The 55,682-nt window shown below is 35.2% G+C and overlaps 1 protein-coding gene, 2 long non-coding RNA genes and 1 pseudogene across 3 annotated transcripts; 2 read left to right on the top strand and 2 right to left on the bottom strand.

The window, feature by feature from the left end:
- Positions 1–11,905: 11,905 nt before the first annotated feature.
- Positions 11,906–12,703, bottom strand: LOC134276372 (uncharacterized). The gene is made up of 3 exons (XR_009994023.1): positions 12,616–12,703; positions 12,052–12,198; positions 11,906–11,961 (listed from the first exon to the last, which is right to left on the bottom strand). It is a non-coding gene; the product is annotated as an uncharacterized LOC134276372 (long non-coding RNA).
- A 15,905-nt stretch (positions 12,704–28,608) lies between these two features.
- LOC134276365 (piggyBac transposable element-derived protein 2-like) lies at positions 28,609–30,230 on the top strand. The gene is made up of 3 exons (XM_062758633.1): positions 28,609–28,778; positions 28,917–29,100; positions 29,412–30,230. Exons 1-3 carry the CDS (start codon positions 28,630–28,632, stop codon positions 29,961–29,963), a joined length of 885 nt encoding a protein of 294 aa, XP_062614617.1. The 5' UTR covers positions 28,609–28,629; the 3' UTR covers positions 29,964–30,230.
- Positions 30,231–40,533: 10,303 nt separating this feature from the next.
- Positions 40,534–42,164, top strand: LOC134276379 (uncharacterized; annotated as a pseudogene).
- A 1,130-nt stretch (positions 42,165–43,294) lies between these two features.
- On the bottom strand, positions 43,295–43,867 carry LOC134276360 (uncharacterized). The gene is made up of 3 exons (XR_009994021.1): positions 43,666–43,867; positions 43,482–43,541; positions 43,295–43,345 (listed from the first exon to the last, which is right to left on the bottom strand). It is a non-coding gene; the product is annotated as an uncharacterized LOC134276360 (long non-coding RNA).
- Between the last annotated feature and the right edge of the window lie 11,815 nt (positions 43,868–55,682).

The following is a 55,682-nucleotide window of genomic DNA, read 5'->3' as shown; positions in this document are numbered from 1 at the left end:
GAATATAATTATTAATAGAAAAACGAGTGAGGTTGCAAAAATCAAAACAAAACTGCACTAAATTCCATTGGTTAAAAAAACTAAACATCTATAACCATGTATTTCAGTTGTTAAAACATCTATATCCATGTCAGAGCAAAATGCACATGCTTGAGAGAAATCAAGATCAGAATGAAATAGAATAACTGCACATGACAAATCACAGTCATCCATCTTGAATGTTTATGACATTTGATCGATTATATATAATTACTTCCTGTTTATGGGATTAAAATAGAATTTCAATAAATCAAAAATTTAACTTAGTCATAAGGCCAAGCTTTAAAAAAAAATGTTTGTAGTTGCCGACCTTTTATATCAAGAGTGAGTCAGAAGGTAGGGGTAGGGATTATTTTATAATGTAAAAGAATTTTCCATTTTAATTTTTTCCATTCATGCAGAACACGATATTGGTCAATAACCATATAAAAAAAACACAATTAGAACAAAATTAGTAGTAAGGAAGATATAGATTAGTACACTACGAATAATACAAATCACGGATCGCGATAATGGCGAACCGTCTCCTGTTATCTTTCCTTAAGGGGGCGCCACAGGAAAACTCGGTCCTGAATCGGAATACCCTCGCGCTTTATCTATAGTGAGTTATCAATAAAACGTAAACAAACCGCTGTCAAACACGTTGTGAAATCATGCCTGAAACTTGTTGTTGTGTGCCGGAATGTAGTAACCGGGGTGGTCACGTATTTCCATCAGACCCATTAAGAAAAAAAATCTTGAATACACGCAATTAAACGGGGAGAAACTCGTTTTCAGAGCTGGGAACCGTCCATTCATGCTGTTGTATGTCGTGCACATTTCAAAGAAGAAGACTACGTAACTGAAACCTCTCATGGTATTTATTTAATTATGTTCCCCAAACGAAGTTGGGGAACATATTGTTTTTACTCTGTTTCTTATTATTATTATTATTATTATTATTATTTTTCTTCTTCTTCTTCCTGGAACTTTTTTGTCCGGGAATGATCTTGTAAACTGTTCGTCCGATGTAGGTAAAACCTTTTTAGGGTTAGTAGACATGTTATGTAGATTTGCGGAATCAAGGTCATTTTGCGCGCACGTGCTTGCAAGAGCGTGCACGTGCAACACGTGAAATAACTAATATAATAGATATAGCCACAACTGTTCTATTTTTAAATGAAATGCTTTGAAACTCATAATTTGAGGATATATTAGTAGTATAGACATGACGACATGGTGAAAATAGCAAGATCTCACGCGCATGCACGTGCACTTCGCTCTGATTGGCTGCAACTAAAGTCTCAATATCTTTCTTGTTTTTTGACGAAATCCTTTGAAATTTTGAACATAGCCATGCATTAGGATATCCTACAACATGAAATAAAGCAATTATCATGAAAACACGTGCATGCACGTGCGCTGCAATCTGATTGGCTGAAACTTTAAACAGCTATAACTCCCTTGCTTTTCAACCAAACAGGATGGGATTTGGAACATAGATAGATAAAATGGACTTCTACAAGTAGGTATGGTCACCATGCACATGCATACACGTGCGTGTACATGTGCTGCAATCTGATTGGCTGAAACTTTAAACAGTATAACTCCCTTAGTTTTCACCCAAACGGGGTGGAATTTAGAACGTAGATAGATGTAATGGACTTCTACAAGAAGGTATGGTCACCATGCTCATGTATGCACGTGCGTGCACGTGAAATGAGTAAAATTAAACATACACTTGAATGAGCGTATTTTTTTTAATAATTTTGGATTAAATACTTTAATATTCAGTATATTAAAAATATAGATTGTGTAGACAAGATGATATGGTCATGACGCAAATGCATTCACATGTGCACGCGTGCAATGCTAAAGTTTAAATGATTTTTGTACACTTCTTTGTTAATGTTGTTAAAATCTCAGATGCATAGAGGTTGTCTTATTTAATGAAGCTTACAGGGAATATGGCACCAAAAGGGAGTTGGGGAGCGTTTGGGGAACATCTGTAACGGTCCCCGTTACAATTAGCACTAGTTATTTTTACTTTTATTTAAACATTTTACTTATTAAAGCTATCTTTTATTTCCCTTGTAAGTTAAAAACATGTAATCGCGATAAATCAACAAATTATATTCAACGTGTCAATTAGTATATGCGATAATGGTACAAAGAGATGTACAGCCACATGGCGTGACCCCCGCTGACTTATTTTGATTACCCTGCTAAAACCAAGAATTAAACATGCAAGATACATGTCTTAAAGGCATCATGCTGCTTTTGTTAATTGCCCGATGCATATCTAAGAAGATTTTGTCTTTGTTTACTCTACTAAAAGCAGATACTATTTCTAATCACACTGTGAAAATATGTAACAGAATCGTCACGAACTGATTAATGAATTAGGGTAACATGACTGTGTTTTAAGACTGCTGCGGATAAAAATGATTGTTTTGATAAAATAACAAGGTGAATCCATTGTTTATAATATTTTAACCCCCCAAAATGTATAATAAAAGTAAAGAAATACTTAACTTTCTTTTTTTTAAAGTATGAACTTATATTTTAAGGAACAACACCACTGAATAAAAGATTGAAGAAAAATGCCATTCCAAGTGTATTCTCCTGGGTTGAACCTAGTCCCCATTCAGCAGCCAGAGCAAATAGAGCAAAGTCTCGGGGCGTCAAAAGAAAACTGGCAGAAGAGTTTTCAGCATCAAATGATTCGGAACTTGCACCGAATCCGATGATCTACAAACTGTGGAGGAAATTGTTTCAGACTCAAGTGTGATACCCGAGGAGTCAATTGTACAAGATCCAAACATTTATTTTTGTAATGTCCAGACACAGACCCCACAGTACCCTCCTATGAGTGTTGACAATTTCATTCATGATGACGCTGGAGTACACTTTTACACTGGACGTGAAACATTGGTTAAATTTTATTTTGTTTTGAGAACCCTTGGACCTGCTGCATATTGTTTAAATTATGTGTACCACAAAGTGTCAAATATTAGTGTCCCAGACCAGTTTTTTATGGTTCTTTGTAAGTTGAGACGACATACTACAAATTTTGAACTCTCAAGACTTTTCAGTGTTTCCGAAAAAACCGTTTCAAATGTTTTCTTTACTTGGATTCTTTTTATGAGTAAACAATGGCAAGAAATTGATTTATGGCCTTCGAAACACCTTGTTAAGTATTTTTGTCCATCAGACTTCAGGGCTAAATTCCCAAACACAAGAGTGATCATTGATGGTACTTAATGCCCTATTAAAAGACCAAAATTACCAAAATCACAGCAGGCTACATTTTCAACCTATAAAAATCGCAATATTGTGAAGGTTTTAGTTGGAGCAACTCCTGGAGGACTAACGTCATACATTTCAACAGCATTTGGGGGATCAACAAGTGATCGCCAGATTGTGGAACGAAGTAACCTTTTAGATATCTGTAATTCTGGCAATTCCATCATGGCAGATAAAGGTTTCAATGTTCAGGATATATTTATTTATAAAAATATTCAAATTAATACGCCAACTTTTTTTCGAAAGAAAAAAAGAATGTCCTGTGCTACAGTCATCAAAGACAGGAAAATATCCAGCAAACGTGTTCACATTGAACGCATTATTGGGCTTGCTAAAACCTATAAAATTTTAAGTGAACCGATAAATAGTTCAGAAACAAAACTTTCAACAGAAATAGTTTATTGTTGTTTTATGTTGTGCAATTTTAAAAACTGTATTGTGCCATCTTATGCATGACTTGAAATGTCTTCAAATTCTGTTATTCTAATTGTAAATTTGTAGGAAAATAAAAAAGAAGACATTTGTATAGTCTGTAATTATTTATTACAATTACACTGCCCTTCATAGGTTTTATAAAATACTTTTTCAAGAAGAGCAGGTTTCAAATAGCTTTTATAAAATGCATTTAATTTGTTTTTCATTTCAATAATAAATTCCTCATTTCTTTCAATTGTGAAGAACAGAAAATCATTAATTGTATAAACGACAAACACACAATTCCTCTTGTTTATACATAAAAGTTGACCCTGAACCTGATAATAATAATCATGTTTTTCATCAAGGAAAAAATTACTACCAGTTTGTCGGATATATGGAACAGTTTTTGGTGTGATGATATTGTTTCTTGATACATAGGGACATTTCACATCAATAACAGTATCATCATCAATGATGCCATCAGGTGATGCAGCAAAATGTGGGGCTTCCAAACAAACACATATTCCACTGCCATAAACAGTTTTTCCGGTTTTTTCCTGATATTTCTTCAGAGCTGTTTTTTCATATTTCTTTCCATGAAGGATGGGATTTGTTGAAAGTTTTTTGCCTTTTTGAGTCAAATTCTGGGCAGGTTTAACTTTATCGGTCCTGTCTGTTGCTTTACTAATCCTCCTATACACTGACGAGTGTAAACGTTTGCAGCGTTCCTCATACCAAAGGTCATTGTTACCTTGGTCTATGGTTTTCAAATGCATCTGCCGTGCACTTTCCTCAGAAATTTCTGCTACATTCAGTAATTTGAGCATTTGATGGCTGAATGTATCGCTAAAATAGTCATAGTCCAAGTCAAAGGCCCTCATATTTGCTGGTTGATAAATCTGGAATATGGGGGTTTTGCTTATGCGTCGAAAATTTAAGCAAACATTCCTAAAATATGAAACATATCCTGGATTCTTTTGAAATTCTGGGGGCCTTGGGTCATACTGGGAATTGCAAACTTCATCACATCCAGGCATATCAAGTTGATTTGCCTTTAGGGGAGTTCCTTTGTGTGGTTTTGCACGATGGAATGTTTGTATTCTTTGGGTGCATGTAAGTTCTGTTTTTATAATTCCCCGCTTCAGAAAATCTGCACATACAACCAACACAGCACATACGTGTTTACAATGAGCATCCGGTCCCATACCTGCAGCACATTCACACTGACATTCCTGAACACTTTTGTCCTGTCCAAGCTTTACATCGACTACATACTTCACGGATTTCATCATGGATGCTTTCACTGTACTTCTTACAAACCAGTGCTCATCATGGAAAGTCACCCTGACATACTGTATAAATCAATCATTGTACATATCTGTTGCTTTCTTATCCAAAGATTTATTAAATTTTGACAGAAAGGTTAAGATCTCTGAGTCCACGCATCCTGGAAGTGTGCTGTGTTTATGTAAGTCCTTGTATTCCTTAGGATCAGGGGTTATTATCATAAATTCTCGCACAGGAATAGTGTCGGTTTTTGCACAATGTGCATTCCTCCTGTATGCTTCAAGTCTGTAAACAATCAAATAAAATGCTTAATTTACGATTATAACAATCAATATATTTTTCAAAACTCCAAAAACGTTTAAGCATTGACAATAATATGTATAAGTTAACATAAAATCATGTAGTATTCTTATTTCTTTCATATTTTATGTCGATAGTAAAAGTCGAGGAAATTCGGGATACACGAAGAACGACACTTCCTCGTTTATATGACGATTTAAGCCACAATTTTTTTTCATAGAAAGGTTCAGTTACTTATTTTTTGTCATTTTTGTTCTCATTTGAAAGTGTAATAAGCCCAATATTTATTTTCAATCACAAAATCAGTTAAAATTCGAACTTTTGTTTACCTCTCAACAAGCTCCCATTTTCTTCCCGTTTTCTTCGCACCGAACTTTTCTAACTCAGCTCGGAGCTCTCGAATTGCCATAGCACCACAATTTGATGCCATGTTTCAAAATATTTACTTTTACACGTCTGCTTTCTTCGATTTCGAACTAGAGAATGATGCTGAAGATAAGCCATCATTGCCATTCTTATCAGCTTTGTGTTGGACCGCATTTTCCTGTGGCGACGTCTATCGGTACAAGATAACTCACGCCGGTTCACCATTCTTTTACACACAAATCTTAAAGAAAGTTCACATATCACTTTATAGTCTTTTGGCACTTGTTTTTTTTATCATTCATTTATTTAACAGTACTTCATATCACGCCTTTAGATCGCTTAGAAAAAAAATTAAGGTGTTGAAAAAAAATAAAGGTATGGAACTCTTTTCATAGGGTACCTTCTTTCACAAATAAAATTCTTTTAAATCAAATGCTTTACAATTTTACTTTCTATTCATATCTCTTCAGATATAAACAATTTTCATTTCTATCGAAGTTCATTGCGTAATTCCTTATTCTTCTCGAGATATTCTGAAATCAATTCCAAAATTGAACTTAATTATACCCCCGCTCCGAAGGAGAAGGGGGGTATACTGTTTTACCCTAGTGTGTCCGGCTATCTGTCTGCCTGTCCGTCCGTGTTTCTGTCGTCGCACTTTTCTTAGCAACTACTTATCGCAGAAGCTTGAAATTTTTACACAGTCTTGTCTGAGGCATGCTACTCGTTGGGATACATTTTTGTACAAATCGAATGTCAACTTCCTGTTTGTCTATATGTCTGTTCGTTTCATGCATAACATATTTTCGTCGCAGTTTTCTCCGCAACTTCTCATCGCAGAAGCTTGAAATTTTAACACAATCCGCTGTGAGGCATGTCATATGCTGGGATACATTTTTTTAAAATCGGATCTCAACTTCCTGTTTATTTGTGCGTCTGTCCGTTTCATATTTTACACATTTTCGTCGCAGGTTTCTCAGCAACTACTCATCGCAGATGCTTCAAATTTTAACACAATTCTTTGTGAGGTATGGAATACAGTGGTGTACATTTTTGTCAAATTAACTTCCCGTTTGGCTGTGCGTCTGTCTGTTTCATACATAACAAAATTTTGTCGCAGTTTTCTCGGCAACTACTCATTTCGGATGCTTCAAATTTAAACACTATCTTCTCTGAGATATGCAATACGATGGGATACATTTTTTGTTCAAATCGGATCTCAACTTCCTGTTTCAGTTTTCTCAGCAACTACTCATCGCAGGTGCTTGAAATTTTAGTATACTCTTTGTTGAGACGTGTTATAGTGGGATTCAATTTGAATTGAATCTGATTTCAACTTTATATTTTTCTGTGCATTTGCCCGTAATTAAACTTGTGTATATAGATTTAACATGATAGTGTTTATTCACATCATAGCGGGGGTATAACTAGTGAGCATTGGCTCAGATTTCTTTTCTTTTTTTTACTACATAGCTGAAATGGCTCAGCCGGGTTTTTACAGTGAAATATACGATTTTATTCCAGCAATATCATGTACATTTTGAAAGAAGGATATGGAGATGACGAACAGTATTCCATTTCAAAGTCTCTTTCCTAATAAATATTTCATTAGTATCCATACAGAATTACAGACAATGGTTAAGGATTTTATGGCAATTTTATGATTTGAAAAGGTACAATTTTGCATTTAAAAAAGGGGCGAGAAAGCAGAGTTATGAAGATTTATTCTTTCTTCATTGTAAACGAGTTTGACTGTATCTCCCTTTGAAAAAGGTCATGGCTCTTCATTTGATTGAACTTGATTCCCCTTCACCCAAAGGATGATTTGTGTCAACTTTGATCGAAATTGGTTCAGTGGTTCAGGAGAAGAGGTCGAAAATGTCAAAAGTTAACAAGAGCTAGGATGGACAAATTGTGATCAGAAAAGCTAACTCGAGTTTTCAGCTCAGGTTAGCTAATAAAAATATTTTTAAAATTCAACCAAAACAATAATAATAAGTATAATAAATACAATCTCGTTGCATTAACGTGTGAACTCGCAACGAGGGGGTCTTCCATCCAATTGTTGATGAGGTAAGATTTTAATTGAGATATCCATTCAAAAAAAAATAATAATCAAATTTGTTAAAAAGAAAAATTTTACTTCCGCAATTTGTAAAAATGATTTTGAACATATTAAGGATTTGTATTATTATCTTATCGATCTTGTTTTATGGAAAGTTTACCTTAAGCTTTCCTCAGTTTCCTCCCCAGATACATAGGACATGGCATGAATTAACCTTAAACTAACTATAGAAACAATCAGCTTGTATAGAAATTTTATAAAACTTGTAATATAAAGCTATTTTTTTTAAATATAAAATTATATATGACCCCTTCTTTAATGTCCTTTAACTTGTTAAAGGTCTTTTTTTTTATCGAGACAGAGATTTGATTTACCGGTACTTACAGGAATGTGTACATAAGGTGACAAAATAAGCTGGCTAATCATGTTTTTGATTTTTAATGCAAGATAGCAACATTACTGTCAATCAGAATACTTTATTTTTGAAAATGAACTCAGACAAACGTGACTTATATCCCTCCGCATTTGACTTTTGTAAGTCCAATTTTTTACTCACTCCTTTTAAAGCTGAACACTTCTCATAAATAGGTACTGTCAGACGGGTATATAAACCGTTCGCTTTCGTTACACCCGATTGCACATTCGAAACTCGTGGCAGACATGTAGTACTCCTATCGTGGTCTTACATTTTTGTGTTTATTTCTTGTTTTTATGTGCATTTTCTGTTTGTAAATAATGTATTGACCTGTATTTTCTATGATACTTTTGTCCTGTTTTGGAAAAAATACGTAAAATGTGATAATTTCATCGAGATTGAGTAGCACGCTTCGTAAGATGTACGTCTACACTCGACGGATCTCTACAGTGAAATAAATTGAACTGACTAGCGATCTGCTCCTTATATACGAGTTGTAGGGAGAGCGTTGAAGAACGGGAAATATGGCGGACTATGCCTATTTACGAGTAGTGTTCAGCTTTAATTGAGGAAATGAGTATAATCTAGTATCATTTGCAAAATTTAAAAGAAATGTTCAAGCTGACACTTTAAAAGATTCGCTTAAAATCTGCCGTACCACCAGAGAATGTACTATTGCTATGCATCTTTTTACCTGGATACAAAGAAAGTATACATGTAGTCTTCAAGTTCCTTTGTTGTCCATGATTTGTATCGACCATTTTTCTCCATGCTTCCGAGAACCTATATGCAAATACTTTGAATCAGAATGAGGGTAATTCTTAAAGAAGCCTTGGTTGTTGAAACAGAAATTTTCAAGAATTTTTAAATAAACAAATGCGAAAACACATCATACATGTATACATATACGTATTACCCATAAAGCCTGGAAAAAATGTTACCTTTCCACATTTCTGACTGACTTTTATTTGTAGTAGGTCTATACTCGCACTACGTCATTTACGAATAGAAAAACCGGAACCGCGGGTTCCTCCAGTTTTGTTTTTACACGTTTGACGCCGGTTTACTTGATTTGCAAATTCGCTATTTTACGCCGGTCCTATGAATGCCGCATTGCGGTGTACGCCAATCTCAGACAAAATATATCCGCCCATGAATAAATTGCACACCATTTATCCATATGCTCAGTTGCCCTACAAGGTCCATGGGCCTCTTGTTTATACTTCGGGATAGAAGAAGCATTCATAATATGTGTATAAAAGTGCCTAGCGCATGTTATTTTTTAGGATTTATTTGAGATTTTTTGTAGTAAATTGTTAGATGAGTTTTCCCTCTAACCGAATCGTGTTTGGAAATATGTATGATGGCTTTGTTTTAAAACAGATGACGATAATGAGTGGAAAATACCCGTAAATTTGACGTTAAGTTGAAGTTTTTGTGTAATATTTTTACCAGAGAAATAGTTCAATTTTTCCCAAGTTCATTTGGGATTCACAAGGAGGCGACAAAATTAGTATCAGGTAAAACAAATTAATAATTTTTAAATTACCTGCGCCCTAGCGATTTATATGAAACTTTTCCAAAAAGCATATAAGGCCGTCACGTGATCATCGAGGTCATGTGATATCTCAAAAATAAGTTAATATATAGTCAAAAGAAAGAGTGTTACATTTTGAGTGCGTTTAAAGCTTCTGGAAGCCTTCACACTACTGCGAACTTTTTTTGCTCATATGATAATTCCTAACTTTTCCTAAAATGAGAATCAAAACTCTCTGATCAGTTTATCAGAAAGGCAAAGATTTTTCAAACTTGGGGTTCTCTTTGTTTCACCTCTAACATGAATGCGAATCTACTGCATCTATGCCTTACTCACATGTTTTTGCATGCAGTCATAATTGTTTTTCACGAAGAATCCTTAGCAAAACTCGCACGGCAGTCAATGTGGCACAAAACATTTTTCAAACATTTTATTTATGATGTAAAGAGGTTTTTCGAAAGATTTCAGAGGAAACATTTAAAAAAAATATGAACAATTTCTATTCTCAATATTACAAAAAATCTTTTTAAAATGTTCTAAAGGAGGTTATGGTAAAATCTTTTAAAACATCTACTAAATATGTTTTGCAGCTTGTTAAAAGCGAGTCCAAAGGTATGTAAAAGTTCATGATTTTTATATTACATTTAGAAAAAGCTTTTAAACATTAAAGGGGTTGTTCCTTACTTTTTGTAGTTGAAATTGCAGTAGATGATTTGGTCCTCTGTTGCCAAGGAATGGAGTTAAGGCTAATTTAAAAGAGTCGACTGGCATAGAATGCTATTCTGCAAACTGTCTTCTTTTTTCTGCCACTGCTGAAAAGTGTCAGTTTCTCAGGGAAAATGTTTCTAAGAATTCCTTTTTTTCGTAGGATTTGTGGCTTTTTTCCCAGTATTTTGGATTACGGAAATAATCTTGGACACGTCCAATAGAGAACTGGAAATATGAGCTAGTAATCTGCATCTTGGACAGCACATCCACAAATTTTAATTTTTCAACCTCGCTGACAGACTCAAATTGTGATGAAAGGAGGGTGGGATGAGGTCACCTTTACTCTACAAGGTTGAAATCTGTTTTCCACCATTTAAGTGCTGCATGATCTTTGGAAGGACTTTGGCAAAGTTACAGAAGTTCAATGATAAAAAACATAAGGGAATTTCTTTGTGGGAATGGGGCGGGGATGTGGTACATAGTCTTCAACACGAAATTGGGGAGAAATAATAAGTATGTTTATGTTAGGGCAAAAACATCAGGATGATAATATATGAGCATACTCTGCTATCCTCATTCATGTTTGCATTTTGTTAATCTAAAAGTTGTGTTCGGAGTATACTTGATCAATTTTTGCAGTGGCAATTTCATTTAAGATAGGTAACAATGGAGTCAAAACAGTGAGAGCTCTCTTCTCCGATGCCACTATCGGGAGCTGTTAACTATGTTGTAAGAATCTACTGCTAAATTCATCGAATGTGTCGATAATAGTGTAGCTATCTGTCTGTGTTTATACGTTTTCAAATGATTCCCATGGAGATTCCAATAGATTGTTGGAAGACCTTGTCTCCGAATCAAATCTCAGAACATGACATTGTGTAAACGTCATGTACATCTATATCCTAAAAAATTGAGAGTTCCCAAATCTTCGCACTTCAATATCAAACTGCTCTTTACACCCAATGCAGTGATGATACCACTAGACGTAGCTGCAGATCTGTAGCGTTATAGTTTTACATATTTGTCTTCGACCATAACACTACAGATCCTGTTATGCAAAAAAGGTGCAATTTATGGCGCAATATCATTGACCATAAAAAAAAGCATAGGCGAAATAATTATTAGATCACGTTTACCACAAGCTCACACTGCTAAGGTGGACCCCTGAAGAGGCAGACCTTAGGGCAAGTACCCGTAATAAAAACTGCCGAAACACTCTTTACTATATTTCAATATACATTTATGAATGCTTATATTTCCAAGGGAAAAGAATGTCGCAAAGTTTGGTTTAGAGTGTAGGGTCCTAATAAATTTCATGGACAAGTTTGGCTGATTGATGTCTTTATTTTCACACCATGAACAATATGTAACTTCAAAGGCAAAATCAATGAGTTGCATACACTCGTACTTATCTAAAATGTCGCAATGACAACAGGTCATATATTTTAAAAATTACAAACATTTACTCGATCAATTTCGAGAATTTTTGTGGTGAAGATTGCAACTGGCTCTCATTCACTTCTGAGACTTGGAATGTAGGGGCTGTAATAAAATATATAATATTAAAATCACATCCAAGCACAAAATCATAGGAAGAAAGAGTGCTGTCAAACAACCTAATAATATTTTTACCATCTGTATCAACTTATCCATCCAAACCGTGGACACTTGGTTCACTCTCAGATAACCTCAAAAATGTCTCTTCTCCAGCAGTAAGTGGGGGTTCAGGAGGGCCTCCTCCAGTCTTGGGCCTTTTGAAACTGTCTAACTTCTCTTTGCCTGTATAAACACATTTTACATGGTTCATTATTATGCACGATAACAATCTAATTTTATTTAACTAAAAAAAATAATAATAACACAAAACATTAGAGTGTCAAAATGAATTTATATCCAGAGATAAAGAGATAACAGATTTGTTTTGTTATTATATATGGACATATTTTACTGAACAAATTAGAAGGTTTGGAAACAAGTTCTAATAATACATTAGTTTCTCTCTCTTAATAAACAATTAAATATATATATATATATATATATATATATATATATATATATATATATATATATATATATATATATATATCAATATGAGTTGAGTATTTATTTGATAAATATTTTTAAAAAAAATGATAAAGCAAATCAAAATTTTTTGACAGTAAAACTTTGCTTCTTTTCACTTTTACTTAAACTTACTTCTTGATTTAATATTGTAGTATTTTTTCTTAATTTCGTCCAACCCACGCTTCTTTGTGTCAAATTGTCTGAAAATATCATGGGAAATTCTATGTGTACAATAAAGAACAGAATTTATTACCAAATCAGGGCCCATTGGGCATAGACATATAACATTTTACATAATTACAGATAAACATTATAAAGTAATAGAAGGAATACAACATATGATGAAGAGCAAGAACATTGGCAAGGTTCATGGCTTTAGTATTAATAGAATTTCTCAAGAACTCTTGAGCAGGTATAATGGTATTAAGCGTGTTATATTCTGGTACATTTAACCCACCAAGCCACCCCCCCCCTTTAAGATTTTGTCAAATCAATACTTTTCCAGTTTTCAATGGATTTCCTATGTAAATGTTAATAAAAAGGACGTACATAATTTTTTACCATAAAAGTTTTCCAAAACCCATTTATTTCATAATGTGTATGTATTATATACATTATTGTATCCTAATTTCCAATGAAATCTAGATATAATGGCTGAAAATGTAAATTTAGAAACATGACACAGATCTACCAACACTGTTCCTTATTTTAGAGTTACTTCCCTTAACATATAATTCGCATTCATATATCATTATTTATGATTATTATGGTAAAAACTGGTGAAATGTTTCTGTTATGTAATTTACTTTTAATATGGGAAACAAATTGTCACAAAACATCGGCATGGATTTGTTTTTAATATTTGTTTGCAGTTACTAAATGGTGCTTCCTTAGCACGACCTTGTACAGTTATAGGAGCTGTTCTCAGCTGGCAATTGTCACATCTTTGTCCAGTATAACTACGGTAAATTAAATTACAGCCTACTGATCTCTGTTTACTCCCTGCATGTCCCTAAACACAAAATACAACAAAGCCATCACCGCTTTTCTTTCTTGTAGAGATGATTCTACCCGTTTATTACGGTTTAACAGCCGTTGAAGGAAGCACATGCACTTTTGTTTACCTTTGTAAAATACGCTTTATGGCTTTTCATTTCGTAGAGAATTCTACACGGGAGATTACTCTAAATCACAGTTTTATAAGAAAAAAAACAATTGATATAAACCAGAATCATGACAAATAAGGCTATTAAGAATGTGTAATTCTTTGCTTAAACTAGGCCTACTTACGAATTAGTTTGTCCACAATGGTTTGCCACTCTTTTTTATTTAATTTCTTTCCCCTTTCCTTTCTGTCCATTCCCCTTGAACGACCAAAATAAAATTGATGTCCGAGACTTTACTTCCTCAATAAGTGCAACTTCCTCATCCACCCCCAATTCTGTGCCCTCTCTCTCGCAGGGACAACCTCTGCATCCATTATATGTTAAATAATGCAGACGACAACAATGTGTGTTTTTTATTTAAAGTGACCATTTCCTACCTCTAGACAAAAAAAAAAGAGTTCCACTGGGCCGCTTAAATCCGCGAAAACATTCTCGCGAGAAAATAATTTTGAAAAAATTCTCAACCCGTCTTGAGAATTATTCAGTTAAGAATATTCTCCAATTGTTTTATGGCAGCGAATTTAAGAATATTCTTAACTGAGTAATTTTCTAGGCTTGAGTTGAGAATTTTTTTGAGAAGTCTTAAAGGTTTAAGGCGGTGGGGTCATGTGAATCAATACGTATGCGCTCAGAACAAACTTATTCCAGATTTGTCGACTTACAAAACATTTCCAGAATTTGATGAAATTCTTTACATAGTCTGAAAATAATTCTTTGAAATCTGTTCTTTGTATTAAACAACCATTTATTAATGAAACAAAATGTATGATAAAATAAAAAAAAATTGAAATATGTGGCCTCAGGGTCAGTGGTTTCTAGGTGATGGGACGCATAACTGGTTAAAAAGTGAAAGTGTATTTTCTCTTTGTTACTCTGATCTACCTCTTGGTATTAAGAAACTTGAGTAAGAATACTAAGTGTATTTTTATAGTAGGCAGTGGTGCTTCTTTCAAAATTGTGAATTTCATGGCCTGATGTTTAAAACAGAAACCAATTTCAATTGTTCGAAAGTCATTACATGTTGTTACAGAAATATGAAAGAAGATGGTACACGTCTTCTCAAAAAACCGGAGACTTCCCCAAGTCGTCTGTAAGAAGTGTCATTGCTAAACAACACATGAACACAGTGAAGTTTCAGTCCCCACTTTGTACTGGTCCCTCATTGGCTTGTCCTAATGTACAGACAAAATGTCCTCCTAAGTTTCTCTGTCACTCTCATCTCCATCGAAATGACATTGCATATGTCCTTTGGAACCAGTCCTGTTGTCTGTTAACCCCAATTTCTTTCATTAAGACAGCTAGAGGGTCCATTCTGTTTGCAGGCTCGGTAGTGCATTCCATCACATATGGGTGATTCCGGCTAAACTCTGTTGGCATAGTTCTGAAGTGATGGTATCTGAAAGTGCAAAATTTCTTAATACATGTATATCTATATTTATAAAGAGATATATCATGATTTAATATTGAACCATAGGATAATGTATCTTCAAAAATGAGCTTTCTTAAAAAAAAAATTTTTGTCGAAACGTTGAGGTGGATACTGAGAATTTGAGGCTGGTTATTATGTATTTTATAGGCCATCACACGAACACGTGTCTGTTTTGAGGGTGCATGTGCATGATTCATGAAAAAATAAATAATAGCTTTCGATTGTGATATCACTTTTATATTAAAAATGGTGCTTTTATATATGATTTATATCGAATCTATGTTATTTGTTTGACTTAAATTCTCCGTTCCGCTTTTTCGTTCCGAATTTTAGCAACACCCATTCTGGGTGTCGTCCACGTCAAGTATAGTGTGTAACAGTCTGGTTGTAACAAAGATTAATGCACAATGCCTTCTGAAGTATCAAAGTGTCACCTTTCAAATCAACAGTATCAAGAAAAGCTGTGGGTGTAAGTCTTTTCAATAACTGTTATTTTTCAAGTTAAGGTATACCCTCATTAGATTTATTTAATTTTTTTTATTTTAAAATATATATATCCTTTCATTTCTGATTTATCTAGAGAAAGTAAAATTTAACGTGCTGGTGATTTGTGCTTTATAAAATTGCAATATGCCTTGCCTATGTTTCAGGTATCACCTTTGAAATACAGACAGAATGGAGCCCTAGGGTTAAAGCTCTGTTGTTAAAAGACAAGAAGACATTAAAGTATGAGTACTTATTAGCTAAGAAGCATCAATTCGATCGAGAATGTAGAGAAAAACAGGTCATGGTGAAGTACTTTTGAATATATCAAGCCTTGGAATATTCAACCTTTGTTTATTAATAAGTCTTGAGTCCTCATGAAATTTAAAAATAGGTCACCGTAACTTGCCTAAGGCTTATAAAGTTTTATGAAAATATCCCCCGCCGACTTAACTAGAGAAGATTCATCTAACTTTGTCCGTTTATGCATCTTGGGTGTAATGATACTTAGATTTGGAAGCTTTACGTAGAAGTGATAGATTGTGCCATTTATTAGAAGAGCGATTCAAGGCCCTTGGACCTCTTTTTAACAACCTAACCAAGTACATTGTTATGAAGAGCAATGTCTCTTCTAAAACTCGTAAATTATATGGCACTACGGTTTGTTTACATTTTATTGTAGTTACGTTTATCTTTGTTGTTTGTAAATTGCACTTACCTGTACAACTATAATTAAAAATTTATTTGATATCTTACCTTTCTGCATTAGACGATTAATTACCTTGTTATTCTTGCTACAGAGTCCTGTAGAGCATTCGTCCGTCAACATCGGTGACGACTGATCACACTGAACAGTGACTAAGTTCTGGTCTTTACATATGGGTCTGCAGAGTAGAGAGAATCGGGAATAAAAATGGCGGACACAATCTTTTTACGAAACAAGGAAGAGATTAAGACATCACAGGCGAAGTGTCCTCACGGAAGGGGAGAGTGCCGGCATCTTCATCAGCCGCCTCAATTTTTCCAAGATGCTACGGGAAGGATATGGAGTTAACGTAGATTTTTTCCCTAATGCCATTGACAAAAATTAAACATTTGCTATTTATTCCCCTTATTGTCACGAGTACACATTTTATATAGTGTAATTAGGAAATATCCCTTTTACAGATGCATTTCCAAGTTTTCGAATAGGGATCGAGATTTCACTAATTCTGATTCTTTCAATTCATGTTCACAAACATCTCCGGAATGAAGTAACGGACACTTCATTACAAGTTACTTTCAGTTGTTATATATTTTTTGTTATCATGCATATATCAAATATATGTATCTGTTCATAGGCGCTTGGTTATAGGATGGTGTATTTTGTGTATTATGTGTTTTTTTATGTGTGCCTGAATACCCACCTTAAAATAAAAATAAAAATTCGCCGAAATAAGCACGTTTGAAAATAATTTCATATTTACTGTATTTAAAAAGAGTAAAGCAGCGTCACTCACCATCTTGAAAATCAGGGGGTGCCTCGTTTCACACTTGATTTTAATCAATATCTACATTTTTCCTACAGGTGTCGGACGAGGTCTAACTTCTGAAATGATTAAATAACACTTTTCAAACGTCTGCCGATTTGATCTTGCCCTATAAAACATACAGCAAACACAAAACGTCATTTATACCATGTACAGACATCGAAGGCAACGTAAGTGCCGATTTCTAACGATGAAAAATATAGAGGTGTCCCGGAATTACACGGAAAATCTAAAGAAAACAAGTTTGGCGCGATTTCTGACCTCTCTAGATTTTCCGTGTATTTCCGGGACGCCTCTACATTTTACATAGACGAATTCGCCACTTCCGTTCCGATGATTAAGAAATCGTTTTTATTTTATGAAGCTAACATTGAAAACGTTATCTAATGTATTTGAAAAAAACTCCAAGATTTATAAGTTTCAATGTTTCATTTTCTTTACTTTTAATTCAACAGCATTTTCAAGTTTTCTCTTTTCAAACCCATATATTTCTTCCACCTTATCACTATCCATTTCCTCCCCATCTATGTGTATGTCCCCCTTAACTTCAACCTTTATGCGCTGTGCTGGTACTGGTAGATTATCTCTTGTCGAGTCACAGGCCACAATTAAACCAGAGGGTACGTTTTTAGCTCTACTGGTCAGAGACCAGAAGAGCTTATGCGATAGTAATGCGTCCGTCCGTCTGTCTGTCCGTCTGTCTGTCTGTCCGTCTGTCTGTCTGTCTGTAAACAATTTTTCAAAATGCTACTCCTCCTTCAGTTTTGGTCTGATTTCAGTATAACTTGGCATACAAGTAGACTACACTAAGATACATAATTCTGTGTATCGGTTTTTGATTTTAATGAACGGTGTTGCCGTGGTTACTAAAAATAGAAATTTCTGTGAAATTCTTTCAAAATGCTACTCCTCCTACAGTTTTGGTCTGATTTCAATATAACTTGACACACAAGTAGACTTTACTAAGATACATAATTCTGTGTATCGGTTTTTGATTTCGATGAACGCTGTTGCCGTTGTTACTAAAAATAGAAATTTCTTTGAAATTCTTTCAAAATGCTACTCCTCCTACAGTTTTGGTCTGATTTCAATATAACTTGACACACAAGTAGACTTTACTAAGATACATAATTCTGTGTATCGGTTTTTGATTTCGATGAACGGTGTTTCCGTTGTTACTTAAAATAGAAATTTCTTTGAAATTCTTTCAAAATGCTACTCCTCCTACAGTTTTGGTCTGATTTCAATATAACTTGGCATACAAGTAGACTACACTAAGATACATAATTCTGTGTATCGGTTTTTGATTTCGATGAACGGTGTTGCCGTGGTTACTAAAAATAGAAATTTCTGTGAAATTCTTTCAAAATGCAACTCCTCCTACAGTTTTGGTCTGGTTTCAATATAACTTGGCACACAAGTAGACTACACTAAGATACACAATTTTGTTTATCAGTTTTTGACTTTGATGAACATTTTTGCTTTAGTTACTAAAAATAGAAATTTCTGTTAAATACTCTCAAAATGCTACTCCAAATACAGTTTAAGTCTGATTATAATATAATGTGGCATGCAAGTAGACTACACTAAGAACATAAAGAGACTTAATCAAGGATGATTATTTTTTTATTGCTGTTGTAATGTTTCAATTCCCAACTGCTTAAGAACTTTTCTCTACCTTTGCTATAAGTACAAACCAGTAGAGCTTCAGTCTCGACAGAGACTTCTGGTTCCTATTGATATTGATGTCTGTAAAACAAGAATGTGAGGGATATTTGTACGAACATTGACATCTTGAAAATGAATTAAAGATTTGAGTCATGCATTATAACGCAGTGTATGCCTTCAGGCTGCATCTGAAAGAGGGAAAGGGTACGCTGATGTTAATAAACTTACCTAGGTAATCATCAATGGCAGAGATATACATGTAAGGTTTATACTGATCCTCCGCCTCCTCCCAAGAGGAGCAGCTTGTTCTTTGAAGGAAAACGTTCTGCAAAATACATCTCTTATTCTCCCTTTTTACAATCCCTGTTATCCTTTTAAGATCTTGATGAATTTCCACTCGCCTCAAATATTGCAATACCAATTCGTCATAAAAAACCAAAAGCGCCTTAAACGGCAGAAATTTAGGAAATGATAAATAAGAAAGTTGTCAAACACTTTTCATTGAGGACAAAACTTTAAAAAGCTCTAAAATTGATTGGTACAAAGCATGATCTAACTCAATACTCAGTTTAATTTTGACAACTCCCATTCTGGAATCAAATGGCCGTCTCCTGAAAAAAAATGTAAGTCCTCTATGACTTTTTCCAATGTCCTTCAAATTATATGAAAGACTATAAACTTATATATAAACTCATATCAACATAAATTTCAAGCAACATGTATTTGGGAAGTGAAATTATTTGTCTTTTTGGATCATACATTCACACTTCACTTTTGAAAACAGCTCCGGTGGATTAAAAATGAATTTCAAACTACAAGTTGTATTCGCCCACTTCAATGCTAGATAAGGTTTCCATATTCATAAAGAAAGCATTGAATTTTCTGTTTATAATATTTTCTTTGATTCACATTAATTGAGAGTTTGAGACATCATAGTGAAAGTCATTTGAGATTGAAAATATCGTTAACATGTTTTGTTGGATGTATGAGAGGATGACAGTGGCCGTATCCTTCCATTGGTCTCCCTCCTCATCCCTAAGGAACACTGCCCTGGCCTGGCGGACTTGATCCTTAAACAATTAATATAATCACTGAGTAACTTGTATCTACGACATTTGGTTTTAACATTTTAACTTATTTTCTGTTGTAGCACCACTCTACAGGTGTATAAAAAATTCTTCCTTACTTGAAAATTTAGTTTTAGTAGAGCATCTACTATTATGTATATTCCCGACGAGTTTCGATTCTTCTTTAGTGAGCCTAGCATATAACTCTATCTCAAAGTTTCTGAAGAGAAATGCAGGATGACAAATACATTCATTATAGGCCATCTTAAAAAAAAAGTTTGGTTGCCCTCTCCTGACCAATTGACTAGACATGACCCGACTCAAAAGCTTTCTTTAAACTAAAATAGGTTTTTTTAAAGAACTCTGAAAAAAACCTTAAAAATAAGTATTTATTTTTTTTTAGAACAAGAAATTTCTCGCCTACCTACCCAACATTCGTAGAGCAAATCGTGAGAGGGCAATCAAACAATTTGTCTAAAGGTAGCCTAAATAAAACACTTTTAGGTACAGTATATACCTATGCACTAGATGTAACTTGAGTCAACGTAAAGACTAAATACTCTTTATTGAAAGATTTAAACTAATAACTCTTTCAGAAGTTTCGAACAAGCATTAGTACACCAAAAAAGACTTACATCTCAACAACTGTCAAGCCTTTGGATTTCCCCACTGCATGTACTCCTTCCTGGAACATTTATTTTGGGAATATTTTGACAAGTTTGGTTTCGAAATCTTGAGGGTCATGCCCGTCAACTATTATGTAGCTGTATTCTCTGGAAAGTATAAATGACAGTATTGAGAGTATTTAAAAAAATATATTTAACGATAAAGTGCAAGTGTTTTTTTTTACCTCGCGCAAGCTGAACGCTTAAGTGAGCTTTTTTGATTGAAATGTGTCTGTTGTCATCATCAACTTTTCCCATTGTTATTTATTATCAAGGACCACTGGAAGAATTTCAACCAAACGTACCACAAGGTATGCTTGGGTAAAGAAGATTCTAGTTTGTTCCAATGAGGGACTACACCTTTTTTCAAGGGGAGATAACTAGTTTATGAATTGAAAATTTATTAGGATTAGGAAGAACATTTTCACAAACTGTTTTGACTTAAGGGAGGTACCCCCAGACCTGCCTACCCTTTTCGTTTTAAGGGTGTAATTAGAGACAATTTTGGTGGAATTTCAGAGATAAAAGCGTAATCATTCATGTTTACCTATTGTATAAGTCTGCGAGCTCAGCTACAGGCCAATACAGGGGCTCGGGAACCACAAGGGATTACTAAGCCAGTATCAAGTTGCAAACTCATTTATTGTTAGATGGTACCAAGTTGTTTCGTACCACACTCCTCCCCCTCATAATTTTTAAGAGATGTACAGTGCGTATTATATTTATGAAATAGTCAGCTGGGCCAGAAAAATCAAACCACTTTGACTATATGCAAATAAAACATCATCAGAAGGGAATAAAAGTTAATTTGGAACACATTCTGGAAGAAAAAGCATAATTATAGAAATATAAAAAAAAACATATAAATTCTACAGAGGGAGGAGTGGATAAGAAGGAAAAGATATTCAAATACATATAATTCTAATTAAAATTTCCAATAACATAATTATTAATCGTCCAAAAGACAAAAATCCTTCAACCATGTAGGTGACTGTCGTTTTCGAGCGGGTCTATGTCAGATCTCCAGATCATCTGATGGTTCATTCTCATGTCCTTCATTTGTGAGGCCTACGGCATCATCTTCGTTAGAGCTGGACTGCGGTAATTCCTCCTGTACTTGATTTTGCAGTTTGGATTCCTTGTCATTGGGTTCTGGGTGAAGAACTGCATGTCGTAGCCTTTTAAGCCACAAGGGTAGATCTCTGTCTTGACAAAGTTTTAATCTGTCATGGTGGACCACCTTGTTTTCCTTTTTCCCTTGGATTCTGTATAGCACATGATTAATCTTATAAACAATGACAAAAGGGCCTATCCATGGCTTCCTCATCTTCTTCGATTGGCCTACTTTGGAAGAGGTATCTACCATATATACCACATTACCCACCTCATAGCTTCTTGTGTTTGATTTTATGTCATAGGCCCTCTTCTTACGGAGTTGTGCTTCCCCCAAGTTGTCCCTCGCAGCTTGATGACACACTGATAGAGCCTCCTCCAAATTTTCCACATATCCTGCTGGTTTTTGTCCCGGTATCTTCCTTCCTAACATTATATCTAAAGATTGAGAGACTTCTCTCCCCAGCATCATTCTGTTTGGTGTGAATCCCGTTTGTCGATTGACAGTGGCACGGATTGCCCCAGCTATTTGTTGGAGGTGTAGGTCCCAATCTTTCTGCTGTGAGATGTTTTCCATATAACATCGGATGGCTTAGAGAACAAGACGATTGTATCTTTCGACCTGTCCATTCGAGCAGGGCCTGTACGGGGTGGTTCTCGTCTTTGTTATCTGGAGTAGTTTACACACTTCCTGAAATAAGCCGCTCTCGAAATTTCTACCCTGGTCAGAGTGAACCCTGGAGAGGGCACCCCAATCGAGATACAAAACCTTCCACAAATGATGTTGCTACTGTCTCCGCTTCTTGATCAGGCAGTGCGTAACACTCTAACCACTTGGTGAATTGGTCGACTATCATTAAAATGTACTTGTTCCCTTTGCCGGACTCCACAAATGGACCCATCAGGTCAATATGCACTCTTTCTAAGGGTGCTCCAGCATGGTATTGGCCAAGGCCTGCTTCGGCATGTATATTGGCTTTCTTGTTGACATTACATACTGGGCATGTTCGTACATAAGACTCACAATCTGAACTCATTCCAAACCAGATATACTTTGATTTTACCTTCTGTGGGGTTTTCTGCTGTCCCATATGGCCTGATAATTTGTTGTCATGAGATCCTTCTAGAACACAATTTTGTAGTGACTTTGGGACCACTAGCAATAGTTGGGACATGGAGCCATCTAACCACTCATAGAAAAGGATACCATTCAAAATTCGTAGTTGCGATGAGCAGTTCCAAAAGTACTTCACAGCTTTACTGGAAAGAGACAGGTCCAGTTCAGTTGGAACATAGTTTTCTGTCTTCCATTTCATTAGGGTACTTGTGTTTAAATCTTTCATTTGTGCATCTCTGATTTCTTCATCTGTTAAGGCAGAAGCCCAGTTACATGCATCCTTGTCTTTGGTGTTAGGTGTTTCCTTTGGTTTATCAGTTTCTTGAAGGGTCCTAACTGCTAGGGGGATTATATCATCAACATCCTCCTGGAAGCGTTCCCATTGAGCATGCATCCGTCGACAGTAACTGCAGCCCCCACAAGGTAGTCTACTGACATCACAACCAGCATTGTAACATTCACAGGACAGGTTATTTGTCGACATTCTCGAGAGGCCATCAGCGTTCTGGTGCTTCTTTCCACTTCGGTGCTGGATGGTAACATCATATTGTGATAACTCTTCTAGCCAGCGAGCTAGTTGCCCCTCAATATTTTTGAACCCAATTAACCATGCCAGACTGTTGTGGTCTGTCCGCAAGATGAAAGGTCTGCCCAGTAGATAATATCGGTAGTGACGAGTAAATGCTACAACAGCTAGCAACTCCCTCCTAGTAACGCAGTACTTCCGTTGAGTAGATGTCAAGGTCTTGCTGTTAAAACTGATTAAGACTTCCTTACCACACTGAATTTGGGACAGTTCTGCTCCAAAAGCCATGTCCGAAGCATCCGTGTCCAATATGAACATGACATCATCAGAGGGGTATCCCAGACCTGCAGGTTTAGTCATTGCCTCTTTAAGGGAAATGAATGCTGTGTCCTTCTCTTTGTTCCAGATAAACTTTGTCTTTGGCCCTGTGAGAGTGTACAGAGGTGCTGCTATCTCTGCAAAACTCTTTATATGCTCTCTATGGTAGTTAACATACCCAAGAAATGCTTCAAGGTCCTTCTTGCATTTGGGTGTCGGCCATTCTGGCATACATTTCACACTCTCGGTAGTGATGCTGACCCCTTTTTCTGTAACCAAGCGACCAAGGAATTGAAGCTCCTTCCTGAAGAGATTACATTTTTTTGGTTTTAGTTTGAGGTTATGGGTCCTAAATCTTTCAAATACTGCTCTTAGATTTATTAAATGTTCCTCAAAATTCTGACCTAAAACTATGACATCGTCTAGGTAAGCAAGGCATTCTTTCCAGTTAAGACCTTGTAAAACTAACTGTATCACCCGTTGAAAGGTTGCAGGGCTATTGCATGTTCCAAATGGCATTCGTACAAATTCAAATACTGTATAGGGGATTAATTTCACGGGTTGTAATTTTCGCGTTTTTCTTTTCTCTGACACTGTCGCGGTTTCTTGAATTCGCGGAATTGATATGTAAGAAAAGTTTTCTCCCTTATCTATTCATATTGAAAACTTATTCACTATTTCTTGAATTCACAGATTCATTAACACCGTGAATATAGCGAATATTAACACCGCGAGTTATTTTCCCCCTATACAGTAGGCCATACCTTGTCATGAATGCCAACTTGTGTCTATCATCAGGGTCTACCTCTATCTGATAATATCCCTGTGCCATGTCAAGCGTGCTCATAAAGTTGTTTTTTCCAAGAGTGTCTAGACATTCCTCCATGTTCGGGAGTGGGAAAGCATCTTTCTTATTGACTTTATTGACTCCCCTAAAATCAATATAATACAGTCCGATCTTTTTTCCGCACCAAGACCGGTGCTGACGACCACTCAGAAACTGATGGAACAATGATACCTTTGTCCAGCATACTTTTCAGATGCTCCTCTTCCTCTGATTGGAATCCTAGTGGTGTGCGCCTCAATTTGGATTTCAACGGGTGGGCATTCCCCTTCCATGGCATATACGCTTTTCTACGCCTCTGGCGTGAAAAACGTGTAGAGTGTAAACAAATATTCATAACTTCTTTAATACTGCGAATATTGAAATAATTTTTGTATCATTAGAAAGAGGGAACAATTGCAAAGAAAGTTTGTTCTAAATTTTTTTTAATTTGATTTACCAGTTTTTTGGTATTTTGAGTTAAACAACGTGTATTATTCAAGCGATATTTGCCGCGATCGAAATCCACGCGGTACAAACACTTGTCAATTTTTCGTAGCAAAACACGTTTAAACAACTTCAGAAAATATCAAAACCAAATAGTTTATTCAATTAGATGTGTTAGAAACTAATTATCTAGTTAAAATATAAATAAGCGTGTTAGATAATGATATAAAATGTTTTTAGTTGACCAATTCAAAAAATATTTTTGAGAGTTACGTTCGTATTACGATATATGGATATAAAAATGTTTGAATTTCCCTGGAAGAGAAAAAAACGAGTAAAAAAATGTTTAAAATACATAACCACATATCCACATTTACAATAAAGTAGATGGTTTTGTTGTTTTGATAAAAAAGAAAACATGCGAAAATATTATGAAAATCTATCGGGATCGTTCTGCGTATATTTGGCAACATTCGTAACACGTGTAAACAACATGGCTTCTTGCGACATTTCTCCATCCCCAGAATCGTCAGATATAGACACAGACGAAGAATTTGGCGACGATTCATCCGAGTCTGGATCAGATTTTGATCAGGATGATTCAGACAGCGACCATTCCTTTGGAAGTGAGACAGACAGCGATGACAACCAGGACACAGATTCCACATTATTTGACCTTGACAGCCAGGCAAGCGACATTAGAGATTCTGACTTCTGGACTGATGTTGTGGAAGACTTTGATGTTCCAGACTTCGTCGATACTTCAGGTCCCACTCATCAGCTCTCTTCGGATGCAAATCCTCTGTTATATTTCCTGCTCTTGTTTCCCTTGAGTCTGGTACAGGTACTTGTGGACAACACCAATTCGTATGCTGCTCAGAGTGGAGCCCAGGGTTGGACCGATACCACCATCGACGAGATGAAGGCATTCCTCGGATTACAAATTCTGATGGGGATTATTCAGCTTCCCAGATACACTATGTATTGGTCATCTGATAAGTTTATCGGTAAGTTATCAAATTTGCACCCATATTGTTTTGTTTCTTTAGATTACTTTCTGTTTACAATAATGTTCATGTTACAATTTGAAAAAAAATATGGAACACTTCTAGTATACCGGTCCCTATAAATATGGCGCTAAAATAGGTGCCGCCGAAGGCGGTGTACAATATATAGACGATCGCGTGAGCGATCGACAAAATCGAAAAAGAAGCCACAAATTGCAAAATTGACCTCAAATTCGTGTTCCTTGTGAAAAATTGGGTTTAAAAAACTGGTTTTTAAACACAGTTTTTTAAATTAGAATTAAAAGATTTCGTAAAATAACGTACTTGTTTAGACAGTAAAACTTCATCTTGCGTTGTTTAGGAATGTGGTCACATGATCAATTTTTGACGTAATCTCATAAATATTCATGAGATGCGTCATTTGTTTTGACGTAATGAAGAAATTGATAGGACTCAAAGTGCAATGTTATTAAAATTGTGAGATTTTTGTGAGAAATAAATGGATTTGAAAAGTAATATTCTGCATTTGGACATTAGGAGGTCAGGATTAAATTTTTTAAAATAACTTGCCTATGATGTTTATTATTTATTTCATTACCGGTTTTCTTACTTTAACTTTTACATGTTTCATCCATTTTTCGGCACGATTTGATAAAAAATTAAAAATAAGATTTCAGACTGAATTTAATATTAAAAACCATTAACCTATGAACCTAATCACTCGATCGGATGCGTTTTGTTGAAGTTTTGAATGTGGGAAATTGCGGTTCATTTTGCATAGCAACGGCAAGGGAAATAACTGCTCATGCGCAATTGATTCTGGTCAGTCATTTTCCTTTCCAGATTTTGAAAAGTGCATTAAATTTTGTTATATTTACAACGGACACTGATCCATTTTTCCTTGATAAAAAATTGAAAATATTAATAAGGAATATTATTACATGTAATGAACTTATGTTAAGTTCATAAATTGTTGTGTCTCGCATTGTCTTTTTTTACCTTTTTTGTCTTTGTTTTGTGTGTGTAACAAAGATATAAACATAATGTACTGTACATTTTTGTTTTTGTCTATAAATTGCACACCCATTCAATTTGTTTCATTTGTTTTAAATTTATGTTTGTATTTCTATTCAAACAATATTTATGTAGATGTTGAGCTGACCAATGTCTTCAAACCTTTACCATGAAACAACTCGGATCATAAACTTTTCTAAATATTGAGGAATATGTTGAATATAAAATGAAAATACTTTACACCTGCTTAGTGCTCTTCTGGAATTGGCAGTGTAAGTCATTTAAAATTGTTTCTTTATTTCTTTTCTCATTTTTTAGAGATAAAATCCATTTATTGTTGAATTTATTTTTTAAAATTGACATTGATAAGTGAAATTTACAATCATATGCAGGTAACATTGGTTTTCAAGAAACGCTGAGTTTGAAAAGATTTGAAAAGCTCACTCGGTATTTCCATCTAAATGATAATACTACTCAGGGAGCCAGAGGAACACCTGAATTTGACAGGTATGCAATTTATAATTCTCTATTTTAATAGTTAATCAATATAAATATTCTAGAAATTATTCAACAGTGATCTTAAATTAATTATAACTAATATTTGTTACAGAAAACCAATAATCAGTTATGAAATTGACACTGATTCACATCACTATAGTTTAGTGTCTTCATTTTGTTTTATAGATTTATATTTACATTTGCTAATGTCTTTCCTTATATGACAATATAAATAATTTTGACATTCAATTTTCAATGACATGCAGTTGGGCAAACCGCACGAGACTATTAGAAAGTCTTGATTGTGATGTCATATGACGCTGTAGTTACGTTATGTTGCATTTCTAGAACAATGTCCAATTAGCGCCTATCTTTCCTTGTAACACAAATAAAAGTAAAATATAAATATAAGAAATAAAATATCATTTTTTAGAGTTTCTTTGGGATGTGACATGAAGTCAGTACGTGATCAGATCTACTATAACGCAATTCTGGTGTTATAGAATTTGATCACGTGACCGACTTTATGTCACATCCCAATGAAACTCTAAAAATGATATCTTATTTCTTAAATATTTCACATTTCTTTTCAACAGATCACACAAAATAAGACCTGTACTTGATGAGACAAGAAGGGCATTTCGGAGTCAGATGAATCCACCTAAGCAGCAGGCTATTGATGAGGGCATGGTTAAGTACAAAGGGAGATTTTTTGCAAGACAATACATGCCAAATAAACCGGTCAAGAGAGAGGTTTTAAGGTTTGTATCAATTTGCATTCAATAAATTTTTTTTTTATTTATACAAAATTTTATTCACATAAGAAATGCCTATTTGCATTCAATAAATTGATATTGTGATACACAAAATAATGTAATTTTTTAAAAATTATTAATTACATATTTAAAAAAAGACTAAGGAAGCATTAAAATTTTTTTTATATGATGAAGAGGTGGATCAGGGAATGGATGAGAAGGACAGGTACCGTATATACTCGCCTATAAGTCGGTCTGCCTATAAGTTGGTTGTATTTAATAAGCTTATATATCAGAGGGACTGACCTCATATAATACCATTCATTTTATAGCTAGCCTATAAGTCTGACATAGAGTTTTGGACCAGAGATTTACTCCCAAAAATCTGACTTATAGGCGAGTATATACGGTAATCATCCCCCCAGTAACTGGTCCACCGGCTAATGTATATGTCTCTGAAATGCTAGGTGAATAGTTATAAAAAAAAATTTGATGCAACAAAATATTTTTTTCAGATATTCATGAGATGTGATGAGGATGGTTACTGCTATGATTATTGGCCATATATGGGAAAACATGACTTTTTTCATGGAAAGTCACTAGGAGAAAGAGTCGTCAAACACTTGTGTAGACCATTGAAATACAAAGGCCATCATGTGTTCTTTGACAGGTTTGTGTTTGAAACAACTTAAAATGACTTCAACATTGTTCAACAAGACTGTAATGATATTTCCAAAGATTCATTATCAAAATAATTTCATATTTTTCAATGTCTAATATTTTTATACTTTATATAATATAATATCAGGTTCTTTACATCCATTTCCTTGGTGCGAACCTTGCTTCAGAATGGGATTTTTAGTTGTGGGACAATAAAGAGCGACTCAGAAGGGTTTCCGCCAGAGTTAAGAAATCCGGATTTAAGGAGAGGGGAGACATTACAGATGCAGCACGACCAATTGCTTGCCACTGCTTGGAAAGATAAGAAAACGGTATTACATATTCATTGTCTTCATACAGACATGTACTATGTTTCAAAATTTAATAAAAATAGCAACATTTATCACAATTACACTTCTACCTGCAATTATTAAACTTTCAACTAAAGAGTTAAGGAGGACATAAAGGTCTATCTGATTAATGATATTCCTGTGCAATTTTTTGTGTATATCTTTGTTAAAAATCTCATAGTGCAAATATAGTTTCAGTGCTTATCTTAAAATCCCAAAGAAGTAAATATATCTATATGTAGCCTAAGGTTAATTTTCAGCTAAGCCTATATCTCTATGTAATTTTATTTTAGGTACATATTTTGAGCACTAATTGTAGTCCGTTTGGAGATGGTCCAGTTGTCCGTCGAACTCGGGGTGGACATTTTGTTGAGGTTATGTGTCCTCCACCAGTATCTTCCTATCAACGTTATATGAGTGGAGTTGACAGATGCATGCAACACCGCGCAAAGAATCCTGTTGGCAGACCATCCAAAAAATACTGGAAGTTTTTCTTCAACTTTATTATGGAAGTTTGCCTTATAAATGCATTTGAGATTTTTTCCAGAACACCTGGTAAGGATCTTCCTGCCAAAACAAGGTTTGACCTGCTGGATTTCAGGATGGAGGTGGCTCAGCAACTTATTGGAGGCTTCAGAGGAAGAAAGCGGGGCCATCATTTACAGGGTATTCTTGACCCCCCTCATGTTTTCTGCCATCTGGATCGCCTAAAGTCAACATGCAAATGGTGTACCAAACACGGAGAAAAGAAAAGAAAGGAGACAGTTTATGGTTGTAAAGGGTGTAACAAACACTTGTGTAGTGAACGATGTTTCAGGGAATTTCATTCTGATGTTAATCTCTAAGATCAATTTGTTACATAAGTCACATAATCATGCTTGGAAAATTTGTATGAAATGTCACTTGCAGGAATACATAAAACATAGGATTACTGTACATCACAATGACTCAAAGATCAAGGTTAATATTCCTTAATTTTACGCATTATATTTCAAAATTTGAATACCATGTATAGAGGCATATCAAATCTTCTAAATGTTATTTTGGAAGCTAAGATTTTATTTTGTAAATCTCCTTAAGTTTGTAAGTTAAGAATGATGTTGTCTACTCAAAGATGTAATTTGTTTTCAATTATGCAACATTGTGCTATGTCATAGATCAAAGTTCAACTTCATTCAAATTTTGAAAAGTCTATGAATTATAAAAGTTCAACTTCATTCAAATTTTGAAAAGTCTATGAATTATAAAAGTTCAAAGTCTTTGATTTTTTTTATTCTTTTTTTGTCCAGAGCAATAGATATCATCTAAGTTTCTGCTTGTGTAATTTTATCTTCGTATTTACTTGAAAGTATTTACCACTTGTAAACAATTATGATCATTCCTACCAGGGTAAAAAAGTGTGATAAAAAAACAAGAATTGTTCGAGAAACAAATACATGTATAATTTATACCTGCACGACAATATTGGAAAAAAGCTTTAGAATTTGTTATTGTGAAGAAAATAGTTGTTGACTGGTCAGGGGCAAACATTCTATCAAACCAAAAATCACCAGAAGTAATTTACCCTTCAGAGGATAACAGTGAACAGAAATTGTTGTATGAAAAGCAACAATGTAACTAAAATCAGACTTCTTAGATCTGCACCGTACATACTATGTTGAGCAAAGGGTTTTCAAAATCTTGAATGGTTAATATCTTTATATATTTTGAATAGTTTGACCTTTGACCTTTTGACCTCCATCTCAAAAGGGGTCATCATGTACTTACTAAGGGGTACCAGTCATGAGTGTACATGTACTAAGTTTCTTGTCTGTCAAGCAAAGGATTTTTCAGACATGGAATGAGTAATACTTGGTCTATGATTGCGAGAGATAGCTGTTAAGCAACGTTATTCTTCCTTTTCCCTACTGGAGCATAAAATGTTGAAATCCTGTATTTACTCCCTGAAGTGCTTAAAATTTGATGAAAACTTATGGTAAACAATATGCTGCTATGTCTCAGCATCAAAATTTACTTACTTTAAATACTTTACTGAACTAAAAAAGTTAATATATACCCAAATGAAAAAGAAATCTAACAAAATACTTTCAAAATATCTTCAAAACACTACCAAATCATACTTTTATATTTTCTTAGTATGTTTTGAAAGTGTTGCATTTAACGAAACATCAATGCTATACTTTACAGGATGGGGTGGCATGGTATTTTGTTAATGTTTCATTACAATGTTCGCAGCACAGTTAAGGTTACAAAAAGGAGGCGGAGCCTAATTTGTACGGGAAAACTTGACTATGACATCATACACAATATACGTCATACAACATTTCTTTAAAATGCCACAAAATGAGTGTATCTGCTAATTAAACAAGTAAGAAATCATCAAACTATCTAAAAACTTACTACAGCGTGTTATTTTGTCGTTAGTTAAATTCCACATAACAAGTTATAAACAAGTCACTGATCGCAATACACTTGTCAATATGACGTCATTTCTTACAACGTGACGTAGTTTGTATGCAGTGAGACACAGATCAAGTAATATTTTCTCAACAAAATATGTATTTTCTAATTAAATAAAATATTATTAACAGATATTCTATGGGCCAATAACTTGAATTTAATGTCTTCTTTGCTATTTTGATAATATATTTTCTGTAGATTACGTATTTAATTAACACTGCCGTATATTTGTATGCGAGTACATCGGAGGGTAATGTGGGGGGGGGGGGGTCTTTAAAAATCGATCTAGTGCAAGGGCATACACTCTATGGATCAAAGTAAGCTTTTACATTTCAACTATAGAACTATTAAGGTTTCTGAAAAATGCTGCGATCCTGATGAAATCTTAAAAACAATTTATTTATATCAATATTTCATGCCGCTGACCAGCAAAAAATATAGCATTCGGTCCTACAAGTACAATTTTAACAATGAAATTGCAGAATTTAGACAGGATCGCAGCACTTTTTAGAAACTACAATACGCGTTGAAATATTTATATACTAAACTTGGAAATTTATCTTGTTTATGCCCTTGCACTTGTGATATTTATATGTATCATCAATACCTCAAGTCAATGTGCTAAAATCGCATGACTGCCGCATCACGTGACGAGTCTAAATATAAAATACAATCGTCCTCGATATGTAGTTATTAATCATAATTACAATTATCCGATATAATTAATGTACTAAAAATAATCGCCATCCCGATTACGAATACATTTTTAAAAACAAAATTTAGTCGATATTTCCATTGCGCACCTTAACTGTACTGCGTTGGTGTTTTATTAATGTTTCATTACACTCTGCAGAATGAAATTGCATTTTGAAAGTGTTTCATTATACTTGTCTGCATCAAATTAATATTTTGTTAGCATTTCATTTGATTAACAGACATGTTAAGGGTTGACTTATCTAAGAGCAGTAAAATCTTCCAAGAACAACTTATCTATTTATATCCTGTGTTACTAGTTTTGCGCCAATTTTCAAACCACCAGCACTAGGTCAGAGAGAAACAAAGAGATTGATGAAGGGACATGTAAAGTGTTAGTATATATATTGATCCCTGATTGGAAAAAGTAAAATCAGGATGAATCTGGATATAACAGAGGTATTTATTTATTGCATGACATAAAGTTCTTTTAAACTGGACTACAGTTAAACCTTCAATCTGTGAATGTGGATGTGTATATGGCCTGTTTTTATTGGGTTTTTGTTCATTTTAAGATTGATCGACCTTTAATCCATATACTACCCAGCTTAGATCAGTTTTAAGCACTGGGTTAAATGAATTATAATTATACTTGAAAATTCTGTGAAAATGTATGTGAATGGAGAAATGGTCAATGGATTGAGAATTATATCTCTTACACCAAAGGATTTCACTGCAGAGAATGATTGATATAAGAGAGTGATCATGAATCGAACTTGGTGTTTTTTAATGTTGGAATGGTGTGCTATTGTCTATTGAACAATAATGTCAAACCTGGAATTCAAAATACTGTGAAACAAGATGTTTATAATGTTTCAATATGAGACTGTGTTTAGATGTTTTCAAAGACTTGTGAATTTGCTAATTATAATTTTAAAAATTCAAATTTAGTGGTTTATTGATGATTTGTTACTTATGCTTTGTTAGTATTTTGTTAGAGTGTTTTGTTAGCCTCATTTGCATGTGATTTTCTATACTAATGGAATACTATCAAAACACAGTGTTTTGTTAGTAGTTTGTTAGAGTGTTTCGTAAGTATTTTGTTACAGCGTTTTGTTAGTAGTTTGTTAGAGTGTTTTCAAAGTAACTTGTTATAGTGTTTTGTTAGCTCATTTGCATGTGATTTGCTATACTATCAAAACACTTTCAAAACATATGTTTTGTAAGTAGTTTGTTATAGTATTTTGTTTCCCCCTTTTTTTCATTTGGGTAACTAATTGAAGGTTAAATAGAGATTTCTCAGTAATTTGGGCATATTTCGTTGCCATGGCAACAGAAAGAATGTTTTCATTATCATTTTCAGAAACCTCACAATACCTACTTTCAGAATATATATACATTGGTATTTACAAAAATTACAAGAAATACCCGAAAAAATACATTAAAATCTTGATATCAATTTCTCTAAAAATGCTAAAAATCTTTGCCATGGAAGGGGTTAATAGAGATCCCTAGCATCAAGTTGTATGGATGTATTTGGCTGTTGTCATACATTCGTATGTCGTAACTGGTTGGACTAGTCATGGTTTCTCTCCTCGGTGATCTAGGGGATGGGGAACGGGACCTGTGTGGCCTTTGGCATTCTCTAGCAAAGGGACCTGGTTGTCCACAGTTGAAGCATTGTGCTGCTTTGAGTGGTGAAGAGTTGGAAACAGAACTAGATGTACTGTCTGTTTTCCGTGGTGGAGATTGTGACCTTGTGGAAAGTTGTTTATTCATTAGGGTAATGATTTTATCCACTTTAGCATTGGTCGCCTCCAGCCCACTTTTGAGTTCAGCTATTTCTTCTGAAAGTTTGTCTACTCTGCTTTGGGGTCGTATTGGTCTAACTTTAAATTCATTTAACAAGCCCAAGTCACTATCAAGGTCATCCTCTTCAAAACGAACCTTCCCACCTCCGGCTTCTTAGCGCCTAAGATTAATCTCTGATTATTGAGTGCAGCCTTAACCAATTGTAAGGCCGTCTCAAGGTCAGGAGGATCTTTGTCCATAGTTGTAAGTGCTGCTCTTTTATTTTCGAGGCCCTTCAGGAAAGTGTCAGTAGCTATCGTTTCTTTTACACAGTCTGGAGCCTGTGGGTAACCTTCACTTACCATCTCCTGGATTTTTTCTGCAAATTCATCAACAGATTGGTCACCTTGCTTGATATCCTGGAGATTCCTCCTAATTGTGTGAGGGAGATCTCGCTGGCCAAATCTTGTTTTCATCTTTGCACAAAGTGAAGAGAAACTGCTCTGTACTTGGGCTGAACATGTACAGAAATACTTTAATGCTTTTTCACGCAAAGATTCAACTAGGCGTTCCATTCGTTGTTCATTGTTCCAGTTATATCTTGTCGCTATCATGTTGAACTGCACAATGTATGGATTTCATTCCTATTCTCCATCGAAGGTAGCCATCTTTGATGGGGGAGGACCCATACTTTGATAACTGGTCATGAGATTGGGCTTCTGTCCACTTTTCACTTTTTGTGAATTTCCATCTGTGGTTACCTTAGCAGCAGTGTTCCCACTGGGCGGGCCAGACAAAAGCCAGCCACAATAAGCAGTAGCAATGTCACTAGGTAACGAGGTGTTTTCCTTTTTGATATACATTTTAGGTTTCATCCATGGATTACCACCACCATAAACACCATGTGGAGCCAAATTACCCACAGCATTTTCAATAATTTTCATTAACTTTTCTTCATATGTTTTTCTCAGGTTTTCCTCAAACTGTGTTTGCATGAGTTCGTAGTGTTCTTGCGAAGCCTTCATTTGCTCCTTAAAATCACTCGACATGTTTTCCATTCGGTCATCCCATTCTTTTTCTTCATCCAATAGAGTTCTTATGGTACTATAGGTGCCCTGTAGGAATTGGCGTATGTCATCCTCTGTTATAAAGCCCTTTTCCTCCCGTAGTTTAAGGATAGCTGTGGCTCTGTGCTGACCAATTCCTTCGAGTTCAATTAGGTCCTCATAAGACGCAGTATTCAAGTTTATAGCAGGCATTATTCTATTGATTTTAAATCCTCCTCACATACTTGTATGTCCAAAATGTCTTCTGGTAAAACTCTGAAACAACTTCTGTTAATGTCCTCAGTCAATCTTCTGCTCCAGATCAAGGCCAATTCTGTACCTGGATGGATGCCGTCGTAAAAAACAGAAAACTTGTAAGAAATCCTTACACCGTTGTTCTTCTTCTTGCGATTGTCTGTGTCCTTGCGTCTGCGTATTATGTCCTTATTAAATCGCAAAGTAGATTGTCCAATTTCTGAATTTATTGCACGAATATGTGCATTTAGAGCTTCCACTTGCCTGCAAATTTCAATATCTTGGCTTTTGAATAAGTCTGGAATGGAATGACCTTTGTGCCGATTATATGCCACAATAGAGTAGCTCGGTATTTCAATGAATTTCACTTTTATATCTTGGAACTTGGATACAATTGTTATGGCTCTTCGGTATTGTGCCGTAATGGTATCTACGACAGTATTGTCCCAGCAGCGAACTTGAGTAATTTTCCCCTCTTTTCTGGTAATTTCACAAGTCCCAAGCCAAATATAAATCATTGCTGAACCAAAGTCTCTGGACTCCAATCTATGTTCAAGTTGATCTATGGCCTTCTCAGTTTGCAGGCCACTTTGGCACCAAAACTCGACATATCTCAGGGGGGTCTTATTTTTAAGAGCAAACCTTTGCTGTCTGACAGAAGAATTGGTGCGTGACACAGTGACCCTTGAGGTGTTTATGGTGGCTTGCTGAGAAAAGCTTGTATTTTTGGTCCAGACAATGACATGAACAAAATAATATGCAATATGATTATATGAAGATTGAAGGGTTGAATACACAAATAATATGACTATCGAAATTAGAAATTCAAACAAAAACTCCAAAGTAAAATTCCTATCGCAATCGAATGATATCACAAAAATTTGTATGTAATTGAAAATAAAATTTCGAATTGTGTCAGCTATGGGTTTCCGTACCCAAGTTTACAAATTAAAAATCAACACTGACGCTAAATGGAGAATGAGATAGAATTATAAAATTTTAAAAATGATTGTCAAATAGTAGCGTAGTAATATTGTCACACTTGATAAATTAATTTCTCCTATACTGCGAGAAACCAAGTTTGACAAAACGCGGGAATGTCCGAGTTTCCTCGTCACTATTGCCCTACGCTAATCAAAATAAAAGAAAAATAATAGAAAGGATATGTATATTTTTCAACTGGACGTAGAATCGGTCACTTCTGACACCAACTGTAGTGACCTATCAGTCTGCGAGCTCAGCTTCAGGCCAATACAGGGGCTCGGGAACCACGAGGGATCACTAAGCCAGTATCAGGTTGCAAACTGATTTGTTGTTAGATCGTACCATGTTGTTTCGTACCACACATTTTAGCGCAATTTGACGTCATTTTTATTGTGACGTTATTATGTTAAATTGTGACGACATTCAAGGGTATTGTAACATGCCTGAGTCGACGCTGCGTTAAAACGTATGCGCAGATCAAGTAGATCGGGCCTCGTTTAAATCGATATCTAAGATTGATTTGAGGTCGTAAAAATAAATCAAAATATGCAAAGGCATAATATAAACGGAATTTTTTCATTCCTGGGCCTCTGTAGTTATCACAGGGGTTACATACCAAACCCGTGACGTCATAACTGTTAGCAGAGTGAAAGTGAACCGTAACGAGAATTGATGTAAACAAACACAAGAAATCGGTGTACAGTGGCTGGAACGTTATTGTTGACAAAGCAATCGTTTAGAATCGTTCGTGTATCGTGCGCGATCGTTCGTGTAACGTGCGAGATGGTGCGTGTATCAGACTCAATCGTGTGCGTTTTTAATCGTGCGAGATCGTGCGTTAAGAATCGTGTAAATTTCGTTTTGTAAGTTTTTATCGGAATGTTATTTGTAAAATAAGCATTTCCCTTGTTTGTTTTTCTAAATTTATTTATTAAAGTCCAAATAAAATGAATGAAGCGCAATTTACATAATAGAATGCAGAACAAACTAATTATCGCTCGTAAACAAGCAATATAGTAAGTCGTACAATATCAAGTTCTCGTCAAATAGCGCGATCAATATTGTGATAAACCGTACTTAGATCTTTAACGCTTTTTTTTAGGTCACCTGAGTAACTCAGGTGACCTATTGCTATCCGTTTTCGTCCGTCGTCGTGTGTTAACATTTGAACATTTTCAGCTTCTTCTCTGAAACCACTGAACCAATTTCAACCAAATTTGGTATACAGCATCCATAGGTGAAGGAGAACAAAAATTGTGAATTTCATGGTCCCCACCCCCCTGGGGCCTGAGGGGTGGGGCCAAAACCACTAAAATTAGTGCAATCTTTAAAAATCTTCTTCTTTACTCCTGGACATCAAGCAGGCAAACTGTTGACATGAATGTAATGAGCATTGAGTCCTCTACCAAAATTGTGAAATTCATGGCCCCAGGGTCAGGGGTTCTAGTGCTAGGGCGGGGCTATATAGATTATATAGTGAAAATGCATTATTTCTTTGAAAATCTTCTTCTCTGCTCCTGGGTATTAAATAAACTAACTAAGTACATAGTTATGATGAGCAAGAGTGCCTCTTCCAGATTTGTGAATTTTATGGCCCCAGGGTCAGGGGTTCTGGTGTTAGGGCGGGGCTCTATGAATTATATAGTGAAAATGCATTTATTCTTTGAAAATCTTTTTCTCTGCTTCTGGGTATTAAATAAACTAACTAAGTACATAGTTATGATGAGCAAGAGGGCCTCTTCCAGATTTGTGAATTTTATGGCCCCAGGGTCAGGGGTTCTAGTGTTAGGGCGGGGCTCTATGAATTATATAGTGAAAATGCATTTATTCTTTGAAAATCTTCTTCTCTGCTTTTGGGTATTAAATAAACTAACTAAGCACATAGTTATGATGAGCAAGAGTGCCTCTTCCAGATTTGTGAATTTTATGGCCCCAGGGTCAGGGGTTCTGGTGTTTGGGCAGGGCTCTATAGATTATATAGTGAAAATGCATTATTTCTTTGAAAATCTTCTTCTCTGCTCCTGGGTATTAAATAAACTAACTAAGCACATAGTTATGATGAGCAAGAGTGCCTCTTCCAGATTTGTGAATTTTATGGCCCCAGGGTCAGGGTTTCTGGTGTTAGGGCGGGGCTCTATTGATCATATAGTGAAAATGCATTTATTTTTTGACAATCTTCTTCTCTACTCCTGGGTATTAAATAAATTAACTAAGCACATAGTTATGATGAGCAAGAGTGCCTCCTATAAAATTGTGAATTTTATGCCCCCTGGGTCAGAGGAGGGGGGGGGGCTAAATAGTCTGAAAATAGATTAATGCTTTTAAATCTGCTCTTTGGTATTAATCAACCATTTTGTTTTAAAATTTGCAAAATTTTGAAATATGTGGCCCCTGGGTCAGTGGTTCCTTTAGGGTGAGGTGCACAGCTGGGTATAAAGTGGAAGTGGATTTTCTCTTTGTTACTCTGATCTACCTCTGGGTATTAAGTAAATAGAGTACGCATGTTAAGTTAATAATTATGATAAGCAATGGTGCCTCTTTCAAAATTGTGAATTGTGAATTTCATAGCCTCTGGTTTAACTCAAATTCAAGTGTTTGAAAGTTGTTACAAATACTCAGAGGACCTATAAGGCCCGTGGGCCTCTTGTTTTTTGAAAAAATCTGATTTTCATTATTATTTACTTCTTATTGTGGTCAGGATAATCTTGAAATCAATACATCGAAAATAAAAAATTTTTTTTACCAAATAAATAATCATTTCTCAATGCAAACATAACTATTTAGTCGACGAATTTACATGCACACGCCATGATTTTCGGGGGTTTGATTATATGTGTTTTTCTCTTGAGTTTATTTTTAATTAATTAATTTTAAATTTCTGCAAATAAAAAGTTGAATAATTGGCAAGTTTATTTTTAGGGATTCGCAGACATGGAATCGATCGAAATATACGGATAAAATTTGTAATCACAATTTATGTCATTCCATGCTGCCATTTTGTTCGATTGTTACCCCGTTTCTGCATATCATTAAATCCAATTCAATCAAATTATGCGACCCTCATACATGTACATCTTCTGATAGAACGAACAAAATCTGTTTTCTTAAGTCGGAGAAATACCTTAGAAATAATTATTTATAATCTTAAATATTAAGTCTTACATATATTTAGCTACAGAAATATCATTTTTCGGTTTTTTTTTCAAGTCTTTGAAGTAATATTGATAAAGCTAGGCAATCTTAAAGTAGTATTAAGCCGTATTTCGTTTTGAAAATATTGATTCCTAAATATTTTGAACTATTTTGAGTGAAGAATCGTGCGTTTGCGTTAGCAATCGTGTAAGATCGTGTAACGTGTAGAATCGTGAACGTGAAAGATCGTTCGTGTAACAGGTTTAATCGTGCGGAATCGTTCGTGTAACGTGATCGTTCGTGTAAGTTGTCAACAATAACGTTCCAGCCACTGTAACATTTATAAAAAAGTGTTATTTCGCCGAATTTTGATCCATGTGCTGCCTTAACAAACCCGCGTAATAAAAAATATAAAACATTAACAGAAATTAGTAAAAGCATATAAACATTTTCAGACTCTTTGAAGGGGGGGGGGGGAAGAACCACAAATTGTACGCATTGAATGTAGCCAGGAACCAGTATCAATATCTAGATGGAAGACCTAGGAAGTATGTATCAAAACAAAAAAGAAATTAACAATTTTGTGCTCTTTATTATTCCTTTCTTTTTTATTTTGAAGTTTTGTGTTTGTAAATATTTTCTTTAAAATGTTTTATCCGCTGGTACACACACACTGGGGCATTTTCATGCGATGATTTTATTGGTTAGCGAGTAATTTTACGTCATTTTCACTCACACGAAATTACGTGCTAGGTGAGTAGTATTTATAGGAGAATTTAAACTTCACAAAATCAGTGCATGTTTCAACATTGCTCAAGTATGGCCGAATCCAGAAAGAGTAGAGGAAACTTTAGGGAGAGGAAAACAGAAAGTTTAATGGAGATGAAACCGAGGGACTTCAGCAATCCATGAAATCCTTGATGATGCTTCCTGATACTGAAGTATACGAATGAATCAATGGTGCAGGTGCATGGTCTCCTCCCCACCACCATTCCATGCAACGTCGATGATTGTTAGGGAGAAATGATATTGAAGTCATCTGCAAGAAACGTCGATGGTGCCGTCTGCAGATGCCCGAGGAATAGACTACAACACCAGAGCCTGCAGAGCCAACTCCTTCTTTGAGAAGAGCAACTTGACTCTCCAAGACATGGTTCTTTTCATCAAGACATACTTGGATGGTTCCTCTCTCAATCAATGCGCCAGATTTGCAAGGGTGGCATACAAGTCCACAGCGGTGCACTGGGGGTCCTTCATCCGCGAGCTCTTTAAAGAGTATTTTGAGGTTACCACTAACGCAAAAATCTTTTAGGTGAGATTGAGATCGACGAGTCGTTGTTTAGTAGAAGAGTCAAGCACCACAGAGGAGATTTCAATAGAGGACGTAAGGTAACATGAATTGCACACTATGTATATTTTATACATATTTACATCGATATTGAACTGTTATTACTATTATTTACAGTTTAAGTATTAACACTATGTAAAATTTATTCACATTTTCATAAAATATAAAGAAATTGAAACATTTACAAAATTGAACATTTTTTCCTCAGATTTGGATCTCTGGAATGGCGGAGAGGGAGACCAACACCCTCATTATATATCCTGTGGTAGACAGAAGCGGAGAGACTCTACTTCCTATTATTGAACGGCATGTTGAAGTTGGAAGCACCATCTTCAGTGACGGCTGGTCTTCTTACTGTTCCTTAAATGATCGGGGGTATGATTATTTTACGGTGATTCACAAGTATGCGTTTAAGAAGACAAATATTAACACGACAACACAGTAAGAGATGGATGATCATACCAACCGCATTGAGGGTGCGTGGAAACACGCAAAGGACCACTTTAAGAGAATGGCAGGCACAAAGCTTAGTCAATTCGAAGGACACCTTGCTGAAATAATGTGGAGGTCGGCCATCAACACAGATGTTTTATCCTCCTTCTTCAATCTTGTGAAGTCGGTCTACCCGCTCAACAAGCCTGCCACATATCACTACACGACCCCATTGTTTGACACATGGGCCTGTCTGCCAGACTCCCAGTTATGTGTCTGGGATATCAGACCAGGTATGATAAAAAATAAAGTATTGAATTAAGAGAAAAAATGCAACAAAAATAATAACATGAAACTTCATCAAAATTATTATTAGTAGATCAAGTTTCATTTCAACAGAAAGACATCAGTGTAACAATAAACTGTAAATATTAGTAAACATGTAAAACATGAGACATATTCCATGTAAAATGCACAAAATGACTCCCATGAGGAGAAATTTTTCAAAATGTTAGTTTGGTCGATTTTTGCATTGAAAGTGATAATATGTACATCAAAGGAGAAAAATATGTAAGAATTAAAATTATGGACCCTTTAAATAACTAATTATTTTAATTTCAAAATGTTGTTGCAATTGTCACACTTTTTGACGGATTGTTTGACGGAAAATGTGACATTAGAAATTCAAAGAAATGCAAATTCCTAAATCACCTTTGATGATATTAACTTTAACATCATTCTATTCACTAACTGTGAAAATTATATAAATACATTTATATTTTTGTTTTAGTTTGCATCAACAGATTTCTTAAAACTGTTGTTTGTTTCTGTTGCTAGTGTCAATTTTTGACGGATGTTCATGAGGCTAATGTTGTTGTTTGACAGAAACACAATTTGCTAACTAGCACATTGACGGAACTGCAGAATGCTTATGTCAATTTTTGATGGAAAAACATATTGCTAATTGAAATTTGACAGACATATTGTTGCTAATATCAGTGTTTGACAGGCATTGTCCTTGTTTACTGTGCATCCATTTATAATGAAAGAGATTCTAGAGATTTTTATCCTATTTGTCTATAGACAGACATGTATAAATAAATACATCAAAGAAAAAACACGAAATGGTGTCAAAGATATTTAATGATGAGGTGATTTAAAGTATAATTTCATTCATTCATTTCATTTCCTCTAAAAGTCTTCTCTGTCTCTTTGGTAAATCCTGTTGAAAGAAGTCATTCATGATATTGAATCTATTTCACACTTGCCAGTACTCAACTTTTGTAAAAAATTAATATCTGTGAAAAATTTCACCCAAGTTTACTATACTTAACAGCTTAATATCATTATCACTACCCCTATAGATACTTACAATAGTATACACGAGACCCTCTCATCTCCACAGATGGGACATCAATCGGCCTCAAAACATCTGAGGGGAGAAGTGTGTGGAGTATTGCCCCCTCCACCCAAAGTTTTACGGACTTTTTGAAGTCCAATAAACGAACATACGGCCAATGATCAACCTGTTCAAAAGCAAAGACATATTTTAACTATTTGTTTGATCCATTTACATACTGTATATGTACACTATTAAATACTCCTATAGTTAAATGACATTTCAAGTTTTTTTTACTTATAAGCCTAATAAATAGAGTTCTGTGTATAAATGTGTATCTGCAAAAAAAAAACCCATTAAAAATGAGTTCAATTAAAGCCTTCAAGTTAGTGAATTTTCAAACTAACTTTCATAAAACTCAATGAAACAAATTTTAAAAAACATTAATAATAAAAGGAAATTAGAATCCAATTTCAATTTCTGGACTTACAACTGCAGGAATTATATTTGAACCATGTAATACAGCAATGAATGTCCCTGAAGAGTAGCTTTAAAAAATTGCAAGGCAAGAACATGATAAAAACCATCCATGTATTATGCATTTCTAATTTGTGCATGAAACAGAGATCAAAACTTTTAAAGATATACCTTTGATTCTGGATCTGTGGGTAAACACTGGACACTGAAAATGGACAACCAGGAAGTAGTGGAGACAAGCCCTGTGCTTGCAACTGGTCTACTGGAAAGCTGAAGAAATGTTGCATTAATTAAAGCTTTAAAGTTACCTGTACTTTCTTTTTACTAAAATTTACACGCTTTAGTTTCCAATATATCAAGTACTATACAAATACTGTATAAATTGCAATATACAGTATATATTTACCTCTCAGTCGGACCAGTTTCATCACGTTTAGTTAGTTCACACAGAATGTCTGGAAATATCCTTTAATATAAATTACATCTAGTTAGCTCTAAGGCACAGAGATGTAAAGCAACTTTAACTTGATTCAACAATATATAGAATTACTTCACCGCTGCCATAATAAATATGTGTTACATGTACTCACCTCTCAGGCGAGTCAGAAACATCAACTGCAGATTGTTGAAATGGAATCTCTTGGGAAAGCCTTTTAACATAAATTATATCTAGTTAGCTGTTTTTAAGCACACAGCATACATGTACATAGAAGTTGTTAATTATCTTTGTCAACTTGAGTACAGGCAAACTGTTACCTTGAGTCATCCTCATCTGATTTACGAACCTCCGCTGAACCCCTGAGATACAAAACAATTTTAATTCATCATAAATTTGTTTTTATGCGCCCGGATCGATAGATCCCGGGCGTATACTGTTTTTGTCCTGTCTGTTTGTCTGTTTATCTGTTTGTCTGTTGTCAACTTTAACCTTGGCCATAACTTTTGAACAATAAGAGATAGAGACTTCATACTTGGTATGCATACTCCACTAATAAAGTCCTTTCAAATGACATCAAGGTCAATGACCTTGTGACCTTGACTGTGACCTATATGCTAAAAATAGCTTTTTCCACTGTTTGTCATAACTTTTAAACCATAGGAGATAGGGACTTCATATTTGGTATGCATACTCCACTAATAAAGCCCTTTCAGTTGACAACAAGGTCAATGATCTTGTGACCTTGACTGTGACCTATATGCTAAAAATAGCTTTTTACACTTTTTGCCATAACTTTTGATCCATAGGATATAGGAACTTTATATTTTGGATTCAAACTACACTGATTAAGTTCTTTCAAATGACACCATGGTCAGTGACCTTGACTGTGACCTATATGCTAAAAATAGCTTTTTACACTTTTGGCCATAACTTTTAAACCATAGGAGATAGGGACTTCATATTTGGGATGCATACTCCACTGATTAAGTTCTTTCAAATGACACCACGGTCAATGACCTTGTGACCTTGACTGTGACCAATATGCTAAAAATAGATTTTTTGAACTTTGTTGCCGCCGGGCGCATAGTGTTTCACAAACACATCTTGTTTTTATGCGCCCGGATCGATAGATCCCGGGCGTATACTGTTTTTGTCCTGTCTGTTTGTCTGTTTATCTGTTTGTCTGTTTGTCTGTTGTCAACTTTAACCTTGGCCATAACTTTTGAACAATAAGAGATAGAGACTTCATACTTGGTATGCATACTCCACTAATAAAGTCCTTTCAAATGACATCAAGGTCAATGACCTTGTGACCTTGACTGTGACCTATATGCTAAAAATAGCTTTTTCCACTGTTTGTCATAACTTTTAAACCATAGGAGATAGGGACTTCATATTTGGTATGCATACTCCACTAATAAAGCCCTTTCAGTTGACAACAAGGTCAATGATCTTGTGACCTTGACTGTGACCTATATGCTAAAAATAGCTTTTTACACTTTTTGCCATAACTTTTGAACCATAGGAGATAGGATCTTCATATTTGGGATGCATACTCCACTGATTAAGTTCTTTCAAATGACACCATGGTCAATGACCTTGTGACCTTGACTGTGACCTATATGCTAAAAATAGCTTTTTACACTTTTTGCCATAACTTTTGAACCATAGGAGATAGGAACTTCATATTTGGGATGCATACTCCACTGCTTAAGTTCTTTCAAATGACACCATGGTCATTGACCTTGACTGTGACCTATATGCTAAAAATAGCTTTTTACACTTTTGGCCATAACTTTTAAACCATAGGAGATAGGGACTTCATATTTGGGATGCATACTCCACTGACTAAGTTCTTTCAAATGACACCACGGTCAATGACCTTGTGACCTTGACTGTGACCAATATGCTAAAAATAGATTTTTTGAACTTTGTTGCCGCCGGGCGCATAGTGTTTCACAAACACATCTTGTTTTTTCAGAAAATTACCCTTATATTTGATCAATGCATAAAAATAATGTATATTACCTTGATTCTTCACCATGGATATCAGGATCATACAGACATCCAAGAAGATCTGTAATCATGGTCATGCTGTCCCAGGTATCCTCAATTTCAAAAGAGAACTCTTCATTTGTTTCCTCTTGTAACATTTCTAACAATCGAACACAATGATTTGGACGCCACTGCACTTCTGGGATGTCTGTTCCAAGAACATTACTCCACATGATATGAACTGTCTCTGGTCTGGTTTTGCTTGCCAGTCTGTAAGGTATAAATTTCCTATGAAGGTCTATTCTGACGGTGGAACCTCCATATTCTGGATACACAGATATAATTTCTGAGTTAAGGATATTTGACAGTGCCGCTATCTGCCAAATACCCATATATGAATTTTTCGAACAAAGGCCAAGAACTTCTGCGCGATATATCCTTCTTATGTTTGTAGGGGTCAATTTTTGATCAAGATATTGTTCAGAAAATATGGCAAATGTTTTCACTATACTGCCATTAACATCTGCATTTGCTCCTCTAGCCAGATATGCGTCACTAAGATATTTTTCTTCATTTTCAACAAGTTCTTTTATGATTCTGACTCGCATTTCTAAGTGTCTGTCTTAAATTCCATATACTAGTACACTCGCAGTTCTTGGAAGGCAGTTGCCATCCCCATACACCCTAGCTGGGTATAATGCTTTTATTTGGTAGTCAGCTGGCAATAGCTTTAGAACTTTATTGTCGATGATAAGTCCATGTGATATGAATGTAACTTTAGGTAGTTTCAGAATTGGAGGAAATTCTGTTGCAAACTCTGTTACTTTGATTTGAATGTCATCAAAAGTGTTACTCTCTTTTTATAGGTATTTAGACCTCTCACATATAGGGAGAGGAATGATAAAGAGTTTTTAATCATGTGATCGTGGAAATTGTTAATTCACATTATTTTGCAGCAGAGTCGTTTTCATTTTTATTTTTTTTCAAATCTCGGATAAATGTGTCGAGTTTCTTTTGATTAGCCTCGCTTTGAGAGCCTTTCCTAGGCACGGAGGCGCTCCTGAGTTTTCTAGTATATTTGGCAGCAATTTTTACGATAGCACCAAGTTTGTTTTCACCTGGCCATTTGGATGGTTCTGTTTGAGTTGTGCCGATGGTATCCAGGCCTGTACCCCAGTACACGTCAACAGTAGATTCGGCAAAGATCGTATTAGCATTGGATGTTTCGAGTTTTTCTCGCATTTGATTTATTTGTTCGGCTTTTGCTGCCACAATTTCCTCCATTATATCAAGTTTTTGTTCGCCCCACCCCTCCGGATCCTTTATGGAATTTCCTATCTTTTTAGCATCGAGTGCTGTGGGAGCGTGTCTTACCTTCTCAGCTGCGTCTACGTTACCTGCACGTATCGCTTTTGTCAACTGGTAAGCATGCTCAGCAGACTGGTGGTGCTCGCCAAAGACTTTGATGTCGCAAGGAAAGAAGTTTGAGATGGGATTTTCTTTTCCATGGAAAGCAACAACGTTTTCAGTCTCTTTGTAGTGTTCACAGTCCGTAGATCCTGGTTCATGACCAGGCTCGCGACATACTCTGCAGGCCTTTTCACTGTTGCATTGCTGACCTCGGTGTCCAAATTCCCAACAATTATAGCACTGAAGCTTTGGGGAGTTGGTAACTTGACCATAATGGAAAAGACGACATTTTAGACCAGCACATGTAACATTTCTCGGGAGAGATTTGTTATTCAGTGGGGCAATATATAAAAATCTATTGCCGTTGAGAACGCTGGTCATTCGATGGGTTACGGGGTGTCTAATGTTCTCGTATTTGAGATCGCTTTTAATACTAACACCAAAGTTATTCAGCATCTCAAACACCGCACTGTCGTCAACAGATAGGGGTAGACCATTGATTGTAACTTTGAGTACTTGGTCGTTGGGATTTTTTGCGCCAGTTGAATACGGGTTAGAGTCGTAGACTTGGACGGATATATTTCTAACCTCGAACCCCTCAACTTGAAGCTTCGAACGACTTTCCATACATGTGAGGTAAACTCGCCATAGATCTCTTTCCAACTGAATGCAATATATCTTGTCTCCAATTTTTTCACGATACTTCATTTTGTGCGGTGTGCGGTGTGCGTTAACTTTTTAGAATATGGGCCATAACTCAAGATCCCCTTGGCCAATCAGTGTCAAATTTGTCACAGGGTATCCTTGGCCCAATGGCTACCCTTTATACTAAAATAAGGGTTGGGACCCTTAAACAAGGGGAGATAATCAGGAAAACAAAACCAAAAGTACTGGTTGCTAAAAAATCTTTTTCTCCAGAACCACCAGGCAGATTTTCACCAAACTTACATACAAGGATCAGGATATATTGAAGATTAAAAATTGTTCAAGGCATGACCCTGGGGCAAAGGGCGTGGTCTCAAGGTCACTTCAAAGTTGACCTAAATTTACAAATAATAAAAATGTTTATATTTTGCTTACTATTAGGACTAGGATCATCAAATCTTGTAAGTTGATGCATCTCAGGACTTCACATCATGTTAACTCAAAAGTAGGTCACGGTGACCTACTTTTTAAATTCTGTAAGCATTTGCTTTCATATTGATTTGAAGGCATATTTCGGGCACTTTAAGGCCTATGATCATCAAACTTTGTCAGTTGATGCATCTTGGGTCCTTGAACAACGTCAACCAAAAAGTAGGTCACCGTGACCTACTTTTTGAACTTTATGACTAATTCTTTTTAAAACATTTAATCCAATTATTTCAGACACTGAGAGGTTTAGAATCATCAAATCTTGTAAATTGATGCATCTTGGGACCTTAAAACATATTTATGAAAAAGTAGGTCACTGTGACCTACTTTTTGAATTTTGCAGGCACTTGTTTTTAAATTGTTTAAAAGGCATATTTTGATTACCTTCAGACCTAGGATCATCAAACTTGGTCAGCAGATGCATCTTGTGACTTTGAAAAATTTCGACCAAAATATAGGTCACTGTGACCTAGTTTCAACATTTTATGGTTATATTTTAGTATCTTAGGTATTTATTGGCTTAGAATCATCAAACTTTGTGAGTTGATGCATCTTGGGTTTTTGGAGAGTAACGACAAAAAAGTAGGTCACGGTGACCTACTTTTGACATTTTATGGCTTTATTTAAGTATCTTTTGGTATTTATTGGCTTAGAATCATCAAACTTTGTAAGTTGATGCATCTTGGGTTTTCGGAGAATGATGTCTAAAAAGGAGGTCACTGTGACCTACTTTCGACATTTTATGGCTATATTTTAGTATCTTAGGTACTAATTGGCTTAGAATCATCAAACTTTGTGAGTTGATGCATCTTGGGTTTTCGGAGAATGATGTCCAAAAAGTAGGTCACGGTGACCTAGTTTCAACATTTTATGGCTTTATTTAAGTATCTTATGTATTTATTGGCTTAGAATCATCAAACTTTGTGAGTTGATGCGTCTTGGGTTTTCGGAGAGTGACGAACAAAAAGTAGGTCACGATGACCTACTTTTGACATTTTATGGCTTTTTTTAAGTATCTACGGTACTAATTGGCTTAGAATCATCAAACTTTGTAAGTTGCTGCATCTTGGGTTTTCGGAGAATGGTGTCCAAAAAGTAGGTCATGGTGACCTACTTTCGACATTTTATGGCTTTATTTAAGTATCTTAGGTATTTATTGGCTTAGAATCATCAAACTTTGTGAGTTGATGCGTCTTAGGTTTTTTGGAGATTGACGACCAAAAAATAGGTCACGGTGACCTACTTTTAACATTTTATGGCTTTATTTAAGTATCTTTTGGTATTTATTGGCTTAGCATCATCAAACTTTGTAATTTAATGCATCTTGGGTTTTCGGAGAATGATGTCCAAAAAGTAGGTCAAGGTGACCTATTTTTTGACATTTTATGGCTTTATTTCAGTATCTATGGTACTAACTGGTTTAATTTTGTTTGTTGATGCATCTTTGGTTTTTAGAGAATGTCGACCAAAAAGTAGGTCATGATGACCTACTTTTGAATATCTCAAGGACTTATTGGCTTAGAATCATCAAACTTTGTCAGTTGATGTATCTTGGGTTTTCAAAGAATGTAGACAAAAAAGTAGGTCACAGTGACCTACTTTTAAATATCTCAAATACTAATTGGCTTAGAATCTTCAATCTTTGTTTATTAATGCATTTTGAGTCCTCAGAAAACTTCAATCTTAATATAGGTCACTGTGATGTACTTATGGTTTTTTTATAGCTTTATTATTAAAAAATTCAGTCCTAAATGACTAAGAATCATTAAACTTTGTCAGTTGATGCAACTTGGGTCTTAGGATACTTAGGGTTAGAGGCTTCAAATAGAAGTGATAGATTGTACAATTTATCAGAAGAGCGATTCAAGGCCCTTGGGCCTCTTGTTTAAACTTAATGTTCTGTCGCTACGACCCCTGGTCTTCAGACAGATAGTTAACCAACAGATTGACAACAACAATTCTGGCTCAGTTGCATCAATGTATTATGTGATTGTGGTAAAAGACTGAAATATAAACAAAGATACAATGAAACACTTGAATTTCATACAAAATAAACTTACATTCATATTAAACTGGTATTTCATATAGTTGAAAGAATTGAAACAATTTTACCCAAAAACACAAAAGAGTTCTAACAGGAAAAATCAGTAAGTAAAGAGAGATAACTCTTAACACTTGACAGAACACTTAACATTTCCATTCGATAATCATAAAAGAGTAATATTTTTTTCAATGCAAAAAAATGTTAATGCCCACTAAGCAGTATTCGTAAAATTTGTGTGACAGACTCATGTTTTTATATATTGTGCACATGTGCATAGCAATGCATATTGCATGTGCATCTATTCATTAATTTAATTATATACATGTATGATTTTACTTGCAGCACACTTCTACAGCTGAATTATGTAATTATTCATTTAACCTGTAGTTAAGTGTATTGATTTTTAAATGATTCTTTTCCAGAGAGGTCCAGAGTTAGCCTCAGGGTGCTAATTATATTCTGGGCATGGTCATTTTGTATCTTTTAGTTTCATTGCTTTTTAGTATTGTCTTATGTTTTTTTATTGGTTTTTGTGTTTCCTTCCAAGTTTTCTTTGTGTTTTGGTTAATTCTTGCTTGGTTGCCATATGTGTTGGAAGTGTTTTTGTCATTGAGTTTTCCATAGTAGTGTGGCGGTCAGCAGGGTTCGATCGCCGGTGGCCAGATAGCTCAGTTGGTAGAGCACCTGATCGGAGTTTCAGGGGGCCCGGGTTCGAATCCCGGTCTGGTCCGCTGCATTTTCTCCTTTCCTGTTACATTTGGTGCTGTGCCATGCCCTGGAACTGACAGGTGAAAAACCTGTCAAGGATGAGCCTGGGTTGGTGTCTTGGGCCAAAGACCTTTAAGGAGGGAGGAATAAGGTGGTCATCCGGGTTCGATCGCCGGTGGCCAGATAGCTCAGTTGGTAGAGCACCTGATCGGAGTTTCAGGGGGCCCGGGTTCGAATCCCGGTCTGGTCCGCTGCATTTTCTCCTTTCCTGTTACAGTAGTTTTACATATCAGACATTGACCTTGAGACCAACATTTCCTATTGCATGGTAAGTAATTCTTTCAAACTAATGAATAATATAATTCTAATTCTATTAAATGTGAAATCTGTAATTTTTGCACTTAATTCCTTTAATCACTTTTTCTGGAGTAAATGTATAGTGAGAGTGAGACCTTAGATATAGAGTTATGTGTAAATAGTAAATACACTGCTGTCTCACTTTTTCATATTTTTAAAGTAAACTTTATTTTATGATTAGTATAGATATCTACAATGTTGTTTATTGTTGATTTGTAGATATTATCCTAGTACATATACAGTTTTGTGTATGCAGCTTATATGCTGTTGTACAGCATTTGACCCATTCCCATTGAATGGTATGCATGTTCATTGTTTTTATGCCAAACAATAATTGATAATGTATATATACATTGGAATGATAATTATTGTAAAGATTTTATTCTAAATATTCATTGATTAAAGCAATGGGAGATTTTATTATATAATTTTCATGTTATTGGATTACCTCCCTTGATTCAGATAAAGCTATATGATATATTGATTTGTACATATATATTGATTAATAGCTTTATAGTTTTTATGCTTAGAATTTCTAATTTGTTATTTCATTATAGGGTTTTGATGATTGATGATGATTGATGATTATCTATCCATCGAGTAAAGAGTTACTGTCTTGTTCAACTCGAACCAACAGCCTTGTTCATTCTTAACGACCACACAATTACCTCAACACAAGTCTGTTACATTTGTAAAAACAAATGTCACAAGAGTTAATTGGGTAAAATTTTACATGCTACATACATGTCGTTCACGGCATCTTACTCAGACAGCTGAGGTTCCGGGTTCGTTCGCCCTATATCCCGTTCGCCCGATTTCTCATTCGCCCGAAGTCCGTTCGCCCAGATTTTATGTAGAATATAATATAATGAATTTCTTTTAACAATTTTGGTACATTCGAAACAAAACAGACTGATTGCCTGATGGTCATACTAAATACATGCTCTATCAAAGACCTGACAGGCCTGTCTGGAAATGTTGCCAAAATGGTATGTATATATATAGTTTGTATAAGATATATTTTATTTATATGTTAATGAATATTTACATGTTAAAATACATGTACTATTCTTTTATTACTACTACTATATCATTTCTGTCATTTTTCTCATTTCTATATTACTGATTATCTCCCTTCATCTATGCTGTTTCATTAGTGCAAGCCCTCCAGAAATAAATATCTATACCATGAGGATTTATATCCTTTAATCTATACAGTTACTGTACGTTTATCGATATTACTATAGTAAATTCTCATATCTCAGTTCATTTTCCTCATTTCATTATGTATGTTTTATTATGCAAAGAAAACCAAGCTAAATAAAGTTTTAATGTCATTTATTTCATTTCTCATCATAAATATGAACATCATAAATATGAACAAGCACTACAAATTAACATTCTATGAATCATAAATATGAACAGCATAAATATGAACAAGCACTACAAATTCACATTCTATGAAGCACTAATATATTTAAGGAATGTTTTTAAGTTTTGTGTGAGTTATTGGTGTGTGAATCACACAAACTTGTCACGTAGGCATAATTAATGAAGCGCTCTAGCGCTTCATGTAAAATATGCCTACGTGCAAGTCTTAACTTAAAAACATTCCTTATATTCACATTTTACATCTTTAGAAGCAACTAAAATATACTAAATATTGAGTTTGTCGCTGCCCTATATCGCTTCATTTTAACTAACGTCGATGCAGCCTCATTGTGACGAACGTTAACGCACGTTTCTCCGTGTATATTTCTACGCGTGAGTATACACAAAAATGACTTTCAAATCAATTACACAGTTGGCTTAGTAGAAATACACAGCAAATGTAAATATTTAACATTTACCACTACAATACTATTACTCACTAAAAGCAGTTATAAAACAGTTAATAACACAGTAAACACAGTTGCTCATTCACAAACACAGTTAATGTAAATGTTCACAAACACGAGGAGTCGCTATTCACAGTTAATGTTCACAAACACGAGGTGTCACTATTCACAATTAATGTTCACAAACACATCATCACATGGTAAGTCACTCGGCGTTCACGGACGGACAGTAGCACATGGAGATCGCCCGGAGGAAGTGGGTCGTCGACCATGCGTCAGCCATGTACTCCTCCAAGGCCTGTTCCATGCTCACATTAGCAAACAAAGCTACTTTTCTGTGTTAAATAGTACGTTAAAATACCGCTCACAAACTCTTCACAGGTAATAAAAATGTTTTTCTTTTAAATTGATATTCGTATTTTTACTATACGCTTCTGCTCTGATTCATTTGTTGACTCAAAGCTCATACATTCTAAAACACAGTGTATGACTGTATGACATTTATTCTACACAATTTTACTATTTTAGTCTCGCTACGTACATTGATATATATGGGGGAAAAAACGCGCAGCACCCAGTGCATATACTACGTGAATCTCGCAGTGCTGGGATGTGTTTTCTGTCAAGAAGATTGTCAGTCCCATGTTCAGATTTTTTTTTCGAAGGAACATAAGTTCAGATTTTTTTTTCGAAGGAACATAAGCGCTTGAACGGCATTGCAACAAGTAGCAAAGATAGAATTTTACACTAAAGCATCTCTACACCATTCTAAACTGTTAAATGACCATCTGAAGTCTTGTATACATGACACTACATGAGTACATCTCGGAGTCGGTTATTGAAGAGCATGGAATACAGGTGAAATTTTTATTCAACGAATACATACAGGCCATTGTCCACACATAGACCTTCAATGGAGCAGGGAAAGCCACAATATTACCGTTGTTAGTGAATTGTTTGTAAATGTGAGCATGGGATTAGTAGATAACGATGTAAACTTTGTGTTAAGCATGAAAAATGCTTGGAAAGATGCAACATTTCTTTCCGAGAGCGATTTGAAAAAAAACTGGCATTTTCCAAACGTAGTATGTTGTGTAGTAGCCCAACTCATTCAGCGGATTGGTCGATTTGTCAGTCACGTGGGTATCTCATTTAGCATGTAACTTTATTCTGACGTCACGAAAAAGTTTCCTCGACCTGTTAATAGCCACGTAGGTAAAAATACTCTTAGGACTGGACCGACCTGTCTATCCAATTTTTTTGACTGGATCGACCTGTCTCTCCCATTTTTTTAAACTAAGTATGTTATCAGATCCAGTTTTAGAAATTAATTATTTCACAACTTTCTTCCAGTCCAGGCTACGGGGCCATAGAACTTAGACGAACTCATTTTGATCTGTCTTACTTTTACAAAAGGAATTGCGCACCTAGTGGAAAAGTGAGACTGAAATTAAAAGTGAGCTAGCTTGTCTAAGTTTTATGACCCCAAGGCCAGAGGGTTTTCTGTCGACCTATACATTATACAAAGCCTATCCATTTGTTTCAATACTGTTCAATGCATCGGTAATATATAATTGATACTTTTGGCGCCTACATAATGTACTATTATAAGATTTTCTACTCTAATCATATTACAAATTACCATATTTACGTCTTTCACCTTCTTGAAATCTTCCAGGAAGTCGGACTCTTCTTCTCCCGGACATCTGAGAAAATAACTCTTAAGTTGCTTTAAGAAATATTACCGTAGGCACTGGTTGTACTATAAGACTTTCGCAAATCCCGTGTCTTGAATTCTCCATACAATATTTGCGCCAAGCTCGTTGATTGGTTGAGCTGGTTATTGACAACCACGAAACGGTAGTTAACAAAACAAAGTTACATTCTAATTTCTTTTTAGTTTGTAGTTTGTTTTTATACGAACTAAATTGTCAATAGATATGAATACATCTTTCCTTTCATGTTTGAGTGGCTTTAGGGTTGGGATTAAACTTCAAGGGTCAGGGTAACCAATCAAAATTTTAATATTGCTAGAATTTATGTACCCAACTTGCTGCTTGTAGAATTGGCGGATAGATGGATGAGATCTTCAAGAACTGACTGTCCTTCGATGTCATATTTAATGCATAGACGCTTATGCTTGATACGTGTACATGACACAGTACATTACAGAATGGAAGATCGGAATTGAATCCGCTCGAGAACTAAACTGAACCAAAATTTAAATACATCAAAATTTTAATACATCATCAGATGAAACATGACTGACAAATAAATGATTGTTTGCATGAATAAAAATATAATGCCCCATTCCAGGCTCGAACCAAAAACTTTTCGCATCAAGTGCACTGAACAGGTATCCCAACTTACTGAGCTATCACCGCTACACAAATGCTGATGACTTTAAAATGACAAAGAAGCATCACATTCACACATTTGAATTTTTCGGGGGAAAGTTCATTTTTTGTGGTCTCTGGGTCTTATCCCCATTTTTTAACAAGAGGCCCATGGGCCACATCGCTCACCTGAGAAGCTTTGACCATTCTGTTCTTTAACAGATTTCCCCCTTGTTATACATAATGCATCCCCACCCTACCCCACTGATCATAATTTAGACATTTTGAAATCTACACTACCCCATGATCCTTCCATGGGCACATATGTTTCAGCTTTGTTGGCCCA

This window comes from Saccostrea cucullata, unplaced genomic scaffold (assembly GCF_032062105.1).
Source record: "Saccostrea cucullata isolate Sc308-1 unplaced genomic scaffold, CSIRO_AGI_Scuc_v1 ctg674, whole genome shotgun sequence".
NCBI classification, from domain to species: domain Eukaryota; kingdom Metazoa; phylum Mollusca; class Bivalvia; order Ostreida; family Ostreidae; genus Saccostrea; species Saccostrea cuccullata.
The sequence above is the reverse complement of the archived record's forward strand: the minus strand, read 5'-3'. Positions and strand labels throughout refer to the sequence as shown.

What these genes read in the sequence shown, in the direction of transcription:
- LOC134276365 (XM_062758633.1), top strand. Translation starts at nt 28,630, where the DNA reads ATGAGATGTGATGAGGATGGTTACTGCTATGATTATTGGCCATATATG. An exon ending in CATCATGTGTTCTTTGACAG is followed by an intron (nt 28,779 to 28,916) that starts GTTTGTGTTTGA and finishes ATATAATATCAG; the next exon opens with GTTCTTTACATCCATTTCCT. An exon ending in CTTGGAAAGATAAGAAAACG is followed by an intron (nt 29,101 to 29,411) that starts GTATTACATATT and finishes ATTTTATTTTAG; the next exon opens with GTACATATTTTGAGCACTAA.